Below are 72,089 nucleotides of genomic sequence, written 5' to 3'. Positions count from 1 at the left end.
AACTTCCTGTAAATACTAATAAACCTCAAATGTCGTTTTATTATTAATAGGGTTGTGTCTATGAATTAATTCGAACAAAAAAAAAACTTGTTAACTAAGCATCTAATAAGGATCGATTTAGAAAAACATTGTAAAATGAATATAACGGATAAGAAGGTTACATGATGTTTCGACGACTTCATGTCATCATTGTCTAGTGCAAAAGAAATTACATAAGTAACATTTAATCTTTTTTTTTTCTTTCACATTTCTCTATATATATTATATAGAGATAACCTGTCTTCAATTTCCTTGAGTTTTCACTCGTAACTGGAAAACAACCAGCTGAACATAAGCTCTAAACATAATTTAATTAGTTCTATTCAAGAGTTAATTATCCTTACCGGCATCACTCAAACATTATCATTACAATTTTGGGATTATATAGAAATTTAAATCAAGTATCGTAAGAAGTGGAGTTCCTACGTTATCTACAACTAGGCGAGTGTTAAATTGCTGCAGTACTCAAATTACCTGACATGTGCCGCACAAAAGCTCTGCGCACCAACCTCTTTTACTTTTAATTTTTTGAACTGAATTACGACTTGAAATAGTATACTAAAACGTTTGTGACAAAATACCATGCTTGTAAGTTAGCATGTAAATAATTAGGATCTTATACCGGCTTAATTCTGGTATGTAACCTGCACGGATAACGTCCCTTTCTTGGTCCAAAACTGGACTCGATCACCAGGGGTAACCACATAATGAGTTAATTTATCTGAACCTCTATTTTTTTCTATTATTTAGTGATCAGTTTTTTTCAATGAAGCAAATTTGGCGGTAATGCAAACAGTAGACGTGGATGTGACGCGATGCTTCTATCAAACCGCATCTCCCTAAAGATCCTAAAAAGTTAATTTTAGCCAGCTGACAGAACTTTCTCTTTATCCAAATAAAAACCACTGGTTTATAATAAACTTGCTCCTCTTGACAACAACACGGTGCTAATACACAATCAGCACAGTCAACTGAACTAACTGAATCGTTTAGGTTGAAGTTATCATTTTTTTTTAGAAGACGAAATTCTGAATACTTAGGACATCCGAAGACATCCGAGGATCCTCCAAAGTTTCACAAATATGTTCTAAGAAAACCCAAAAAGATTCAGTAACTTCGCAATAAATTTGCGTTCTCTGTAAAAAAGGCAAAAATTTCTGAACTTCTGCTTTACTGCACACTTTTTTCCGCTCTTTAATTGGCCGGATATTTTGTTGAAGCTTACTGGACCATAGTAGCTCTCTGCTCTAAAAGTAATATGCTTAATTGTTCTATTCTGTATTTTGGACCTGAAAGCATAAGTTGAGGGAACTTGCGAGTTGAATCTACTGCTGGTGCTTGCATCATGATAATGCAACACAAGACAGGCCTGAAAATTTCAATTTGAGAAATGAGAAAACACTTCAAGAATTAAATGTCTCAAGTGCTTCTTTTGGCCGAATTTTTACTAGTAATCGATAGGAAAATTCTTAGCTAAATAGTTCTTGCCGATTTCGAGCGGGTACGTTGAGACGAAAAAACGGCTTTTGTGTTTCAGTGCATGTTTTACGAAATGGCCGTAAAAGGTAATGTCCTAAAATCGATCGTAAATAGTGCGCGAGCACAGAAGAAATGTCAAGGTTAGAATAATGTGTTATGCTGTTACTGACTACAGATATTTGCCCTCAGTTCAAGGCGATGCACAACACTGCGAAATATGCACCTGACCTTCGACGGAGCCACGAAGATAAATCAATTCGCCAAGTTTTATTGATGTATTTCCCTTTGAGAGTGATAATTGTCGATCATGACCAACTGAATTTAGTTTTCACAAGGCCTTTCTCGTCGTAGAAATACAAAACCAAAGGAAACTAATTAAATGGGCATTTTTTTGCGGGGGTTCTCCCTAACTTGGGGGATTAAAAGATTTGACCTAATATGCCATAGTCCTTCAATCATCAATACCCAACGTTTGTGCCAAGTTTGAGTGAATTCGATGATTTGAGCTGCGTAACCCTCGGCATGGTTCTTTCATGGACATACTCTTAAGAATGGCACACTTTTTGTACGATTTACCACTACAGTGTAATTTAACATTTCCTCGTGAAAGCAATTTGCATCTCGGTATTTTTTTTAAGAGACAAGTAATAGTTAACGATAATATTACCAGGCCGCTTCTTTCTAAAGACGGTTTGCAGTTTAACGGTTTAACCGCCGACCGGTTAGCTCAGTGGTAGAGCACTGGACTAGCGTGCGGGAGGTCGCGGGTTCAAACCCCGGCCGGACCAACACTCGGGGTCTTTAAATAATTGAGGAGAAAGTGCTGCCTTTGTAATGAAATCTGCAAATGGTTAGACTTTCTAGTCTTCTCGGATAAGGACGATAAACCGTAGGCCCCATCTCACAACTCCTCATAATTAATTCTGTGGGACGGAAAAGAACCTACACACTGATCTAAAAGAGTAAGGGACGTAGTTCCCGCTATGATGGTCTATCTCTTATCTGATGGCTAAATGCTCGGAGATATTAGCTGCGTAAACCCCGGCATGGTTCTTTCATGGACACACTCTTAAGAATGGCACACTGCATAAGCTACTCTGAAATCCGAGGGTAAATAAAGTAATGTACGTATGTATGCATGTATGCAGATTGTTGAGTTACCTTTTTTTATTGTTGCTTTCTTCTGTGGAATAGAAACGCCTACCACAATGATCCCCACAACAGCTAAATGTTTGGTAAAGACAACGAGTGGCCGATGCTGCAGCATACCTTTCATTTACAGAGGAGTGAAATAGCATTCCTGTATTAGAGCCAATTACCACAGCCTGTGGTGTTCACTGGACGCTATCTACATTAGAAACTGGGTAAAATTATGGTAAGCATGCATTAGACTGGTGTTGTGATTAAATATACACTTTAGTGTCTGTAGGAGAATCTTAATAAGGTTGATCAATCATCAAATGACCTAAAATTTAATCGTCAACCGTCAAAACGGATTATTTTCAAAGGGACCCACCCATTGAGACCCTCCAGTAAGAATCAAACAAAATTGGCCATGCGGTAGAAATTTGAAAGATTAGTTATCCATAGGGGGTTGTAGATCACTCCGTGGTTCATTTGCCAACTAAGTTTATTTTTCGCACAAAAAGAAAGAAAATTATCTTCAAGGCCTGATACAGTAAATTCCAATTGAAAATTAGCCATTTTAAAGCACTGCAAAGACATTCACATGTTATCAGCTTCTTCCAAGATTTTGCGAGAATTTATTTTATTATTCCTTAGAAAACTAAAAAAAAAAATACAAAAATTTGACATTGAGAGAGACTCAACTGAATCGGTACTGTTCTTGTATTTTAAACTAAATTGAAAAACAAAAAAAAGTCTACACTGCTAGCTCTTCTGTGGTTCAATTTGCACAGCTGTGAATTTTATACGATAAGGTAAAGGAGCTAGATTCAAATTATCAGATTAACTGAATGATTCGATTTCCTTACTTCTATTTTATTTGCGATAAAATTCCGCCTAAAGAGCTCTTCAGGAAGAAAAAAAAATGCGTTGTAAACAAAAAGTGATTATATTTACGATATTTTTAAGTCTATATTTTGGTGGCACACCCTCTCTCCTGACGAGTTTATGTGACGTAGTTGGAGCCAAATTGAAAAGTTCCCGGAAATCATATTTTAGATTGCATTTTATTATCTTTTTTATTCAGCATGATGGCTTAACAAGTGGCTACGTGACAAGGATAAGAAATAAGAATTATAAATTACACGAAAAAAAAAAATCAATTTAACAGCCAAAGTCTAAAGCATCACCCTGGAAATTATAGTCTTAGAGGAAATAAAGTTTGCGAGTTATGCATTTCAATTTTGTGGTTTCCTCGTTTTCCAAGCCAATGTACGCTGTACCAGTCACAACTCATTTGTTTTTCGTCTGGGTGATTCAACTACCGAGACCCCACACGCTACTCCTTCTTAATATGCAGATACTCCTTTCACAGAATGCCATATTCTGAACCATATATTGCTGTTCTGAAAAGTAGAAGAAAACAAAAAAAGCGCTCCATTTTAAGCCAATTTTGATGTATACAATTGGTTGTATATGGTTTAGCGATAGCCCGGCCTTTACCATTACCCGGGAAATCATTACTCTGTTTTACCCTATAAACTCCATACCCACGTTTTTGGGTGTTTTCTTGAACGTTTATACAGTACACTTGCATTTCACCTTTCCTTGCGGGTCTTCTCGCATGTTTAGTAATGAATTCAAGATGCATAATATTTTGCAATGGAGGTACTTTTCTTATGGCTTCTGTAATGCCTTCCTATTTAAATTTCGAGAAATGTAAGATTTGATTTTCCCTGAAATATCGAAATTGTACTTGCTTACAACTATAGAAACTCTGGAGAAATAAAATAGTTACACATGCAACTTGCAACAACAACAACAACAACAGCAACAACAAAAAACCGCCCTGCATTGGTCGATAGCGAGACCGTTCACGGTAGCAGACGTTTTAGAACTTCTAAGAAAATTTAAGAGTGACTGTCTATAAGAATCGACCAAAATCGACTTCCGGTGGCACAAGTCGAAAAAATCCATTTCACTGGTATTTCGTCCATAGATAGGATAAGAATACAAATGGGCCATAGTTAGTTTTTGCTAATGCAGCTTCCTTTGGTAGAATTTTTGCAAAAAAATGATCTCGCCCCGATTAGGCTCAAAATCTCCTTTGCTTATGCTGAATTTTCTGAATGTTTGATCGCATCGCACACAATACAACAGCTACTTGAGAATCTTTCAACGATATTTATAATCCGCTCAGGTCTTCATGGTAACACCGAACGAAGAACAAAAAAAACTCGAAGTCAGTTTTGAGCCCGAAACGACCCGGGATCGAAATGACACTGAAAATTTGACAATGTGTTGCAAGCGAATTATAGCACTAAAATATAGCCATATTTTTTCCATGGGCTATAACTTTAAATGCCATGAAAACACTTTCTACTTGTTAACTATACAGACAACCTGTTTAAAATTAAAAAATAAATAAAAAATAAAAAAATAAAATGAATAAAAATAAACTAAAAAAATAACAAATAAAACGGTTCACGTTACATTTTGCGGTAGCTGGAAGTAAATTTTGCAAAACATGCCTGGAACAATTCTGACATCCATTCCATACCTGGAACGATCAGAAGTTGGTCAAAATGTTTGCATACAGGTAAAAAGTATTGACACGAGTGGGACGCTTTCTGATCCGACATCTGAAAGTGGTGAGTTCCAAACAAAACACTTGTCAGCGTCAGGTTCTTTCTTTTTAAACCGATCATCTCATTTTTGGTACTTAGCTCTGGAAACAAGCGGTCTCGATATTATCCAAGGTTAAGGTTTCCTCCGTCTCTTCTTTAACAACATGCACTTCTTGTTGGAGCTAACTATTATGATTGTGCTGTTAGCCTGTAATCAGACCCTCCCTTCGTTTTCCCCACAAGCACCCATTGTCTGTTTACCCCGTTTTTAAAATGATATGGGCGTCAGTAATAAGATTTAATTCCTAACCAAATCACTTGCTCGCAAGCTTTGGTTCTCGTTTCGTCAACGAGCAATGAAATCTGGTTCAATTTGTCAGCCCGCCAGTGAAAAGTACATTGCAAAAACACCCTCCCATTTTCCTAATGTGTTGAACTTCGTGTGGCAAATGATTAAAGTCACGGTGTAACGGTCACACCGTGTTGAGGTTCTGCTAAAGAGACTCTCAGATTTGGAGTTTTTTTTAAAATGAAAAGTGAAATTGCAAACCAGAATTCCTTTCTTAAATGTGTCAAATGATGTAAGTGTAATTGTCAGATCATGTTGATGGTCCTGCATGTTAAGCAAACCCTCTGTTTTGGAATTTCTCGCATGAAACGTGAAATTCCAAACCAGAATTCCTGGTCACTGGCTATAGCTCTCCTTCCACCAATAAACGGTGAATCTGGCTCAATCTGTCATCTACCGTCTGTAGAAAGCACACAGCAAAGACACTCTCTCTTCTTCCCACTAAGCGTCGATTGACATGTGTCTAATGGTCACATTGGATGGTCGTCCTAGCGAGCGGATAATTTGGCTTGGAACTTCTGGCATTAAATGGGGAATTCAAAGCCAAATCACTTGTTCGCAGGCTTTGCTTCAGCCTTCGTCAAGAAAAGGTGAAATCCGGTTGAATTTTTCAACTACCCGATAAGTAGCAAGGTCAGTACAGAAACACCCCTTTTAAGTGCGAAGTCCGTAGGACGAAGGACTATTGAGGTTGGAATATTGAGTAAGATACTACGAGTAAGCGACATGCTGGTTCCTGATCGAAAGCGTGGCTCAACGTTTTCGTCAGCTGGAAACAATATGACGACATTCTAAAAGACCGTAACAGAAATCTGTTAATGCTAGAAATGGGTTAAGGCGGGACCTACAGCGTTTATAAGGCCACTAGGTCAGTAGTCTCTAACAGAACAAATGGCAGAGAAATTTCTTTATAACAAATTTACCATACATCTTTAAGTAAAACAAAGCTCTCTTGTAATCTATCACGTGATTGCCATACTGCCCCCACTGAGTTACTGCGTAATAAATATAAAATTCCACAATATTTCAAAAAGGAAAGGAAAACAAAAGGATATTTAGCTCTTTTTCTGGGATTCCTCTATCACGAGGTAAATAAAGTATACAACACAACGCAGTTTTCAAATTTTAATGCACAAGGTGTCTTCAAAACGTAAAAGGAGGAGATTTAATATTACATTTTAGTTTTGGGGCTAGTTTCGAGAGTTAAAATTAGAGCAAGGGTAACGCTAGGGTTATTATTACCTAACACTAAGCTATGCATTAGGGTTAGATCTAAGCCTAATCCTAAGGTTTAGGGTTAGTGTTAGGGTTAGGTCTAGTATATCAGCCGAGGGAAAGAACTATAAGTTCGTTTTAGAGGAAAAGGTAGCGCTGAGCGTTGATTTCACTAAGTAGCAAACAAAAATGTTTGTTTTAGGTACGAAAAAGGCGCTAGAAGTTATTTACGTCACTTAAGGCAGCCAAACATTTGTTCCTTCACTTGGAGAAGAAAACATTTTTTAACGTTAAATCCGTGAGCTCCGCTTACATTTCATTAGACATTTTCTCGCGCAGGATTTTAGTCATAGCCTGCACGTATTTCTTGTGGGTGTCTTGTTGTTCACACCCTACAGCGGGAGCGTACTTTGTACTACCAATATTTAGTATAAAATAAGTTCCATCTTTGTATCTTGTAGTTTAATCCTGACGAAGTCTCACTAGCAGACGAAACCGGTCGATTAATAAACTCAGTTGTCCAAGATCATTAGTTGTTCCTGCGTGCCGCCCACAAGTATTTTTATTTTAAAATACTACCTTTGTAAAGACTGAAATCGACGGTGGCCCGTAGGGGCCATCTGGATATGAGTATATTTTTTTATAGCCAAAAAATTACTGTTGATTTAATTTGGGATCTCGACTTATAACACGAGATCTCGACTTAGTAACATGAGATCTCGACTTACAATGTGAGATCTCCTGTTAATAACGCGAGATCTGGACTTAGTAACATGAGATTTCGAGTTATATTGCGACATTTCGCTTTACTAACTCGAGATCTCGAGCTGTTATATCACGAAATCTTGACTTATAACACGAGAACATGAGAACCCGGCAATTAATATAATTTTATAATTACTTCAATAATAGATAATCGATTCTGAAACAATAATTATTTTGTCACAAAAATAAATAAAAAATGTTACAATACCTAGAACACTCAAGCTAAAAACCAACGAACGACAGAAAACAAACTAAATCTTGATATAAAAGACATTAAAAGCATTCCAATATTAAAAGATCCCGAAAGCTGCTGCTTCAAATCCAAACCTTATGCTGACCCAGTCTTTGGATACGGCGAAGCTGCTTTCCTATGTCCCAGTCTGGCAGCGTTATTGATTAAAACTGACTCGTCGAACTACTGTTTCCACCACCACAAAATGACGGTTTCATCGTTAACGAGGCAACTGATAACCGCCAGCAACATCTGTAAGCTAGCCTGAGGACATCGAAAATCAAATTGCTCCGAATGTCTTGTCTCAACTAGCGGAATATGATACGTAAACACATGACGAAAAAGAAAAATCACGTTTGAAGGACTGCTGTCAGAATCAGAAACGCATATTTGACGATACACACGCATCCCCCTCGACTTGATGTTGTTATGTCTTGGTAATGAGTATTTAGATGCAACACCATAACATGCATCATAAGCTCACGCGAATACGAGTTCATGCTTGATTTTGAACTTGTAAGTCCAAATTCAACTTTAGGCTGCGTAGCAGGCGTTTCCAAAAAAGCACGCGAAGGGAACGAAACTGCGAGTGAGCGCGAAAAATAAGCATCCCCTCTCCACTTCTCCCCAGTTTCTTGCTCACCCCAGGCCTGCGTTTTCGCTCGCCCGCTTGCTTGCTCGCTTGTACGATCACTCCACCTGGAAAAGGAAAGGAAACGGCTGCTACGCAGGCTAATTTAACTTGTATGTGGAAACACCTCTCCAGTTGTTTCCTGTTTAGCCTTGAAGCCTGTTAAGGAAAGTTATAAATAAGTTTCAGCTGCAAAAATATTTGTCGCAGATGCTCCTACAACTTCAACCGACACGTGTAGCGTTAAAGCGTGTTAAGTTTGCATTGTTATGTATGGTATTTGTTAATCTTTGATGACAGTCAAAGATATCACCTTAGCGTGCGAACTCAGCCTTAGACCTTGTCCAGAGGAATTCTTTGATCAATCTTACAGCAATCGGCGTGGTTTTTCTCGCTAAATCTGCATGAAATCTGAATTCGAATTTTCCATGGGGTCAAAATCTTTGCGTTGTTTAATTTTCTGCCTCCGGAGTTCAAGCCTGGGAAGTGGGCAATACCCCTCTTCTACCAACGGCGATGGCAACCACTCTAAGGCATAAGAAAAGTTGTCCTGTCGCAACATCTTGATACTTAGCAACCTGGAAGACCTTCATCACTACTACAGAGTAGTACTAGAGCCGGAGCAGTATAATAGCTACCTCCCCCTTCAAAACTAGTGCCGGGGTAACACGAGATTGTTTCAAGCGATTCCTTTAGATGACAGATTCGACGGGATTCATCATTTGTTGGAAGCTTGTTGGAGGAAGGAGGGCAATAGCATGTGAGCAGTTTATTTGATTTGCCTTTTACCGTTTCATGCGAGCAATTCTAAACCAGAGAGAACGATCGAGCTTGGAAAACCACCAATGTGACCGTTAGATATGTTTCATTCCACGCAGTAACACACTCGTGAAAAAAGAGAGGAATTGTGTTTGAATTGAACTTTCTAATAGCAGTAGATACCAAATTTAACCAGATTCACCGTTTGTTTGAGGAAGGAAGGCCATAGCTTTCAAGCAGGAATTCTGGTTTGGAATTTCACATTTCTTGCGAGAAACGAAAAACCAGAGTCTTCTTTGCAGGACCTCAATATAATTCAAACATTAAACTTGTATCATAAGACACAAGAAGTCAACACGCACATAAAAAAAGACTACTGGTGTGTTTTTTCTTTGTAACAGATTTATCGTCGTCTGGTGGACATAGAACCTGGTAGCATGTGATTTGGCTTCGATTTTCCACGTATAATGCGAGAAATTCCATACCGGAGAGTCAATACGCTAGGATAACCGTAGCCTGCAGACTGCAGTACAGGCGTTATTTTGGAGCGGAACGTTAGATAGTAATAATAAAATCAGGTTTCCAATTAATGCCGCCATCTTGGATTGTAATTGGATGCTTGACCGGTGGAGTGTTGGTGCAGAGGCCGGGGGTGGGTAGGGTAGGGGTGGTGCACTCGATATAGTTTTTACTTTCCCCTCCCTCCTTGCCCATATTTCCAGTTCACGCCTACTCCCTCGGCAAATATTTCTTCGCCCCAATCCTCCACAGTTACTAAATTCAAGATGGCGGCCTAATACGAAAATGTGCACCCGCGCACCAAAAACTAAGCCTGCACTGCAGGCTAGGATAACCGTCAATCCTATTTTGGAAGGCGTCATGCAAGGAAAGCTTCATGCAAGGAAATCCAAATCAGAGATTCCACTCGCTATTAGATCGTTGGACTTTCATTATCTGAGACACTGACACCGGTACCTTAACACTGGAATTCTGATTTGGAATTTCGTGCTTCATGCAAGAGATTCCAAACCAGAGAGTCTGCCCGCTAGGAGGACCATCAGCTGGGCAATAGACTTTTATTTGACACACTGACACTTCATCAGAAAACGACGGAGTCTAATTGAATGTAGCGTAGTTTGCAAGCTGTAGATGACAGATGCAACTGAGTTCATGGTTCCTCGTTTGAGGCAAGACCAGAAGCCTGCGAGAAGGATTTCTGGTTTGTAATCTCGTGCTTCATGCAAGAAATTCCAAAGCAGAAAGTCTGCTCGTGAGGAAAGCCATCAGTTGGAGAACTGGACTTTCATCATTTTAGAGACACTGACACACTAAGACTGACCTTACTATGGTAGATGACAGATTGCCTCTTGGAGGAAGGAACCATAGCTCGTGAACGGGAATTCTGATTTGGAATTTCTTGTACCATACGAGAAATTCCAAACCAGAGACTGGGCTCGCTAGGAGGACCATCAATTCGAGCGGTAAACTTTCATTGTTTTCACATTCGGAAAACGAGGGAGTCCCTTCGTGATATAGTTTCCTAGCTATGGATGACGGTTAAGGGAAGACACACTAAGACTGACCTAATTGTGGTAGATAACATATTGATTCTTAACATGTTGAGAAAGGAAAACCAAAGACTGCGAGCGGGGATTCTGATTTGGAATTCCATGCTTCATGCGAGAAATTCCAAATCAGAGTCTGCTCGCTAGGGGACCACCAATTGTAGCAATAGACTTTCATCTGACACACTGACACTTCATCAGAAAACGAAGGAGTCTATTTGTAGTGTAGTGTTAGGAGCTACAGATGACTTAATTACATAATTGCATCCACTACCGGTAGTTGACAAATTTAACCAGATTCATGGTTTGTTGGAAGAAAGAGGGCTATAGTCTGCGAGCAGGAATTATGATTTGGAATTTTGAGCTTCAGGTGAGAAACCGCAAACAAGAGAGTTTCAGTTGCTGACTGGAGGATCATCAATGTGACCGTTAGACTTATATCGCTCAGCACAGCAACACTCAGGTAAAATACCTTTGAAACTTGAGGTCGAGGAAAATCGTTTCGACCTGTGCGTTGTTAACCAATTAGATTATGTAATTTGCAATAGTGTACTAGGAGAACTATACGAGTAACAATAGTAAGCTCAGTGATGGGGTTGAACTGTGGCAATTTGCACATCCAGGTTTGTTGCGGTACAATAATAATAATAATAATAATAATAATAATGATAATAATAATAATAATAATAATAATAACATCTACTAGACTTAGATGACAGATTGAATTACAAGCAGGTGATCTGGTTTGCAATTCCACTTTAAATTCGAGGAATTCCAAATCAGAGCGTCTGCTCGCTAGGAGAACCGTCAATGTGACCGTTATTAGAATTACGTCACTTAACACGCGAACATAGTCAGTGGAAAAAACAGATGTTTTTGACATTTGCTTTCTAAAAGCAGTAGATAACACATTTAACTAAACGCATTCATCGTTTCTGATAAAGAGACTAAAGAATGTAAGCGGGTGATGTGGTTCTATGGTAGACTTTATTCATTAGAACTAACTTAACTGTGGTAGAATACAGATTAACTCTTACAGGAGGGAGAACCATAGGAGCCGGAATTCTGGTTTGGAATCCTCCGTAGAAATAAAGATGGCGACTGGTGCATTTACCCATAGTTCCTAGCGCACGAAAACCTTAATAACGTTCACTAAAACGTACGGAAACGTTATAAAATCTTCAAACCTAGGCTACTTAATGTCCTTGGAACAGGGACGAATACTGTAAAAGAAATTGGCTTTCTTTGTGCCTTATAGGCTGTGGTAGGCTCTCAGGGCATTGTGGTAAAATGTGCAGCCGCCATCGTTTTTCCTACGATGGATTTCTCGCTTCATGCCAGAAACTACAAGTGATATTATTTCGCACACGTAGTCAACACGCGCATGGAGAAAACCGAGTGATTTTGCAGAAAATTTATCATTTATTATTGGAAGGAGAAACAAAGCTTGTGAGGAGGTGATCTAGTTTGGAATTCCACGTTTAATGCGAGGAATTCCAAACCAGAGCGTCTGCTCGCTAGGAGAACTGTCAATGTGACCATTATTAGAATTACATCACTTGAAACACGAACAGACTTATTGGGAAAAAGAGATGTCTTTGCAATTTGCTTTCTAAAAGCAGTAGATGACACATTCAAAGGCATTCATCGTTTCTGATAAAGAGACCAAAGCCTCTAAACGGGTGATGTGGTTCTACCTTCTATGGTGGACTTTATCCATTAAGACTAACCTAACTGTTGGTAGATAACATATTAACTCTTACAGGAAGAAGAACCCGATAGCCTACCAGCGGGAATTCTGCTGATTTGGGATTTCGTACTTGAGAGACTCAGAGGCTCGCTGGGAGGACCATCAATTGGGACTCCGCATGGTACATTTAACACTGACCTATAACTGTGGTAAATGACACATTGATTCTTAGAGAAAAGAGAATCATAACCTGCGAGCGGTAATTTTGATTTGGAATTTCGTGCTTCATAAGAGAAATTCTAAACTAGAGACTCACAAGTGGTAACTCCAAGTTAGAGTCTGCTTGCTAGAAAGACCATCATTGTGACCGTTACACTCATGATATCGTTCAGCACATCGAGACATAGAAACAAATAAAATTCAATCCAAAAACAAATTAATTAGTGAATAATGCAGAGATGATGTCTGCTAAATTTCAGATCTATAGCTAGCTCTATTACTCAAGCTAGAAAAATATATTGTTAAATTACAGAGCATGTATGGGAACACCATTACAGAGAATGTGTGAGCACATTGCACATAATTGCGAATTTCTCGGCTGTTAATGATTCAATCCAAAAACAAAATGATTATTTTAATGCCAGTCATATAGGAATAAAAGGTCTAATATTTGAGGACAAGAACCAACAACAAACTCAACCCACAGATGATTCCGTGAGCGGGATTAGTTGAAAACTGGGCCACATTGGTGGAACTGATATAAATGCTTTCACCACTGCTCTGCACCTTCCCCACTCCCTGATATTTCAGCTTCAATAACAGATTTAATTATCTAAATTTTAGTGAAATTTCAACGAACACTATTTGATGGCTGAAAAAAAAAAGTGTTGAGACCCGTTGCGTGAATTCATCACCGTTCTTTGTTGGATTATTTGGCGTTCGCCCGTTATTGGGAGCTTAAGCAAACCACGAAGACGTACGGCAAGGGGAGCTTCACTAAACAAAAGATTTATTGAGCAAAACAATAGAGGCATGATATCTTAACTTCAACAACGGATTTTCTTATTTAGATTATGATGAAATTTCAACTAATACTTGTGAAGCGGCGTCCCTATCAGGTGTCTGGAACAAAATATGTTGCGAGCCGATGCGTGGATTCATCATCCTTCTTTATTAGATCATTTGGTGTTCGCTCTGCTAAGTAATTATAGGAAAAAATGATCACTATTCACTCTGACAAAAATTTATCAAACCTTGCTGAAAGTTCCTTTTTCAACTTAAGTAGTTGCCAAGAAATAATTTGATAACTACTTTCTTGTCCAGGGAGTTCCACACTTGAAAGAATGGATCACACTTGGAAAAAATGTTCACATTTGGAAAAATGGGTCACATTGGGGAAAATAGGTAATACTTTGAAAAATGGGTCACTTTTAGAAAAGTGGCTCAACTTTGAAAAATGGGTCACACCTGGAAAAAAGGGTTTCACACTTGTAAAAATGGGTCAAACTTGGAAAAATGGGTCACACTTGGAGAAAAGGATCACACTTAGACAAGTAAGCAACACTTGGAAAAATGAGTCACACTTGGAAAAATGGGTCACATTTTAAAAAATGGTGACTTTTAGAAAAGTGGGTCACAGTTGGAAAAATGGGTCACACCTGGAACAATGGGTACCAAGTAGAAAAACGGCTCACACTTCGACAAATAGATAACACTTGGGAAAATGGGTCACTCTTGGAGAAATGGGTCACACTTGAAAAAACGAATCGCACTTGGAAAAATAGGTCACACTTGGAAAAATGCGTCACACTTGGAAAAAGGGGGTAACACTTGGATAAAACGGTCACACTTGTAAAAATGGGTCAAACTTGTAAAAATAGGAAACATTTGGAAAAAGGTAACACTTCAAAAAATGGGTCACACTTGGAAAAATCGGCCACACTTGGAAAATCAGGTAGCACTTGGAAAAATGGGTCACACCTAGAAAAGTGGGTCACACTTACAAGAATGGGTTACACTTGGAAAAATGGGTTACATTTGGAAAAATGGTTCACAGTTGGAAAAATGGTTCAAACTTGTAAAAATGGGTCACACTTGGAAAAATGGGTCACGGTTATAAAAATGGGTCACACTTGGAAAAATGGGTCACACTTTGAAAAATAGGCCAAACTTGGTAAAAGGGGGACACACTTGGAAATAAGGGTCAAACTTGAAAAAAAAAAGGTTCATACTTGGGAAAATGGGTCAGACATATTTTGAATCAAATAAGTGAATAAATAGTTTGAACACTAGACATACAACGGTCCTGGACAGAATCGGTCCTAATCCTGACAGATTACACAGCGAAAAGTGAAAACATTGAGTGATAACAGTTATGGCTTCGCGAAAATTGAGTGCGCCTTAGTTTAGTCACATGATCTTTCTCTCCCCTTGATTTTTTTCGCATCTCAATGTTGCTCTGTAATCTTTGACAGCATGGAGAACACTGAAAAATAAAACTATAAGCAATCCCGCAAGAAGGCACTCTCGAAATTTTAACAATGTCAGGTCTCTCGGTACTCGATTGGACCAACAGTGAATTAGATTGCTTTTCACGTTGTTCTTTTAGATCGCATTTGAAAAAAGAAAAGAAATCACTTATTCTTCTGTAAACAGAGTAAATTAATATTTTTCTTATTGACTTTGCAACATAATTCCTTTCTACAGTTATAACATCCGTGGCAATTTCCCTACTCCAACGTCAATAACGTTATTTCGGTGGAAATTAAATAAAGCGGCAAAAAACTATATAAATGCAAAACAGTCTATTTCATCACATCGTCTGCTGCCCCTGATTAGCAGCTGTCGCTCGGCTACGTCCAATGTGTTGAACCTGTTTTCTTACAAGTTTTAGTGGAATTTTTAGCCAAGATCTTGGGCAAATAACGCACCAACCCTACCACAATGTTGCTAAGCATGAACACAACGTCGAACTGTCTCAGTCCCGATAGTCTGAAAGCAGTAAATATCGGAAGTACCGTTGCTTACAGCATTATTCTTGTTGCTTCGCTTGCTGGAAATTCTTTCGTCGCAATAATTGTCTACAAGACCAAAACCATGAGAAAAACTATTAACTTTTTCATCGTTAACATGGCTATGTCTGATCTGCTCTTTTCGGTTTTCGCCTTTACATGGGAACTAACAGGGCTTAACAGCGACTCATGGCTGATACATGGTACTCTTGGCCACACCTTATGTAAAATAGTTTCCTTCGCAACAGTTGTCTCCGTTGCAGTGTCTATCCAGAACCTGGTTCTGATAGCAGTGGATCGATTTGGAGCTGTGGTATTTCCCCTCCGTTCAGCACTAATCGGTCCAAAGTTATGTCCTTTCTTGATTCTTGTCACATGGATCTTCGCGATAACTACCCAGTTTCCACATTACTTGGTCTATAAATTTGTTGAGTATCCAGAAAAGCTGGCTTGTGAGGTCCGTTGGAATGAAGTTTTTGATGATTCTTCATATCATTTTTTTCAAAATTACATTATAGTGCTGTCTATAATAGAAGTATTTATCCCTTTTGCATTGATGACCATTCTTTACTCAATCATTCTTTTTAAGCTCAAGACACAGAAGTTCCCAGGCGAGCAATCGATCAACACTGAAAACCTACGGGCAAAAAAGCAAAGAAACGTGTTAAAGATGGCCATTACCATTGTTTCAGTGTTTGTAATATGCTGGTTGCCTGTCAGTGTTTTAACTTTTCTTTCGACCTTCGGGTGGGACCACACTAGTTCGCCTTCATGTGGCACCGTGCGCTATTGGTTTGTTGTCCAGATTATTGCCAGCGCAAGTTGTGCCATGAACCCTTGTATCTGTTTTATCTTCAGTGGAAACTATCGCCAAGGTCTTAGAAGTCTCCTTGACAAGTTGTTTTGTCGAATATTTAAGGTTAAGGCAAACTTCGCCATTCCTTCCTAGAGGGCCGTGAACAAAACAAAACAACATTCAAAGTCAGGGGAATAACCAAATTTAGTCATACGCACCATGTGATTTCTCGAACGAAACCTTGAATACGGAGAAGCCAGGTGATTTTCTGGACTTATCCATGATAAAAAAACGTTTCAGTTTTGCAAAATCCAACAACTGAATGCAATAAAGTCGGTTTAAGACTTTCCGGGTGGAATATATTACAAATACCAATGTCTCGACTTAAAATTGTTTTAACCAACACAGAATTTTCGGGTTCCTTGAAAGTGACTATGGACTCTGATGACACTAGAGGTAGTCCTTAGTAAATATCTGAAGCAATCTTGACAACAAAGTCTTCCTCTTCTTTTAGATTTTACCTCCATGAGCATCTTTATCATTCTCATATTATTAAACATTTACTGTAATGACGAAATTTAATTTTCATTATATTTTTTTCCTATTTTATAGACATATACATAATATGAGCAGATTTATGAGCAGGTTGTTAAAGAAAAGTTCCATCTTTTACACCAAATGAGCTATAGACACTTGGACTTCTCGACTTCTTAAGGCTTAAAAATCACTCCAAACGATCAGGAAAAAAATGTATGAAGAGTAAGACAAGAAAGAAGATGGCAGAGGGAGAAGGAAAACTTCGGAGAAAAAAACTCTTACACTAGGGTGGAATTTCTTTAACACCCTTTTCAATACTCCAGACATTACGCTCCCCATTTAGATCCCCTAATTTGCATAAGAATCTATCATACATTTATATGTATGTAATGTTAGTTGTATTGTCACCGAAAAGTCACGCCAGCACCAGAGGAGTGTCGTTAAGTTTATTTTGATTGTATTAAAAGAAAAGAAAATTTCAAAGCAGTCATAATAAGCAGTTGTCGCTTATATCTGTGTATTGTTTACTCAAGTTTTTGAGCACTTTGTGAAGACAGAGAGATGGATAGTACATTGTATGCATGCGATGAGGAATGGTAGGGTTGAGCGTTTGTTCTCAGCGTGAATACTCATGGAAATTAAGTGTTTCTCCGTCGCTCACAAATCCCTTTTCCCCAGCCTTACTATAAAAACCACCTACGGTGAAGAGATCTTAGGGTTCTATAAGGTTCCTTAAAGGTTTGAGGACCGTGAATCGCATGCGTTTTGAAGCTCTTTTCTTTTCACATGTACACAGTCTCTTCAACCGCAGGAAATGTAACTCTAATGAAATGATCCAACGAATGAGTTTTTGTTCAACTTCTTTGATCGCGGTCAAACTACGTGCGCAAAAAGCCAGCTTGAAAGAGAGATAGCCCCAGTTACTGCGTGTGAAGTGTTTTTCACTCATTTCCTTGTCTTCCGCAGAAACATTAATTCGGGTGAAAAGCTTACACAACAGCTACAGATAAAACGGCACCATATATGGCCTAATGAATCAACTCTTCGAAGCAAATGAGCAGGAAGTCAATTAACGAGATTTCAAACAAAATCGTCTCTTTTGACAACCTACTATAATGTAAATGATTTTTAATGATTCCTTTCAGCCACGAATTTAAGTAAAGTTATAATAATATTGATTTTGCAACGAATACACCCTTGACAAGTGAATGAGAAACTTTCATAATATAAGACTATTTCTTGCTTTAATATACCGATTCTTAACGAGTTCTTTGCCGTTTGGAATCAAAGCGTTTCTTATTGAATACGGAAGCGTGATTCTCCAGAACTATTAAAGCGATTTTTAATTGCCGAAGGAAACATCGCTTAAAAGGTGGCAGCAAAAGAAAACTACTTTCAAAATTTGGGAACAAAACCTTTCAAAGCGTTTCGTATTGAATACGGAAGCGCGATTCTCCAGAACTATTAAAGCGATTTTTAATTGCCGAAAAAAACATCGCTTAAAAGGTGGCAGCAAAAGAAAACTACTATCAAAATTTGGGAACAAAACTTGACTTTTTAGTGCTCTATTTCACCGGATATGTTTTTTGTTTTCGAGGTTTTATGTGTTAAAGTAAGCAGCTACTGATTGTTCTGTGATAACAATAGGGACAGCTATTTTGCAAAGAAGAATCACTTTTTCCGTAGTAGTACTTAGCTATTCGAAGTCGACCTACGAGTTAATACAGTGTATACTGTCTGGCTCTCCGTCGATAATTGTCAACTGATGTCAAAGCACTGAAATAGAGGAGAATTGTGTCTTTTAGGGTGGCTCAAAACAGTTTTCTGCTTTTTTGAGACTTGTTAAACTAGGTGCGATTTTTCAGGCTTGGAACTGTACTGTTTTGAATGGCTGTGCTATTTTTAACGTCACTCTCCACTGTACTTTTCATTATGTTTAAGTCATAAATCAAGGTTGCACTGTCCTGTTGCACAGCAACAAACTTGACCCACTTTTTACTATCAATTGCACCTATTTTAAAAACTAAGCCGGTGACCCCATATTTTTCCATAAAAATCTTTTTATTACACACAGAAGAAGAAACAGGCAAAATTATAAAAATTCTATTGAGTTGGTTTTTGTTAAAAAAAGAAATATGAAAAATTTCCAAGTTGGAGAAATTCCACTCCACATTTTTTTTTTACAATTTCGCATATGCATTTCGCTTTTGCTGTTGAATATTTTTTTTTGCATTAAAAAGTAGGGTCACCGCATCAGTTTTTGAGATATTAGCTTGATGGATAAGGTATTTTTCGCCCACGTTCTACACGCAAATTAAAATCTCGACTTTGCAAGCTCGCCCCTTGCACACACGTGAAGGCGGTCCGCTGATCGGCAAGGCCCGCAATTCCACGCGAATAAACGCGAATAGTGTTTTATTTTTGGCTGTTGTCGTTAGCAGCATAAGCGGTGAAAGAAGAGTACCATAAATTCCCGAAGGTTAAACTAGCCAAGTAGGAAAGAACGCTGTCTTTTTGATTTATAGCCGCCGCGATCGATCGCAACATCAACATCACAATTTTCGTTTACGTTCCAGCACAGCAGTTTAAAAAGATATTTTCCTTTAAAATTGCCCGAAGGATGGCTGTTTTCCAGGGTAAAAATAACTGATAACGCCAACAGCTTACTAAACTTGGCGGAAAGTACGCTTCGCGCTGCCATTTTTGTTTTGATTTTTGCAAACTTAAGAATTTTCCGGTCAATAGGTTTTTTTTAAATTTTCTACTGCAGTCAGATAATGAGTTACTTGTATCAGAAATGCAGAAAAAAAAATTGGAGGTCATCGACTTCGTTTCAAAGATAAAGCGTGTGGAAAACTACCCTGATTTGAAAAAGTTGGTGCACTTAATTCAGCATGGTCTACAGGGGTTTATAGCTAAAAATATCGAAGGCGAGTCAACGGAGCCAAACGATCTTAGTCATATTTTGTAGAAATGGATCTGTTGCGTAAATAATTCCAAATGTTACCATCGTTTTCACAAAACTTAACCCTTCAAGAGGCATTTGAAACCGTCGCACAGATAAACGATGAGCTAAAAAGAACTGAATTCGATGGTGCATTTTGCAAAAAACTCAAACTTCTAGTCAATAGAGTTTCTTCATTGTTTCGCTAAACGTAGAAAACGGTAGAGAAAATGATCCATCAAAAGAAAAATAGGGGTCAACGTCCAAGATCGTTACATCCAGGCAAAGCTATAGCAGTGGCCATCTGCCCTCTCATTGTTCACTTAATTACTTAGCGCGCGCTCTCATGCATGAAGTGGCGTGTGAATTTGCGTGCGCAGTAAGGATGCGCAGAAACAATTAGCGCGAACGTCCTTAAAATCTCGCGACCCCTCGGCTGATCGCGTGTAGATTTGCCACAAGTCGGCCTTTTCTTAATCCTTGACTTCTTTACCTCCCGCGAGCGAAGCGAGAGGGTAATCTTCTAGCGACGAAGTCGCGAGGGCAAGCGCGAGCGACAGGCCAGGGAAGAATGATTGGAAAAGACTTCTAGAAGGTCTAATCGCGTGATGCCTCGTGCTGAATTGCACGCTAGAGCCCAGGCGTCTCGCGGAAATGTTACTGTTTTGAGCCACCTTAAAAGGGGAAAGCCTAGAAACGAAAACTAAAGTTCTCGTACCTAGTCCTCGCGCCTATGAGACACTGTCGAGGGGGAATGGAACTCGGCTGCGAGCAAAAACCACGTCATGACTGGATATTAGTCTTCATTTCTGAATAACTGGAATCTGAGGCAACTGGAATCCGAGGCAACTGGACTGGACTCCTGGTAAACTAAGAACTTAAGAATATTAAAGATCCGTAATCAGTATTCATAACAAAACTATAAAAAGCGTTCTCTGCTCTCGGCAGATGTCTTCAACGTATTACAATGAGTCAAAACGTGAGATGACAACTCTTTATTGATACCACAAACTTTACTCTCTTCTATACACGTAAATTAAATTACCACTTCAATACCACCGCAGTTGTATGATTATATACAGCAGCCCAAAATAAACAATAAAATAGATAAATAAAATTAAGCAAAGCGGTTCTTTAAGTTAAGCTGTTACTACATGTAAGTAACACTAACGGTAAAACATTTCTTACTTCTTTTGTGACAAGTTTAATTTCCTTCAGTATTGATTAATTAATTGCTTATTATGTCATCCTGAGGTATAGGAATACTTGCTTCTCAGGCCGGTAACAAGATCCTCTTAAGCTAAAAAATTTCTGCTTGTGTTAAATACCTATTTTTTTCGTCACGTATAACTAAGGTATTACCTTTCAACGTCGACTCTAATCGACTACAGCAACAAAGACAAAAAATCAAGTTCAATTTATCAGTTCCTTATCACTGCACCAAAATGTATCCCATTGCTTCGATGCGTTTGTCTCCATTATCTGGTCCGTTGATAGCTGTGTTTCCACAGGTAACATCGTCATGTGGATATCCTCTTGTACCGAACCCGATTCTAGATTTACTTCTGTAGCAGTTGGGATTATCGTTACCAAGCAAACCGATTCTTGCTTTTGACATCCAATCAGTGTCAGAAACAACATTGAACCCTTCCCTGTTACAGTTCAAATGTAAGGAGGCCTGTGAACCAATCAGCTTCTTCCACGTATTACGGCCTAGTGAGGTGTTGCGGTATTGGCCGTCAGCGATCAGTGAGTACAGAGAGTTGGCCTGCTTGTTGATGACAATGAAGTTGATCTGATGGCCGATCTTCATACCAAGGCAGATCTTGGAGAAGGGTGTGTTCCAGTAGGTCGGTAGCTTAGTCTCTTGTAAGTCAAGCCCAGTCTCTCCCTCAGAAACGTTGAATGATTCTTGGTTCACCCAAAGACTGGAACTGTAATGGAAAGTTCTCTTTGTGGAAAAAAAAAATTAAACAGTTTTGAAATTAGCCAATGCTGCTGCGAAATGACTGTACTCCATTCGATTCGTGCCAGCAGAAAAATAGTGTTAATGAATTTTCTCTATAATCCAGCACCAGGACTGAGACTAAGCCCGTGCTAAGACGATCTAAGTCAAAATTCACTCAGTTCTCTGGAAGAATTACTGGTTAAGTGCAATAAAGTGTAGCAAAAAAAGAAAAACAAAAAAAAACAACAAAAAAACAAAAAAACAGAAAAACTAGAAATAAAGGAATGACCCCTAAAAATAAGCAGTCCCACTCAATAAGGACTGCAGAAAATGTGCAGAGAGAAAAGTCTTCTTGTTTAAGCTTTCCTTCAAGGAACCTGACGATTTTATCTACTCACAGGAATAAGGGACAGTATCTCATTAGATTGATTAATTTACTTTGTGTCGTGACCAGTGTTCTAAATGGAAAAGTACTTTTCCGTGAGGACAGTTGATACTTGAACAAACGATCTTGATTTGATCTGGGGAAATGATTTATTATTACTCGGGGTGACGCTAAATCCAAACTAATTATTTACTTTGTTGGAAATCGCGCGGAAAGCAATACATTAAAATAACAACATGTAATGCTTATTCAACTGTGGAATGTTGTTTACTACCTTGTTACCATCGATCTTCATGACCAGCGTCCATCCACCACCTCCGCATGAGCCAAGGTCATCATCAGTCATGTGACAATAGACAGGAACTGTTGCAGATCCCAGCTTCAGGGAATAAGCTTTGTTCCTTTTACACCTGATGAACATTAAAATATTTATGAAAACGCGAATCGCCTCCTCCTAAAATATCGAAAAGACATATTATTTCATTTATAAGATTTTTTTATCGCGTGTAATTGCCACTTTTAATAAATACGAGGACGTGGCGATTTCTCCTGGGAAAATGGGTAAATGACACAAAGAATATTTCTGAGTTTGTTCATCAGCTGTATGCCAACTTATCCACTTATCCACCCTCGAGTTCCCTGCGATCTATTTTACTTAAACTGTATCTTCGAACTCCTTCGCAATAAAAACAGAGACTGTGTTTTAACATTATTTTTCATCGACGATTTCAGCGAGTTTCGTGTTTAGCAAATTTGTGTCCACTCTTGTATCTCCATCACTAAATTTGCCAAACGCATACAGCTTCTGTGCGTTTGACTGATATTCTGTTCAATCTACTACTTACCATTTACAGTTGCCATACAGCTCCCTGCAGGTCTGAAATAACGCTGACGAAAGAAAATAACAATGCATTAATAGCCACATTTTCCTCAGTTTATTGTCTTTAGAAGAATGTTGTTGTAACAGTGCTGACTTAAAGAACTAATGTTAACAAAACGATGCGTTTTGGTCTTGTCCGAAGAAATTTAGTTTAAACTGATTTTACTGGTGTTTAGAGTGCATTTTTCCCTTTAAGATCTACGATTCTAGTACTATTAAGAAACGGTGCAAAAGTAGTTTATGAAGGCAGTAAAGTACTCCCTCTTTTTACCTATTTCGCAGTTTTCTCCAGTAAGGTAAGCTGGACACACGCAATGGTATTTCTTGTCAGTAAATCCATTCAGACAGGTCCTTTCATTAACACAAGGATTGCTAGAGCACGCGTTCTGATGAAAGCAAAATACAAGACTCAAGTCAGTTTTGTATCAAGAGCTAACTTTTAATTCTTTTTACGTTTTTTTTTGTATTTATTAATTTTTATTGATTTGAGGTTACTTACAATTTTTTATAAACACACATAATTCATAAACAAACAGACACGGTACATCATACATTTACACACGCACACACACCTCAGTTAACTCTCTTCTACTTTTAGATATACTACTAGTACAGCGCAGCAACAACACAAGATTCTATATCAATCTAATTGTTTTTTACTCGCCCTATTTCATATTGTGAGCTTTTAATTTATTATTTGATTTTGCGATAATTGTCTCAAGCTGGGGAATCATTTTAATTTTGGAATTTTAATAATATTTTAATTGAAGGGAGAGATTTGTTCCGTCTGCAAGAATATAAATACTGTTTAGCAATTATCAAAGTATGATTAACAAAGCTAACTTTAAATACTATTTCAAATACTGTTTCAGGTTTCAACGGGTTTGAACGCACGAACTCTGTGGCGACGATGCCAAAGAAAGTGAAAGCTGTCCAAGACATATATTTTTAAAGATCTTATTATTATTACGCCGCAGTTACATGTAGAATATTTATTTTCCATAACCAGCCTGATTAGTGTGCATCCTGTCGAGAGAACTTCTAAGTGAGGGAACTTGTGATTGATCCGCGGTATTTTGTCCGGAAGAGCCTAATGCATCATCATTGATCCCTACGAAATATATCAAACACGGGAGACCGTGTTTTACCAAAAGTCGAAACACCAAGAAGAGAGTTGAAAATAGGACCCGCTACGGAGTATTTTTGACCAATGTCGAGGTGTTTGGAAATGTGGTGAAACGTTCCCGAGCGATTGATATATGTTTCCAATAAAACTAAAACTGTATGGAAAAAGAAGGGGCGCGTGTGGAATCCTGGGACTAGTGGAGTTGTCACGTGACTCGAGATCGTATACGATCAAACTACGTCGCGTTCTAGCCATGTGTGGCGTTGTGACTCGGAGTTTATACCGTGTTTATGTATTAAAGACACTACATTGTTGGCGACGTGGAACACGATCGAACGACCATGATCTGGTAGACAAGAGGGAATCGAAGTTTGCACCGAAAATGCCTACGTTTAGGAAATTAGATGAGTATAGCGAAACGGAAGATTAGTGCCATTACATAGAGCGTGTAAACCACTTCTTCGAAGCCATCGAGATTACGGATCCTGTCAATAAAAGATCCATCTTTCTGGTTAGCGTGGGAGCCAAAACCTAGAAGCTCATACGAAGTCTTGTCGCTCCGGAAGATCCGAAGGATAAAAGCTTTGAGGCCTTAGCGCAACTCGCCCAGGATCATTTTATGCCCAAACCTTCGACCATTGTACAACAGCTCAAGGTTAACACTCGCTCCCAACAACCAGGTGAGACAATTGCGATGTTTTTAGCTTAGTTAAGACGCCTAACCGAACACTGTGAATTTGGGGCAAAATTAGATGAAATGCTACGTGATCGACTTGAATGTTTTGTCCACAACATCAGAATACAGCGTCGGTTACTGGCTGAACCGAAATTAACCCTTAAGCAAGCGCTCGATCTGGTTCTCTCAGACAAAAGGTGTCTCGAAACTCTCAAGAAGAAGATGATCCTCTCAACAAGGTAAATCCTAAAGTTGAGAAGGCTGGGGAAATAATTTGTGATCGTTGTGACGGTCATCTCTACCCAGAGAGCTGTCATTTCAAGCATGCGAAATACTATGGCTGTGGCACGTTAGGCCACTTATTTCGAGTGTGCCAGGCCAGAAAGAAAAATAAACAAGCCCCACCTAGTACAAATAAGAAGTCAGATACTCCTCAGACTACCCACCAGAGGGAGAAGAGAACACCCCGGGGAGAGAAAAGGGATCTGGGCACATATTCTTAGTTTTCCTTTGGCAGCAAACGCCCCGCACCATACAAAGTACAACTAAGTGTTGGTGGGCAACCTCTGGAAAAGGAAGTTGACACAGGGGCTTCTTTGTCAGCGATCACTGAGAGAACATACGACAAATTTGTTTCAGAGAAGAGTGCCCTTTCATTGGAGAAATCAAGAATTGTCCTCCGTAAATACATTGGTGAAGAGTTCAAACCCAAAGGGTCGTGAACAGCTGATGTAAGCTACGAAGGGCAAGAATACTCCCTCCCACTTCTCCTAGAAGGCTCAGCTCTGTTAGGTAGGAACTGGCTGGAAGAGATTAAGCTCAATTGGAAAGGATTTAGAAGCTTACTTTGCACGGTAATCGGCTTAAAGACATTCCGCAGAAACATGCTCCACCGTTTGGAAAGTGTCTGGGGACCCTACAGGGTACAAAGACCCAAATACACGTGGATCCCTCAGCCATTCCATTTGCCATAAAGCCATACCAGTGCCATACTCTCTGAGGGAGAAAATTGAACAAGACCTGGGAAGACTTAGAAGGCAGGGACCATTCAGGAGAAGGTAGGGACCATTCATCGCGTCCAATATTCCGAAAGGGCCACACCCATTGTTCCAGTTATGAGGTATCGAAACTGGATGGCTACCCTATTTCTTAGCTTGATGACCTGTACGTTTACCGAGCTAGACTTGAGCCATGCGTATAAACAGACGCTCGTAGATGAGGATTCAGAGGATTTTCTGACAATTAACACACATATAAAAGGCCTTTTCAGATACAACCGTCTTCCGTATGGAGTTAGGAAGGAATCCCTTCAACAGGAGTCCTGCTAGATAGCATTCTTATCACGGGGCCCTGATCTGAAGAGCAACTAGAAAACATTGAGAGAGTCTTGGAGCTTATTTCTGATGTTGGCTTGCGACTTAAAGCTGAGTAGTGCCAATTTATGAAGCCCGCTTTGGAGTACCTGGGGCACGTCATTGACGCGGAAGGGTTCTACCCAGTTGACGCAAAGGTGAAGTCCATCAAGGAGGCTCCAATTCGAACTAAACGCTCTGAGTTGAAGTCTTTCCAGGGGATGTTAAACTTATATGGCAAGTTTATGACCACGTTATCATCAACCTTAGAGCCACTGCAGGAGCTACTGAGGAAAAATACCAGTTGGAAATGGAGAACAAAGCAGCAAGAGGCGTTTGAAAAGGCCAAGAATCGGCTCCGATCATCAGGTTTCCAAATGCATTATGACCCCAAGAAATAGTTGGTGGTATCTTGCGATGCTTCCCCTTATGGTATTGGGGCAGTGCTGGCCCATGTTATGGAAGATCGCTCAGAGAAACTAGTTATATATTCCTCACGAAAACTCTCCACAACAGAGAGAAACTATGGCCACTTGGATAAAGGGGTTACAAGCTGTAGCTTTTGCAATGAAGGAGTTCCTTCAATTTCTTTTTGGGCTTCATTTCAAAATCTACACAGATCACAAACCACTTCTGGGGCTACTTAGCCCTGAACGAGCCACACCTTTAATGCATGCCCTTGAGCAGGATGCAGGCCTGAGCATTGTCTTTGCTTGCATTCGAATACGAGCTGCTCTATCGCCCGGGTGAACAAAATGGCAACGCAGACGCTCTTGGCTGTTTACCCCTCCGGATGCTCCACAGACCACACCCATCCCAGGGGACGTTATACGTCTTCTAGAGACCATCAATACCTGCCCAGTAGACACCGCTAAGGTGAAGTTGTGGACAGCTCGTGATCCAGTGCTTTCCCAAGTCCTTTAAGAAGAAGAAGCTTTGAAGCATTATTTTGCGAGGAGAGAGAGGAATTAAGTGTACATGCTGGCTGTCTCTTGGGGGGACCCCGGGTCATAATACCCCGCCAGGGAAGAGAGGACATGTTAGAATATCGACAAATGTTTGGAAGAAAAGGTTAGAAGCTGTGTCACCTGCCAAAGCCACCAAAAAGGATCCACATTGTTCACCCTTACACCCTTGGGAATGGCCAGGCCGTCCCTGACCTCAAATACACGTAGGTCATGTGGGTCCTTTTACGGGGAAGATGTTTCTCATGATCGTTGATGCACATTCTAAATGGATGGACATCCATTGCATGTGTGAAATCCGCCAAATCGAGCACCACTATTGAAAAGCTAAGGACCACCTTTGCTTCACAGGGTCTACCAGAGATTTTAGTGTCCGACAGTGGGTCCAATTTTGTGAGCAGCGAATTCAAGTCATTCCTAAAGAGGAACGGCAACAAGCACATTACTTCTGCTCCTTATCATCCCGCCTTAAATGGCCTCGTATTATTATTATTATTATTATTATTATTATTACGTTGCGTTGTAGCCATGTGTGTGTTGTAACTCGGAGTTTTGTACGGTGTTCATGTATTAAAGACACTACAGCGCGAGAAAAAAAATCTTAGGAATACACGCTAGTTAAGGTCAAATGTCCAAACGCCGTCGTTGTCATCATTTCTTTTCTTTAGTCTTGATGAAGCATAGATGAGTTTTAAACAGATCTTTACAAAGGCGCGACATTGTTCTTTCGATTGTTAGGGGGGTGGGGGGGGGGCGAATGGTGGAGTAGGGGAGTTCAAAAATTTAAAAATGGGTTGTGAGCGCAAAATGATCTGTCACTGGATGCTACTTTGCTAAGCGCCCTCAAGGATCATGGTCTATAATTGTATCTATCTAGCTGCGGTTTCATAACACAGTCCCCTTGATAAGTGTTTGTGCCAGTATCGCAGAAGTCTTCTGTTTGAATCCTGTTTCCGGCTGACTTCATGCATAGGAAATATTTGACCTGTCAATTCTTGGAAGTCCTAAACTGCTTTCAGGTTTTTTAATTGTTTTATTAAATTTATGATGGGGAGTTCCTGAAGCTGAATTTTAATCTCTCACCTCAGTGCTGGTGTATGTAAAGCCTGGTCGTGGTTTCAGATCTTCGGGGTGTAAAGAGTAATCCGAATGACTCAGCTCGCATATCACTTTGTTGTTTATTGGTGGACCAGTGTTGATTGACACGCAATGACTCTCCATAACACATTGACTTCTGCAGGGATTACGTGTATCCAAATGTAGAGTAAGGTTTTTAATCACGTGACCCTGAAGAGAATAGCCATCCTTTACAGTAGTGAATTTGACATGTCGCTTGCACGTGCCTACGAATAGATTAACTAATTCTTACAAAAGAGCATCAAAAATGTACGGAGATCCTTTATCAATGAAAGAGTTCCTTGGTTTTATCTTTATAACCAGCCTCATTCTTACAGTCTTCCATTATTTTTGATTCTTAGCATTATTAATTAGGATTAGAATTTTAATTTGTTATATCTACAGATTTGATTCAACTCCGGTATAATATTATGGTATGTGTCTTAAGGTGGCTCAAAAAAGTTTCCAGCACTTTCCAAGTCTTAGATTTTGATAGGTTATTAAACCATTCTTTTTCAATCGATCCTACAATCATGCTATCCAAAACAACGCCCAATCGTTGGTAAACACCTTGTTATCATTTTCATGACACAATAGGTTACCACAGCAACAGTATGGCCTGTTAAAAACACCCTCAATTATAGCTTTTAGGGCCCATAATTCAAAAACGACACATTGAAACTTTGTTTATATTATCAAATTTTGATCAGCAGGTTAAGAGAGAGGTTTTGGCAAAGTTTAAAAAATTCTGTACATAAGACTCACAGCCAACTTAAATTTTCAAGGCTTTAATGTGGCTCTGAACCCTATGGCGTCTTAACTTACTAATCAAAATTTATTAATATAAATATTTCACCATGCCGTTTTTGAATTATAAGACTTAAAGGGATCATGCTGTTGTTATGGTAACCTATTTTGTCACGAAAATGATAACAACGTGTTTACCAATGATTAAGTAGAGTTTTGATACCATGATTGTAGCATCAATTGATAAAGAGTGGCTTCAAGTCTTTAAAAGTGGTAAGACGAAAATCGCATATTTCCAATCAAATCCATTTTGAAACATAGACAAGTAGTTTGCACGAGACAAAAAAACGCTGTTTACTATTTTCAAATATCCCTTTTCGTTCCAGAGATAGTCAAGTTTTAAAAATATGCAAATTAGCTAAGTGATGACGTCATAAACTCAACCGGATGTTGATCAAATATGATGAACAAAGATTTCTCAGCTAACTGAATCAGAAATAATTGATTCTTGGCAGTGCGATTCTGCTAGAGGTGTTCCACAATATGACCCTAACATTTTTGTTGCCATGGCACCATACTGGGTTCCAGACCTCCCTGATATTAAAGGCTTTTCTGGCCACATTTAGAATTCTTAAATTTGATCATAGAGTACCACTTCAAAGAGCTGGAAACTGTTTTCAGCCACCGTAAATTAAGCCGGCATAACTTTACGTTAAGTTATCTATTTTGTACGTCCGAAGGTCAACGTCGTGGGCAGTATCGCATTGACAGTTCATTAGCTGTAATTTTCCTCGTAAATTTAGGCTTGCAGGTGACAAGAACACTGTTAACCCTTTCCATGAAAGAAACGCAATATTTTGAAATAATTCATAATGTTTCATCTTGAAAATATTTGCTTGATTACGATTACTTGTATAGTGTAAAAACACTAGAAATGTAACTCGTAAACTTGTGAATATATATAAAAAACTTTTTAAACTATGCTTGTAGCTATACAGTATAATGGTGTAGGCTGACTTTAGCAAAGATCTCATGTATGGCGAGGTAAGGAATTTTTTTCTTTTTTAAGTTTCTTAGAGTAAAATTGTAGTTTTTGGAAATAGTTTTATAAAGCGCCTCGGAAAAATAATGGATTAATTCGCTATATAAACGAGCTATTATTATTATTATTATTATTATTATTATTATTATTATTAAGGCCTCGTAGCAGCACGAAGTAAGATATAGTTTTGATGAGCGACAAGATGTTTTTGAAGTTCATTTTTCAAAGTGCCTATGAAATAAAAAGTAATTCCTGCTTATTTGAACGGCTTTTCAAAGTAAAGAAGAATGGCGTTTTCCTTTTTGGAATATCTTTTTTCGTTTTAGAGATATTCACGTTTTTGTATTGTGCAAATGAGGAAAGTGATGACGTCATACGTGGTTCCTCTAAAACACTCAATCGAGAATGACTCTAGAAATATTAAAGCAGTGTTCTTGAAACTTGGCACCAGCAATGTACATCACAAAAGAAACAGAATGACACCTACTATGCTGTTGCCATGGCAACACTCTTGGCTCCAGTCTCTTTCCGTGAAAAACCAAATATTCCCATTTGTAACCTTTTAAAGTAGGACAGAGGGTCTTGCTCGGAACACACATGGTTCCCATATTGTCTTAACTCTCCCCATTAGATTGTTGGGAGTGGATGATCCTTGATTAAGATAAAATCTGGGAATTTTAGTCTTAATTAAAACAGAACCAGCGGCGTAGGCACGACGGGTGTCATTATGTTTCTTTTGTGATGTACATTTCTGGTGCCAAGTTTAAAGAACACTGCTTTAATATTTCTAGAGTTATTCTCGATTGAGCGTTGTGCTGTTTTAGTGGAACCACCTATGACGTCATCACTTTCCTTACAAAAACGTAAATATCTCTCAGACGAAAAATGAGATTCCAAAAAGGAAAACGCCATTCCTCTTTACTTTGAAAAGCCTTTCAAATAAGCAGCAATTATTTTTTACTTAATAGGCACTTTAATGAAGGCAATACATTTTTCGGATGAGGCATCATCCATCGTCAGTTGTGCAGTGAGAAACAAAATGAAAATATCCAATAAATAGTATAACAAAGTGAGATATTAACAAGAATAATTAGGGACAGAAGAATGTTTTAAAATTCTCGACTCTGCTTCCCCAAGCTTCCAATTGAAAATCAAGAAAGCCATGTACATCCTTTGGGAGCAGTCGTCTTTAAATTCCCAGGTCAAACATCTTAATTTATGCCTTTCATACTAATTAGTCTCCTGTCTTAGCTTAAATGGTTTTACCCTTTTTTTGGTTCGTGCCTTCATCCTTAATTATTCTTGTCAAGGTATCATGGCTGGTGGATTGACAGTGTGTAGAAATCGCGCTGTTATACTGGCGCTTTGAAAGAAAACCCCATTAACCTATACATTTTCTGAAAGCTTAATAGTTATAGAATACAATCATATCTTTGAAATTTTCTTTAAAGTTATTGTCGCAGTGATATAAAAAGAAATACCCAGAAACACTGCTTCTCTTAAACCGGTTCGCTTCCACGCGTAAATTATCTGAGCGGCACGATTAACATAGGAAGTGTTTTCTCACACATCACCCTCAAAAAGGGTGTCGGCGATTTTCCAGATGTGGTTTGGTTTTTTTCTACACCCTCCTAAAGTTTGATATTTTCAATGCGGACGTTTCCTTCTACTAAAGAGGCCGTAACTTTGAAACGGAGGCGAAATTAAACAAAGCCCGACACCCGTTTTCGACGCAGGTATCCTGGAACATACCTGCCGATTTTCAGCCAATTCCGTTGGAAGACGCGCGTAAACTAACTAAAAATGTTTATCCTTATGCAGTGAAACCTCTATTGAGCGGACACTTAGCCGGGTCCCGAAATTAACGTGTTATATTTCCCTTTATAACAAACCCCTATTCAGCGGACACCTCTATTAAACGGACGCGGACACTAAAATAAATTGTTCTTGGCTAATTTCTATTGTTAAAAACCTCTATTAAGCGGACACCTGTAGTCGATTAAAAAAGACAACTCAATACATTTAGCTGTCAATAAACTGTCGATGAGACCGATATTCGGCCTGATGATTGTCGCCCGCGATCAAAGTTCACCTAAAAGTCTTGCACAAAGTACAGCTCAGCTATTCACAATCAAATCCTTCTTTGGCTAATTTTGTCTTTGGCCACTCACATGAAAACTTATCACCATAAAAGAGGTATTCGCAGGAAAGATCTAAGCCATATCCGGCACCTCGATTTACTCTTTTTCTCGTAACTGTTACCTTGCCAGAATTAAGCTTCTCGAATATGCAAGATATAAAAGGGAATGAGAAGCTTTCGCTGGTCCTGTCTAAATCAACAGATCTGCTTCAGGAAATAGTTATTCGAAACCAGAAACAATCTTCAATTTATAATTACCTTAAGAAATAACTAATTTGCACACAAACAATGAAAGAGTCCGTGTACAGCGCGTATTATCGTTGCTGTTTTGCTGTTATGTTTTTGCATTTAAAAAACAAATTAAAATTGATAATGAAAGGTGTGGAACTTGAACACTGGATAGCTTCCTTAACAAAATGGAACTTTGGCCCGGGTCGCAATTTTGTTTGTATAAGTAATAAATCTTTCAACAAGAAGCGTAAAATAAGAGCAACCCCCAGTATCAAAAACTTGCCAAATTTTTGCGGATTGTCAAAATTTTGCCAATCTTCAAAGAAGCAGAAGTGTTGCCTCGGAGGCTTCGAAATTTTGGCAAAGCAAACAATTTTGTTTGTTTGTTTGTTTGTTTGTTTTAACCATTTAACTGTGATATCTTTTAAAACAATGATGTCTGGATAAAATTATGGCAAGAAAATAACTTTGACGGCTAGTCCTGTTTGGCGCGTGCGATGGCGGGACAAAATCATTTTTTACCCGGTACATCTGACGCTTTTTACAGTCATTTCGATGCGAAGGAGGAATATGAGCGGCGTTTTATTAAAATTCCTATGGCTCGTACCCTGGATCCGGTTACTGGGAGCAATTTGAAGAGACGGCTTCAGCGAGACAATCTTCTTCGACGCAAGTGGCACAAGCAACAACACAAACGCATGCCCAGCAAAACTGCTCGTCCAATTAATGGGCCGAAAATCACGAGTTGCTGTAGAGCGGAGAGTCAAGAACATGCAGCGTGGAGAAAAATCTGCGAAGAGTTAATTGAGAAATATAGATCTTCTGACGTATATTTCAATCAGTAACGTTTTGTTTCCGACATGTTGGTCTAATGCGACCACTGCCAAAATTTGGAGCTTGCGAAATTTTTGCCAATTTTTTTCCTCGCCAAAAAATTGGAAATATTTGAATTCGCTCTAGTGCGACCCGGCCCTTTATCATAGTACAGAGTAGCCGTTAAATGTTAATCGTTAACAAACATTGCGCAATTTTTTACAAACCTCTATTACGGACACCCTCTATTAAACCTTAATAGAGGTTTCACTGTATGCAGTTTTATTTTATCGAGAAAAAGACGAAAAACCTTTTATGAGATTGGTCTGGTTAGGTGTTAAAAATCCCCTCCGCACTGACAAATGTCGGCGTGGGTCAGTTTACCACAACAGTGGCTTATGACAACTTGAAATAAGCAGACGTCTACAATTCTGGTCCGAGGGAAACCAGTCAAATCGTCCGAGATGCGACAAACTGCCAAGAGCTTTATACAGGTTTGTATTTAAACTGCCGTGATTTATTTTACTGAGAAGATTTCGTCGGCGGCATTGGTATTATGTTGCTCAAGTTAAGGCTTCTTCGTTTTCAGACAGTTTTTGAAACCATGCCTCGTGAAGCCAAAAAGAGGAAACCTTTTCATCGTCTACATCTACATCTGCGCTTGACTCTCTCGTTATGGAAGTTTCAGAATCGCGTCCGTTCTCCAGCAATTTCGTGCGACTAGCACTTGTTGTAGTTTGTCTTTCAGCTTAATTGGTGGGACGTTTTGGTTACAGTGCGACCCGGGGTCGCTCAGAGCCAAAGATCTTGTTCGACGCTGAATCTTCATCAAAGCGATATTATTATTATTATTATTATTATTATTATTATCATTATAACTCAGGCTTATTATTTTATTATTATTTAAGGCTTCGTAGCAGTACGAAGTAAGAAATGATGCTTTGGTGAAACACACGATGTTTCTGAAGACAATACATGTTTCGGATGGGACATCATCCATCGTCAGTTGTACAGTGAGAAATGAAATGAAAATATCCAATAAATAGTATAACAAAGTGAGATATTAACAAGAATAATTAAGGATGAAGGCGCGAACCAAAAAAAGTGTGAAACTATTTAAGCTAAGAAAGGAGACTAATTAGTATGAAAGGGATAAATTAAGATGTTTGACCAGGGAATTTGATGTCGTAAGTCTTTTCACCAACATTCCTCTCATCGAATCTGTCGACTTAGCGGTAGACTACATTATGAAGGGCAACCCAGATATCAAATTAGGACGGGACAGTCTTACTGAGTAATTTTTTATTGCCATTGCCCAGACCCATTTTTCCTTCTTGGGTAATTTCTACGATCAAATTGATGGGGTGGCCATGGGCTCTCCGCTCCGGCGCTCCTGTATTAGCTAATCTTTTCATGGATCGCCACGAGAAACGCTGGTTAGAGAATTACAATTCGGGTGTTGAGTTTTACCGCAGATATGTCGACGATACTATTGCTTAGATACAGGAACACTCCAGCTCCCTTCACTCCCTTCCCTGCTAAATTTTATGTAATGAAAATGCGTTTCGCTCTTTTCTCTACACTTCTGACTGTGTCTTCCTCAAGGAAAAAAGGGATATCTTTTACCCTTTGCCAGAAAACAAGAATCACAGTACAGAGTATTTTAATATGATCGGCAGCATAAAAAGTGTGGGTTTGAGCTCCTCTCCAGTCCCTCCCGCCTGAGTATGCAAATGACTGACGCAGACGAAGAACAACTGCACAAAATAATTGCGAGGGAAATTTATCAAATGATCTCCGCTTTTTCCACCCTTAAAAAATTAATTCATCAAACGCATTCCACAGAGCTAGATTTAAGCAGCGCATGCGTTTACAGGGAAATTATCAAGGCGATTTTGGTCTAAACAGCGCCAATGAACATTAAAACTAAAGAGGAACCTTCGCTAGTACAAGACATTCTCTTGACGCATCAAGATGGAATCATTAAGTGAATTGTTGAGGGAGACCAAATTGTAAAAATGTGTTTACTTTTTGTCAGGACTCAACAACAGTTTTGGAAACGCCTACCAAGGCTTTATCAATTTCACGTCACAGTTCTCTGCAGGAATAACTCATTTTATTATCCAACTGCAGCGAATACCGTCCAAATAACAGTAAAAATATTCAGCGATATTGTACAGTTATTTGTACAGTAGAAAACTTGTTTGCCGGACCGGCCGCAAAACTCTGACACTCTCCATCTTTCACTGATGAATTTATTGACTACAGCAGTTGGATAATAAATCTCTTATTAGATGTCTTGGTGTGTAGTATCGCTTTATATTTTCACTCGTTGTTTGTATTTTGACTCGCCCTACTATACGGGCTCGTCAAAATACGGCAAAACTCGTAAATATATTTAGCTCTTATTAACCGACAGGAGGTCTGTATGGGAGAATCTTGACCGAGGTCGTGAGTACAGACCGAACGCAGTGAGGTCTGTACACACGACCGAGGTCAAGATTCTCCCATACAGACCGACTAAGCTCGGTTGATAAGATTAATTAGTTTGCAACTCTTTCACCGCAAAATGTAACCGGTCTAGATGTTGGTCTAGATGGGAAAATCTAGACCGTGGTCATTATCGATTTCAGCCAATCAAATTCGTGAATTCTGCAGTTCCCAGTCCTTGTGAGACACAGCCATATAATAAACAGCGATACTACACAGCAAAACATCTAATAAGATATATATAATGTGGGAGGAAAAACACAAATAAACTACAAGTTCATCCCTACAAGTCTGTTTCGTGGTTGCCCACTCATCAGGGGATTTGATGAGTGGCCCCCTGATGAGTGGGCAACCACGAAACAGGCTTGTAGGGATGAACTTGTAGTTTATTTGTGTTTTTCCTCCCACATTATATATATCTTATTAGCACTGTATTGAGCACTGTTTTACGAAAATCAAATTTTACACTTAATAAGATATATATATATATATATATATATATATATATATATATATAACACTCCTTTTATAGCTTCATTTCACCTATCTATTCATATTTAATTAAGGTGCCGTTAGAGAATTTTCTTTCATCATAGCCCTTGACCTTGAGAAATGATAAATATGTTGTAAGTCCTAGCCTCGACAAACCACTCCGTTTTCCATAGTGCCAGCCTTGCATTCAGCTTTGGTTATACACTTCTGGTGACGTCTGGAACGAACATCGAGATCCGACAACTGCAGTATGTTTTGTTTCTTTCGTCCTCTGAACCTCTACATATAAAAGATTTCTTACATCGTACTTTGAAGCATTTTTGTTTTTGGATTTCAACTTTTTGGAGCCATACTCATGATAGTGTGTGCGTTTTATTTACGTCTAGCCTTTGGTTCGGCCCCTTCGCAAACAGGAATAATTAACGATCAACTTGAATATCCCTTTCTCCAATCGCATCGAGCGAGCAACAGCTTTTGTGAGGTTAGAATTTGTGGTTACCTCGCAAAATTGGCTAGTTAGGATTACTAGGAAAATATTCGCGATGTGCGATGGATTATGCAGTGGGAGAACCTTAAGTTAAAGACTATTTTGCGAAATAAACATAAAACACAACCATTCCACGTACCTTGCTCTGCAAATGCTAGGTCTTCGTGAAAGGTAAACACGCCCAGTGACAGTAATGCTATTAGCAAATAGCATTTCATTTTTCTAAGCCTCTAAAAAGCCGGATATGGGTCACTTATTCCACAACATCGACGGGAACTTTGAAAAGACAAGTTGCTGTACTCTTCGATAATGCGAAAAAAGCAATATTCGGGCGATGAACAAATTGACATTACAACGTCTGAAAACGATCAATTATTCATGTCGTTTAATAAATAAAATAATGAAAGAGAAGACTAAGATGACTAATATGTCTTAGGACGGATGCCATTTACGTCTAGCCTTTGGTTCGGCCCCTTCGCAAACAGGAATAATTAACGATCAACTTGAATATCCCTTTCTCCAATCGCATCGAGCGAGCAACAGCTTTTGTGAGGTTAGAATTTGTGGTTACCTCGCAAAATTGGCTAGTTAGGATTACTAGGAAAATATTCGCGATGTGCAATGGATTATGCAGTGGGAGAACCTTAAGTTAAAGACTATTTTGCGAAATAAACATAAAACACAACCATTCCACGTACCTTGCTCTGCAAATGCTAGGTCTTCGTGAAAGGTAAACACGCCCAGTGACAGTAATGCTATTAGCAAATAGCATTTCATTTTTCTAAGCCTCTAAAAAGCCGGATATGGGTCACTTATTCCACAACATCGACGGGAACTTTGAAAAGACAAGTTGCTGTACTCTTCGATAATGCGAAAAAAGCAATATTCGGGCGATGAACAAATCGACATTACAACGTCTGAAAACGATCAATTATTCATGTCGTTTAATAAATAAAATAATGAAAGAGAAGACTAAGATGACTAATATGTCTTAGGACGGATGCCATTTACGTCTAGCCTTTGGTTCGGCCCCTTCGCAAACAGGAATAATTAACGATCAACTTGAATATCCCTTTCTCCAATCGCATCGAGCGAGCAACAGCTTTTGTGAGGTTAGAATTTGTGGTTACCTCGCAAAATTGGCTAGTTAGGATTACTAGGAAAATATTCGCGATGTGCGATGGATTATGCAGTGGGAGAACCTTAAGTTAAAGACTATTTTGCGAAATAAACATAAAACACAACCATTCCACGTACCTTGCTCTGCAAATGCTAGGTCTTCGTGAAAGGTAAACACGCCCAGTGACAGTAATGCTATTAGCAAATAGCATTTCATTTTTCTAAGCCTCTAAAAAGCCGGATATGGGTCACTTATTCCACAACATCGACGGGAACTTTGAAAAGACAAGTTGCTGTACTCTTCGATAATGCGAAAAAAGCAATATTCGGGCGATGAACAAATCGACATTACAACGTCTGAAAACGATCAATTATTCATGTCGTTTAATAAATAAAATAATGAAAGAGAAGACTAAGATGACTAATATGTCTTAGGACGGATGCCATTTAAGCCTTGACAATAGGATAGTTGTACTGAGAAAAATCAAATATACTGGAGGGTGGATAAATTATTGTCTTGCAGACGCTTGACGCCATCTTAATATATAAGCGATTTATTCTCTAAGCAAAGAAAAATTGAAACAGACCCTGCACCGATCAATTCTCTTTACGTACTGTTAATTAAATTATAATGAATTCCCCGCGGCTGCAAAGGACTGCAGTTGACTTAGGGTGTCTGTCAAATGACATAGATTCAGTGATGATGGCTTTTATGCAGCTTATAGCTATAGATAGCTTACCATGTAGAAATTAACAAAATGAATGAACCTGGACTCATGGATAATACATAGGAATGTAGAAGTTTGACTACCTTCAAAATTCGTTCGTTTACATAGCCCATTGGGGGTTGAGGTGGGGGTTACTCAGCACGCAGGGTCTATCACCTTTCGCTCAGGATCAACGGTTAGATTCTCTTTAGCTCCTGTCGAACTAGGCTGTTACCTGAACGTTAATAAAAACAGTACTGTGCTTCTTACCACAACACTGTAGTGATGGAAAGAGTATTTGGTTCTGAACTTTTCTGGTGCGCTGTATCTGTCTGCAGATAGAAACTCGCTACTAGGTTCCACTAGGTTTCCATCTGGTCGTGGATAAGAAATTGCAAACTAAGAAAACTAAATAAGAAAAAACTAAATACATAAAAAAAAGAAATTACAAACTAAATAAGAAATTGCAAACTAAGAAAATCAAACGAAAAAAGTTACTTTAAAGGCGATGAATCACTATCGTCAGTTACTAGAATATTCTTATTTAGATTGCAAACAAACGTTTCGAAAAGTTACATTGTTTAAACCTGGTGTTCTCTGTTAAAAGCCGGACAGATTCAAGACGTCTACTGTGTTTTCTTACAGGTACTGATTTAATTAATTGATTTAGTTAATAAAGATATGATAATAAAGATGGTGAATTTTTTCTTTATTAACTTATCACTACTCACGATGAATTCGATAGCGTTGATCCTAGCAGTATGCAGGACACCTATCATATACGAACTCAGTTAAATGACCTTGCTGACCATGAGTTCTCGTAGCTCAGTGGATAGAGCGCCCGCCCGGTGTTCGGGAAGTCATGGGTTCGATTCCTGTCGGGGACTCAGAATTTTTCTTTGTCCCACGCTCGCGTCATGTTGATTAATTCACCTTCACATATAAAAAAGTGTCTCCATTTGACGTGGAAATATACTCGGATATTTGTACGGGGACGTTATCTGTTCCGAGAAGCAAACAGTTTTCTGAGAGCGAAGCTCGAGAAAAACCGTGGGCTTTGAGGAGCAAATAATGTTCAAGGGATAAAAATATCCGAGATATAGGCGGGTGGCGAATTGTCCCTCAAAAACCATGGGCCTCGCAAAATTTTTGTCGAACTTCACGAGTCTCGCAGTGTCGTTTTTTTTAAGCATTTGTGCGTCTCGCCGTCTCGATTTTTTTCGTAAAGCTGTCTCGGAGTCTCTAATTTTTGCATAGCTAAATTGCTTTTTTTGTGTCTTATAGTCTGAACGTCTCGAGCTGGAAGTTAAAAAAGCCAAAACGCTTCTGGCTCGCAAAGAAAAACGCTAGTCTCGCCTTCACCCATTTTCTTGTATTTAGCATTCACCACCCCTGAATAGGTAGGAGACTTCCCTGGGGTTGTCGACTGATTGCATTTGACCTTCAAGCCATGCAGGAAAAGAGAGGGAAAGAGAACTTTCGTTTTCAGAGTTTAGAACTGCGGTATAAACAGACTAGTTGGTTTACATGCTCTGAATATTGTTTAGATAGTGAGCGTGATTCTAATGGCCGTCATATCAAGTTATTCAATACAAATAGAAAGCGTTAACTAAACATCAGAGAAAATGTTTGATAAAATATCAGTGGTGACACCCGCTCAATCATCTTATGCGGAGTTTTAATTAAGAATCTTATTGATTACAACACTCTACTCCTAGCTTTTAATTATGCGGAAACTTTTCTTTCGCTCAGATTACAAGCAGCCCCTCTTTTTTTGCTGTCGTGTTCTATTGATTGGTTTCTTTTGGGAAAAAGGAATTTTCGATCCCATCAAACCAGGTTACAAATTAAAGGCTGAAAAAGTATGGGTAGCGGTCGCTGTCGCTGTCGCTGTCGCTTTACAGCTGCTCTCGACGCTAGCTGTAAACAAAAATAAAATTGGTGCGTTACTCGTCCTCGCATCATAGACTTCGGTTATGGAATAAATATAGGCATCCTTGTGAATGCGTGTTCCTCAGAAGGCGGAGCACCCGGTTCAGGTTTTTTTTAAGAAAAATAATTGTTGACTTATGCCTGGGAAACAAAACAACCACGTAAATGGTTTAATGAATTAACCACAGGGGGTCTCTATGAAAGCTAACGTTTGGCATTTTGAGACGTCAGATAACTAAGGGATGGTAGTGAAATATAATCAGAAACGTACTCAATTCACCGCAATTTTTGCCAGTCCAGAATCGTCTACAAATGCAAATCTGTTTCGTACAACGGCCGACAGGCTCCGCCATTCTGACAAGGAAAACTCTCACAGCGAGTCTGGGCATTAAAATATGGATAGTCAAAATAAATTTAACTGAAAAAAAATGTCCGCTTGTAGGAGAAATCTGGGAAATAGATATCGTTTTTAATTAGTATCGTATACCACTCCCCAACGTAACCATTTTTAATTGGTCTACTTGTCGCTATTCATCGCCGTCTTGCCTTTGCAGAGTAAATTAGGAAAGTTTTCGTTAAGAATCTACTGAGAAGCAAACTCTACGAAAATGAAATACCCTTGGTAAACTCTCTCTTTATCTCTTGCCAATAAATCAAGACTACAGAGTTTGATTTCCACACAATTTAATTGGAGGTAATATCTTAATATATAAGCGATTTATTCTTTAAGCAAAGATAAATTGAAACAGGCCCTGCACCGTTCAATTTTCTTTACTGTTAATTAAATTATAACGAACTCCCCCGGCTGCAAAGGACTGCAGTTGATTTAGGGTGTCTGTCAAGTGACAAACATTCAACGATGATGGCTTTTATGCAGCTTATAGCTGTAGATAGCTTACCATGTAGAAATTAACAAAATGAGAGAACTTGGAATCATGGATAATACACAGGAATGTAGAAGTTTAACTACCTTCAAAATTCGTTCTCGCAACCGGATGATCTGTACATAGCCCACTGGGGGTTGAGGTGGGGGTTATTCAGCACGCAGGGTCACCTTTCGCTCATGATCAACGGTTAGATTCTCTTTGGCTCGTGTCGAACTAGACTGTTACCTGAACGTTAATAAAAACAGTACTGTGCTTCTTACCACAACACTGTAGTGATGGATTTTTTAGTGATATTTCTGGTAAAAACACGTCAAAAGTGCGTCAAAAGTTTAAATGATGACGAAAGTAGGCGCACCTTCAACATCGTTCCCAGTCTCTCTCTTCTCTGCCTCTCTTGATCGTTGGAATAAACAGCCTGGTTGCGGCTAGTCACGTGACCACCCAGAATCTGGGTGGTAAAAAAATCTGTTGGGTGGGAGGGGTGGCAGAGTGTTTTGTTTGTTGCAGTGAGAAACTTTGTGGGTTTCAAAACCTCGAGCAGTCGCTAATCTAATCTAGATCTGGTAAACCAAGTATTTCAAGCAAACTGAGCTTTGCTAATCTGGCATAAGACATTTCTTCACATCTCATTTCTACGTGATCAATAATTCTAATACGATAACCCAGACGTGGGAACCTTCTATCACTGAGAAAGATCGATACTATCTATTATGTCTACACTGGTGCAGATTACTGGCAGTTCTAGCTTTCTGTGCACCAAAATGTAGCCCATGGCTTTAATTATTTTGTCTCCATTATTTGTTAAGTGTTTTGCCTCGTTTCCACACGTGTTGGAGTCATCAGGATATCCTCCTGTACCAAACCCGATTCTGAAATCACAGCTGCTGCAGTCATTTCCGTTGTTACTAATGATACCGATTCTCGCTTTCGAATGAAAACTAGAAGTGCCCACAGCTTTGAACCCTTAGTTGTTACACTTGTACTGCAAGGAAGCCTGTAAGCTAATCAGCGTGTTCCACGTGTTACCGTCCAGTGAGGTGGTGCGGTATTGACCGTCAGCGATCAGTGAGTACAGAGAATTGGCGTGCTTGCTGATAACGATGAACTTGATCTGGTGGCCGATCTTCATGCCAAGACAGATTTTGGAGAAAGGTGTGCTCCAGTAGGTCGGTAGCTTGGTCTCTTGGAAATCAAACCCCGTTTTTCCGCCTGCAAAGTTATAGGCATTCCTGTCAATCTAGAAATGAGAATTGTGATTAAAAGCCCTCTGAAATCAAAAAAAATAAAAAAACGTGGTTCTCTTTACTGTAAAATGCTTTTACAGTAGTTCAAATTTATCATCAGAGAGATCGTTAATTTACCTTCGTGCCGGTCAATTTTCATAGCCAGCGTCCATCCTCCATCTCCGCATCCGAAACTTCCCATGTGACAGTAAACAGCGAAGAAAACCTCAGTTGAAACACTTGACTCTCTTTCGACCTGTAAGATCGAGAAAGAAGGGCAATAAATTGAATGAAAATTTCCGTACGCGAACCATAAATGGATTAACTGCGTGGGAGGCTTTCTGTTATCATATTTTATCCGCTTTCCTTGATTTGTTAACTTACTTATGTTTGTCATGAAGTTCCTTACAAGAAGACACGGACACGGCTGTATAAGTAAAGAAAAAAAGAAAAAAAACTTTGTTTAGTGATCTGAACGCACACGTTAAAAGCATAACTTTGAAAAGATGTCCAAAAAGTATTGTCTGAGTTTACCTGTTGACTTTCGTTGCGAAGTGTAAATCTTGCTGACTAGCACTACAAGAACGTCCAGTTTCGCTTCCAATTTGGTAGGTTGCTTCGTTAGGGCGGGAATCCTGAGCCAAGTTACAAACCATCATCTTGTCGTAAGTTTTGGGGGGATACGGTGTTTGACTGTCGCTAGCGGAATTGGCGCTTGTCACCGCGATCACTACGTGCACGATTGCTCTGGTAAAGCAAGATGAAAATAATATACTCATTTTGAGAAATCGAAGTAACATTTTTCAACATCAAGAGTTTGATCAGTTTGCGTTAATGATGGAATCTGGAGTTCAACTGCATATAATCTGCGATACGAAGATCACTTTGAACTTAGTCCCTTAAGTTATGCTATTTAACAAATTGATGCGTCTGTCCTCTTATTGATGATAAATTTCGTCATAACATTGTCAAAGTGGCTGTGGAACCACGAGCCGCGGGCGAGTGGTTCCGCAGTAAACTTTGACAATGTTATGACGAAATTTATCATCAATAAGAGGACAGACGCATAAAAAACTGATGTCAATTTGTTTTTTACAATGACAAGACCCCAAAATGGTCAAATGCCGGGAATAAATGCGGGGAAAAGACGCCGTAAAGTTGCCGTAAACAAAGATAACTGAATTTTATTCAAAATGACGCGAATATTGTCAATAGCTTTTCTCGCTTTTTGATTGGCTACTTAAAAAAGTCCATAAAATCTCATTGGTTAAAAAGTTGACAGTTTGAAAGCTGAAAGTTGAACTTGAAAGCTTGTATAAATTAAAATTTTATCCGTCTGTACTCTTATTGATGATAAAAATGAGCCAATCAGCACCCGAGAAATTTGACAGTTATTGTAAAATTTACAATCGCTGTAATTTTCATCGGCTTAGTGCATCGATACGCAGCATTAATTTCTCTTTTGTTTTGCTGCAAGCAAGACATGTAAATAGGTCTGTGTGTCAGTGACTTGTACTCTTAACATTTTTTATGATTTTTGTGATACTCTCATTAATGAAATGAGTCATTCCTTCGTTTAGACCTTTCTGCTTCTTGAACCCATTAAGGTTGACTAAACTTATCAGTAGTCATTCTTATCGCAAATTTTGACAATTGCAGTAGCCACGTCTGAGTTACACGTTGGGTTTTCCGGCCACCGCACACTAACTTCAAGAGGCCTTATCTAGCAGCGGACAATAACAGCTTGTAAAGTTTACTTGAAACAACTGTAAGTAATTGTTTCTGATTGTACGAAATGATGTGTGATGTAAAATGTAATGTTTTTGTATTGCAATGGCTGAAAAGAGTTTAACAGTAGCAAACTCCAGGTGGCAAAATCTAAACGGCTCACTGGTTTTAAAGTGAGCATCATGCAGATGGAATGAAAAGTGCAAATCCAAACCAGTTTATTTCAATTCTTCCATGATTGATACGATAGTTTACCCACCTGTGCTGCAACATACTTGTAACCAAACATATAATCCGCGATACGAAGATTGTGTGGTACAGAGAAACAACGATATTCAACCCATGTGGTAAATGTTCCGTTTTTCAGTTGACTGCCATTCGAGAGCCACTAGTTTCAGGAGCCTATGTTCTGCTTGTTTTCATTTACAATTTTCCTGCTTCATACAGTTCGTCTCAGAAGATTGTATACAGAAACTGATCTGATAGTCTTAAAGTTAAAGCCAATATTAAGAGCCAGTCGACTACAAAACAAAGTATTTATTCCGAAATAACTGCGATAGTACTTTTTATCTCTTATCTGACTATACAAGAAATTCAGCAGAAAAACAATTCTTACACTTCCAGTAATTTTAACTGCCATTTTGGATGATGTAAATGCAAATTCAATCGAGTGACAATTGCGGTTTTACACTTGACAAACCTGCTATTGGCCTGAAGCTTTGTTTCAAGTCAAGGCTTGGTTTTTATCCCACCGTTAAGTAAATAGTCTAACCTTCTGTTTAATTACGCTTAAGTGCAAAGCGGAGTATGATGTAAAATTCTATGTTTTTGTTTTGGCAATGGCTGAAAAGAAATTAACAGTAGAAAAATCTAGGGGGCAAAGAATTCTAAACGGCTCAGTGGTTTTGAAGTGAACATCATGCAGGTTGAATAAAAAAAATATATATATACAAACCAGTTTATTTCCTATATGATATATAGATACGATAGATTACTCTTAACATTTTTTTTAATGATTTCTGTGGAACTCTCATAAATGAAAAAACAAATTGATTCTCACCTCAGCTTCTTTCAAATAGTAGCTACATGACGTGTTTTAACATTTATCACAAGGTTTATTTGGTTTTAGTGGAACGATTTTGAACCATATTTCAAGGTCCATAACTTGGTCTCTGTTCACCCTGACAGCATCAAACTTGGTCAAATGACAAGTCTTAACGTGTTCTTTTCCGTGAAGGTCTCAGCTCATCGACTGGTTAAAATTTGAAACTCGCCCCAGTATCCCCCGCAATCTCGGTATCGCCTGTTGGCCATCTGTATGTTCAAAATTTGAGTTGCAGCGTCACTATTGAACAAAGTCAGGAAGTTGTCTTAGCAGTAAGCCCACTGATATAATTCTAACTAGCCGTGATGATAACTTAATAATTTTGTGTGATATCGATAGAATTATAGCTTGACAACTAAAAAAAACGCTCTTTTTTTTTATCTAGAGAACTGGATATCTTTGTATTTGTGTGGTACAGAGAAACAGCGATATTCAATCCATTTGATATCAACAGTGTTTCAGTTGAGTGCCTGCCATTCGAGAGTTATTTGGGTTCTTCTACAATTTTTCTGTCTTATTCAGTTCGCCTCAGAAGTATGGTATTTAGAGGAACTGAACTTGAAGTCTTAAATATAAACACAAGTTCAAAAGCCAGTCGGCTACAAAAGAAAGTGTTAATCCCAAAACAATTGCAATAGTTTCTGTTATCTGACTACAAGACATTTTATAGCAGAAACAAAATTTCAAGGTTTTCAGTAATTTTATCCGCCTTTTTGAATGACGTAAATGCAAGTGCAACGGCGTGGCAATTACCGCTTTCTGTGGTACACTCGCAAATGAAAAAAAAACAAAACAAAACAAAAAACATTGCTGTCTCCTCAGCCTCATTCAAATAGTAGTTACATGACGTGTTTTACCAGTTATCACAAAGTTTATCTAGCTGGTTTTAGGGGAACGATTTTGAACCATGTTTCAAGGTTCATAACTTGGTCTCTGTTCATCCTGAAAGCATCAAACTTGGTCACATGACACATTTTAACGTGATCTTTTATGTGAAGGGGTCAATTTATCGATTGGTTAATAAAACTCGCCTCAGTTTCCCTCGCAATCTCGGAATGGCCTATTTGCCAACTGTATGATCAACTTTTACAGGAACAACTTTAAAACGTTATCTTAGACGAATAGCAGTAAACACTCTGATATAATTGTAACTAGCCGTAATGATCACAAAGTGATTTTGTGAGATATCGACAGAGTGATAGAATGATAGCTTGATAACTAAAGAAACGTGCTTTATCTAGAGAACTGAATATCTTTGTATTTACAAGTATGGTACAGAGAAACAGCGATATTCAACTCATTTGATATGCACGGTGTTTCAGTTGACTGTCTCGCATTCGAGAGTGACTGGCTTTCATTTATAATTTTCCTGTTTTATACAGTTCGTCTCAGAAGTTTTCTTAGAGAAACAGATCTGATAATCTCAAATATAAACCCAATTTTTAAAAAGCCAATCGCTCCAAAAAAACTTTTTATCTCGAAAAACTTGTAACAGTTTCCTCATCTGACTGCAAGACATTTAGCAGAGAAAAGAATTTCAAGATTTTCATTAATTTTAACCGTCTCTTTGGATGACGTATATGCAAATACAATCGCGTGACAATTTCCGCTTTACTCTTGACAAACTGAACTTGCTATTTGTCTGCAGGTTTGTTTCAATTCAAAGCCCGGTTTTCATGCCACTGTAAGTAATTACCTCTCACTTTCTGCTCATTTTAAAGTTTGTATTGTCAGTGTGAGTTACAGTCGGAATAGATTTTACTATATAATTGTTCATGAAGACGCTTGTAGATTCCCGAGATGTTCTGTCTTCATCTCCTCAATGGAATATAATCAGTCGTTCCTTCGTTTAGACCTTTCTGCTTCTTGAACCCATTAAGGTTGACTAAGCTTATCAGGAGTCATTTCCATCGCAATTTTTGACAATTGTAGGAGCCACGTTTGAGTTACACTTTGGGTTTTTCGGCCACGTCACCACGCATAGACTTCAAGAGTCCTTGTCTAGCAGGGACACTAACGGCTCGTAAAGCTTACTAATTCAACTGTAAGTAATTATTACTGATTGTGAGCTGTAAAAGATGTCTGCTGTAAAATGAAATGTTTTGTTTTTGCAATGGCTGAAAAGAAATTAACAGTAGCAAAATCTAGGCGGCAAAGAATTTTGTGCGATGCCGATAGAATGCTAGTCGGAATAACTAAAAACGTAGCTTATCTATAGAACTGGGTTTTCTTTGTATTGTGTGGTACAGAGAAACAGCGATATTCAACTCATTTCATAAATGTTCCGTTTTTCAGTTGACTGCCATTCGAGAGCCACTAGTTTCAGGAGCCCACGTTCTACTTGTTTTCATTTACAATTTTCCTGTTTCATACAGTTCGTCTCAGAAGAGTGTTTAGAGAAACTGATCTGATAGTCTTGAAGTTAAAGTCGATATTAAGAGCCAGTCGACTACAAAACAAAGTATTTATTCCAATATAATTGCGATAGTACTGTTTATCTCTTATCTGACCACAAGAAATTTAGCAGAAAAAATTCCAAGATATTCAGTAATTTTAACTACCATTTTGGATGACGTAAATGCAAATCCAATCGCGTGACAATTACCGCTTTAAACTTGACAAACTTGCATTTCGCCTGAAGGTTTGCTTCAATTCAAATCCTGGCTTTTATCCCACTGTAAGTGAAAAGCTCTAACCTTGTGTTGACTTTAAAGTTTGTATTTTCAGTCTGAGTTACAGTCGTAGTAGATTACCAACCAATAGTTTATAAAGACGCTTGAAGATTATTTGTTTGTCTTCATCTCCTGAGTGAAATTTTGATTTTATCTTCTTCGTTTACTATAAGTCCTTCTGACGTTTAGTCCTTGCTGCTTTTTGAACCCATTAAGACTGATGAAGCCTTACAGTGTTTATTCCCATTGGAAATTTTGACAATTGTAGGAGCCACGTTTGAGCTACACTTTGCTTTTTCCGGCCACCACGCACTGACTGCAAGAGGCCTTACCTAGCAGGGACAATAATAGCTTGTAAAGCTTACTGGATTCAACTGTAAGTAATTGTTACTGATTGTAAGAAATGATGTCTGATGTAAAATACTATGTATTTGTTTTGCAATGGCTGAAAATAAATTAACAGTAGCAAAATCTAGGCGGCGAAGAATTTTAAATGGCTCACTGGTTTTAAAGTGGACATCATGCAGATGGCATGGAAAGAAAAAATCCAAACCAGTTTAACAATTCCTATATGATAGATACGATAGATTACCCATCTGGATTGCTTTCTACTGGTAGCCTAACATATAATTCGCGATACGAGGATCACTTTGAACTTTATGCCTAACGTTACAAGCGTTGTAATTTTCATCGGTTTGGTGCATTGATAGGCAGCATTAATTTTTCTTTTGTTGTGCTGTACGCAAAACAGGTAAATAGGTCTGTGTGTTACTGACTTGTACTCTTAACATTATTTTTTTATGATTTCTGGGTACTCTCATAAACTTTTAAAAAACAGATCAATTTTCACCTCAGCTTATTTCAAATAGTAGTTATATAACGTGCTTTAAAAGTTAATATATAGATTTAGCCAAGCCTAAAAGCGGAGCTCCTGATTGGAATAACTGACGATAAAGGAAAAAGAGAGTTAAAAAAAAAAAAAATCTTAAAAGTTGTTGTCACTGACTTAAAAATCTTAAAATAGACGTTTCGGCTAAAATACTATAACCTTCTTAAGCATTAAAGCATTAAATCAGCCCCAAAATAATCAGCTTCAAAGCCACAGAGGCTTTGTTACTTTGCCATATTTTCAAGGAATCTCTGAAAAAAAAAATTGCAAGAACTTTGGGACAATTCGACGTAAATGTTGCTCATAAACCCTTCAAGACGGTTGGTTCGATCCTGAAGAAACCGAAGGATAAATTCGATCAAGACCTGTCAACTGGTGTCGTGTATAAAATCAATTGTAAAAACTGTGAAAAACTTTACATCGGTCAAACATCCAGAGCACTGAGATCCAGGACAAAAGAACATAAAAGAGCCGTCCTCACATGTGACAAGAACTCTCTTTTGGCGCAATACTGTATGAAAAACAACCACGAATTTGATTTTAATAATGTCAAGGTCATAGACCGCTGTCCCTTGTGGTCGCGTAGATTGTTCTTGGAAGCGTGGCATTCCATTCGCGAACCGAACTCAATTAATGACCACGCGCATATTCCAGACATTTACAAAATGCTAAATTAATCCCTAGCGAGTTCCTCACATTCTTGTAAACATCTCATTTACATTTAGACGCCATTAACATTCATTTCATCACTGAAGAAGGTTATAGTATTTTAGCCGAAACGTCTATTTTAAGATTTTTAAGTCAGTGACAACAACTTTTAAGATTTTATTACTATGCCTGACTACAACTACAGTATTTTCGAAAAAGAGAGTTATTTTTTCTTGGATCAGAAACTCAAAAAATGATCAGTTGATCAATTTTAACAAACTATACCCAACAATCCTAACCAAGATTGTAGAAATTACGTACGCAATATATCAGGGACTTTCCAAGAGACGATTGTACAAGGAATATGTCAAAAGAAAAGTCAACAACGCGCCAGGGGCTAATTTCCGCCGAAGTTTTGCCTTTGCGAGTACTCTTTCCTTCTCCCCCAGAGAAATAACGTGACTTGAGCCCGCGATTCAATCGGTAAACCAGTAACTGGTCAGCGGTCAACTTTAAAAAATGCAACCTCGATGAGTTCTAAACCTGAGCTCGCAATGTAGTCACGTGATACTGGTCAGCGGATAGCTTGTTGTGAAGCTGTCAATTGACAGTAGCGTGGACGCCCAAAATGTAGCACGCCCAAGATGTAGCTATGGTAATGGTGCTTCTCTCTTAGATTTCAAGGTATTGGCGTACGGACGGACGTACCTACGGACGGACAGTCACGTGACAACCAAAATTTTTCAGATCGATGGGTTACCAAATTTTCTAAGGTATGGGGCTCCGCTCGCGCGCCTTCGGCGCGCAGACGCTCCGCTATCACAAAGCTTATTGGGTTTTAGTGAAACGATTTTGAACCATGTTTCCAGGTCCATAATTTGGTCTCTGTTCACTCTTAAAGAATCAAAATTGGTCACATGACAAATCTCAAGGTCATCTTCCATGTACAGGTTTCAGTTTATCGATTGATTAAAGTCTGAAACTTAGTAACCCAGTTCCTCGCGCAATTTCAGAATGGCCTATTTGACATCGCTATGATCAACATTTGAGTTACAGCGTCACTATTGAGCAACGTGAAAACGTTATCTTGGACGAATAGCAGTAAGCAAACTGATATAATTGTAGCTATCCGAGATGATAACTGACCGGTAATTTTGTTAGAAATCGATAAAATGGCAGCTTGATAACTAAGAAAACGTAGCTTACTTATATCTTTGCATTTGTATGGTACAGAGAAACAGCGATATTCAACTCATTTGATATGCACAGTGTTTCAGTTGACTTGCCCCTCGAGAGTGACTTGTTTCCATTTACAATTTTCTTGTTTTGTACAATTCATCTCACAAGTGCAGTTAGAAAAACTGATCTGATAGTATTAAATATCAACTCAATTTTAAAAGCCATTCGACTACAAAACAAAGTGTTTATCCCAAAACAATTGCAATAGCTTCCCTTACCTGATTACGAGACATCTAGCGAAAAAAGAATTGCTGGATTTTCAGCCTTTGAAACCGCCCGTTTGCACGACGTAAATGCAAATGCAATCGCGTACCAGCTCGTAAAGTTTACTAGATACAACTGTCAGTAATTGTTACTGATTGTAAAACATGATGTCTGATGTAAAATGCTGTGCAAAATCTAGGCGGCATAGAATTTTGAACAGCCCGTTTGGATGACTTTTATGCAAAGATAACGGCGGGACAACTTGACAAACGTTCTATTTGTCTGAAGGTTTGTTTCAAGTCAACGCCTGGTTTTCATCCCACCATAAGTAAATAGCTCTCACCTTAAGTTTGTATTTTCAGTCAGAGTTATAGTCGGAATAGATTACCATAAAATAGTTTATAAAGACGCTTGAAGATTGCCAGCATCTCCTAATTGGAGTATTGATTTTATCCCCTTGGTTTACAATAAGCCCTTCAGTGACGTTCAACCCTTAACAGTATTTGTCCCCATCACAAATTTTGGCAATTGCAGGAGCCACGTTTGACTCACAGATCGTTACGGCTTAGTTTTTCCGGCCACCACACACTGACGCTATTTCTAGTAATGGGACTGTCCTTATGACATGGGACAATTTTTCTATTTCTAGCACAAATTGCGCCATCATGCGCGGCACACGCGCGTACATGACGCGAGGATTTTTGCGGATGTAGCGGAAAAAGTCCGAAATGTTTGATGCTTTTGGCCCGCAACTCAATACGTTCATGTTTATTGGAATTTTGCTTCAGTGTTTTCGTCGTAAACTGCTCCAGTTTGAGTGAAGTAAGACAGTGTCGAATTTAGTTATATCCTGCTTTGTATCACTGACCAAGTTGTGTTCCGCTGCTTCTTTAACAAGGGATCCACATTACTCCACTCTAAGTTTCACGTATGTTGAAGATTAACAGCTTTTCTATAACACAGCAAAACAACTAGTTGGATATATTTGGATTTAGCAGCGTTTCAGGACTTCAAAGTTTCCCTCCTCTTGCCACACGCTTGCGAGGATTTCGCCAGAGTCTATCGCAACCGAACAGTAAAAAAAAAAAAAAAAAAGAAAAAAAAAGTTTTACCTGAATTGTAAGCAACGCTTGATGTTTCATCAAGGCCCTATAAGTTTTATGTCTGTAGATACTGCTCAGTTTTGTTTGTGTAAAAGTCCAAGAAATTGTCTGTTGTCGATGACTAAGAGCGCCCGCCGATGCGTGTTTTCTAAGTCATTAAAACATGACAAATTGGACTTCCGCACTTTCGTTTGAAAACGTACATCGAACCCATATAATATCTGTAGTTTTTAAATATGTTTAAGGTTGATAAATGTTTGACAACATATTAAAAGCTTCGCTGAAAATATGTGAACACAGCAAAAATAATCAGCAAAGTTACGATGACGCTTTTTTGTCAACTCGAATAACGATTTCGATTTTGTTGGTTGAGTTATCAAAACTCCTTGTCTATTGCATTTTCGCAGTGTAAAATTTCACTATGTTAAAGAAACACACATGATGTTAGTAGCCTTTGGGCGTTTGTGAAAATTGTTGCAGCATCTCAGTACAAAAGATAACGAAAGAAAACTTTGTCAAGATTTGTTGACAATTGAAAACACCGACTCGGACTTGAAAGTGCACGCGCTGCACTATGCAAATGAGCGACTTGTACCCGTCAGACTTTCCTTTCAAAATCTTTTGCAAACTCGCCAAACAAGCAGAAACAATAAGAAACTATCAAAAACAGGTTTTGGTTATGATTAAGCATTGCTTGGGAAACTCACAAATTGAGTCGATACCAGAGTAGAGAGTTTTCTTACATAACTGTTCTTTACAGAACAAACGCAAAAAGCTTACGCGTATAACTACCGCGAGCAGATATTATTCATTCACAGCGCGAAATTGAAGTCTTGTTTTCGCCCCTGAGAAACTCACCTTTTCCATTAGCTCAGAGCATAAAACTACTTATAAGAACCCTGGTTCTTATTCCCTGCCTTATTCCCTGCATCGCTGTGAAAAATCTCCAAGAGAATCTCGCAACTCTCACCATTTGATCAGGCAACGTGACAACATCCACGCGAGAACCCCCAACACGTGCGTGGATCCGCGCGGATACATGTTCTAAAAATAGAAAAATTGTCCCATATCATAGGTGCGCGTGACGGTGCGCGCGGATCCCAAGACTTACGGTCTCCGTCCCCGATTATGGCTCCTGGATTGAATAACCTGAAACTACACAAAACGTAAGCTGTGAAAAACATTTTTAATACAAGAGAATTTTATACTTTAATCCTGCGTTAGCGTTCTGATTGCAACAAGTTAGTCTCGGTTGAGCCCGACCCAATCAAAACTCAGTACTTGGTCAGCGGCTAACTTCAAAAAACACTTGACCCCAATACGCTCTAAACTTGAGCCCGGGATATGGTCACGTGATACTGGTCAGCCGATACCTTGTTTTGACAGGTGTCAATTGACCATAACAGGGATGTCCAATATCAAAGATGCACTCTGTAAACCAAGACGGTATTAGCTGGGAGTATGGCCGCCATGATGTGCGACGTTGTTTTTCATCGTTGGGCGCACGCGCCCGCGATACACACCGCTAGCCATGTTGACCATAAAAAAAGAGTTCCATAGTTTTCTATTTCTATGCTTGTACGTGGTTCTCTTCTAATAGTTATGGTGCTCCGCTCGGCGGCCGTTCGGGCAACCGGAGCTCCGCTATAAATGTTGATTTATTTTAGAAGTCTTCTTTCAAATTAAAAGTTCAGAACCTGGATTTTTTTTCTGATTGGTGATAAAGCAAAAGATACTGATGTAAAGTTTATATGAAATATTTCATATATGAACTGCGGTTATAGGTGAAAGTGAAGAATGATCGTCGCAGTTAATTTTCCAATTTAAGCAACTGGAAAGAAGAAGCCTGAAAAAAATCAGGGCTTCAACGGGATTCGAACCCGTGACCTCCGCGATACCGGTGCGATGCTCTACCAACTGAGCTCGCAATGTGTGGCTTCGTAGCTCAGTTGGTAGAGCATCGCACCGGTATCGCGGAGGTCACGGGTTCGAATCCCGTTGAAGCCCTGATTTTTTCTTTTTCAGGCTTCTTCTTTCCAGTTGCTTAAATTGGAAAATTAACTGCGACGATCATTCTTCACTTTCAAAGCAAAAGATACTGAAAGCCAAATGGCTCAGGGCTGTCCTGGAGTGGGAGAATGCCCAGCCCCTGCACAGTAATAACATTTCGAATTAATTTTGCTATTTTATGCCAGTTAACTCTTCAACACAGTAGTTAAATATTACCCCAACAAGACCTTAACCCTCAACGCCCTCAGTACTAGAGGTTTTTGATGTTGCAACAAAACCCTGAGATGAAAAAGCGAGCAAATGCCCGGCTGAGTACTGACAAAATTCAAAATACAAATCCCGACACGTACAAATTAAAAGACTTGAGCGGGGAAGAAATTAAACATTCGTTTTATGAACCTTTGTCACAGGGAACTGCACAATAAAAGATACCAAGAAAAGAAATTGCCTTGATTAAATGGAGAGGTTATTCCTGGCTTCTTTCCACTGACTGTTAAAATACAGGAGCACGCAACGGATCCTTTGAATGAAACATCTGATCTCCAGCCGATTCCTTAAACAGCGGGGGAACAGATTGCCGTGTTTTCACGAGAGAGGTTTACTACGGGTACTGCTTACCGAGGTTTCGTAACCAAACCGCAGTTAGTAGAAAAGCTGTTTACACGGAACTAATTAACTAAAGTAGGCCGCATGCAACGGACGGTTTGAGGTTTTCTCGGAAAGCAAGTGCTGCAATGTTGCAAAGAAACTATTGGAAAATTATAAAATTTCTGACTTTACTCCAATGCCGAACGCAGGTCGTTGTCAAGTTGTTGGCGGTGATGTCGAGCCAAACTCTCCTTAAATGTAAAGCTTTGTAGATGAATACTGGAAAGAAAATTTTGATATCCCGCTGAGCCCGGCTCTTCCCGCAAAAAAACCTGAAACGGCATCTGCCGCGGAGCCCGGGCTACGTAAATGTTTACCGGTACTTCTTATTTGGGGCCGCTTAAAATTCTAACATTTTCTTTTCTTCTCCATAGACCTCAATTATGATTTTTTTTTTTCTCTATCTGTGGTAGGTCTTCATCTTATTGCGCCTGCCTGTACACTGTTACTAAGCTACTGAGCTTCTAACAGAAAGGAAACCCTTACGGCACATGACAATGAACGGGCCGAGAAATAGCAGTCCGGGATTTCTTTGCCTAAACATGAGTTTATTTAGCTTTTTTGGCCCGTTGACTTGAAACCTACTTATATTAGGAGGAATCTTTGTCTATTTTTCTCTTCTTTACGCGCTGAACGCGTGATTGCTTGCTGCCAATATGTCGCGACAAAGTCTGCTTTTCCTCGGTTACCGTCGGTTACCGTCGATTACTGAGCTAAACCATGCCTGATGAGGCGTTCAACTGTCGACAAACTTATGTTGGCACACTTCTGATTTTACCGCCATTTACCGAGGTTTGCTACTGTGTTTACACGATTGAAAATTTCACTTCAGTAAAATTAAAACAAAACTAAGGTAAACATCTTTCGTGAAAACACGGGGACAGACACATCTAATCACAGTCTTTGATCTTATTTACCTACCACATTTTCTTACAATTTTTTTCGTGTTTCCTAGGTGTACCTTAAAGAAGGCAAGCAACTTGACCAGATTAATACCTGTATAAAATAATGATAAAAAGAAATTTAGAAAACTACGTGCGAGATCTTAACATTGCAAAACAATCAGGCGATAAGGCCAGAGAAGGACGTGCTTATTGCACTCTTGGTATCGCTTATGCGAATATTGGTGATTTCAAACGGGCCATAGATTACCACAAGCAACAACTGAATATTGCAAAGGAACTGGGACGGAGAGATGTTGAAGGAAGTGCTTATTGCAATCTTGGTATCGCTTACAGGAATCTTGGCGATTTCAAACAGGCCATAGATTACCACAAGCAACATCTGAGTATTACAGAGAAACTGGGACAGAGAGATGAAAAAGGACGTGCTTATTGCAATCTTGGCAACGCCTATCAGGTTCTGGGTGATTTCAGACATGCCATAGATTATCACAAGCAAGCTCTGAGTATTGCAAAGGAACTGGAACAGAAAGATGGAGAAGGACGTGCTTATGGCAATCTTGGCAACGCCTACCAGGGTCTGGGTGATTTCAAACAGGCCATAGATTATTACAAGCAAGCTCTGAGTATTGCAAAGGAACTGGGACGCAGAGATGCAGAAGGAGGCGCTTATGCAAATCTTGGCACCACCTACCAGGGTCTGGGTGATTTTAAACAGGCCATAGATTACCACAAGCAAGCTCTGAGTATTGCAAAGGAACTGGGACGGAGAGATGGAGAAGGAGGCGCCTATGCAAATCTTGGAAACGACTACCAAGGTCTGGGTGATTTTAAACACGCCATAGATTATCACAAGCAAGCTCTGAGTATTGCAGAGGAACTGGGACAGAGAGATAAAGAAGGAGTTGCTTATGGAAATCTTGGCAACGCCTACCACGGTCTGGGTGATTTTAAACAGGCCATAGATTACCACAAGCAAGATCTGAGTATTGCAGAGGAACTGGGAGGGAGAGATGGAGAAGGACGCGCTTATTGCAATCTTGGCAACGCCTACAATAGTCTGGGTGATATCAAACAGGCCATATATTGCCACAAGCAAGCTCTGAGTATTGCAGAGGAACTGGGACAGAGGCACAGAGAAGGAGGTGCTTATTGCAATCTTGGCGACGCCTACAGGAGTCTGGGTGAGTTCAAACAGGCCATAGATTACCACAAGCAAGCTCTGAGTATAGCAGCGGAACTTGGACAGAGAGATGGAGAAGGCGTTGCTTATGCAAATCTTGGAAACGCCTACCAGGGTCTGGGTGATTTCAAACATGCCATAGATTATCACAAGCAAGCTCTGAGTATTACTAAGGAACTGGGACAGAGAGATAAAGAAGGTGTTGCTTATGGAAATCTTGGCAACGACTACCAGGGTCTGGGTGATTTTAAACAGGCCATAGATTACCACAAGCAAGCTCTCAGTATTGCAATGGAACTGGGACAGAGAGATGGAGAAGGAAGTACTTATGCAAATCTTGGCAACGCCCACTATAGGCTGGGTGATTTCAAACAGGCCATAGATTATCACAAGCAATCCCTAAGTATTGCAAAGGAACTGGGACAGAGAGATGGAGAAGGACGTGATTATTCAAATCTTGGCATTGCCTACGGTAGTCTGGGTGATTTCGAAAAGGCCATTGAAAACCACAAGGAAGCTCTGAAAATTGGAGAGGAACTGGGACAGAGAGATTTAGAAAGACTTGCTTATGGAAATCTTGGAATCGCTCACAGGTGTCTGGGTAATTTCCAACAGGCTATGGAGTGCCAAAAGCAGTCACTTGACATTGCAAAAGAATTGGGGCAGAGAGATGGAGAAGGAACATCTTATGGCGATCTCGGCATTGTTTATCGTCTCCTTGGTGATTTTCAACAAGCCATAGATCATTTCCAGAAATACCTTAGCATTAGTAAAGAACTTGAGAACAGAGCTGGAGAAGGACATGCGTATGGCAGTCTTGGCAATGCTTACCAAGGCCTGGGTGATTTCAAACAGGCCTTAGATTACCACAACCAACAACTGAGCATTGCAAGGGAACTGGGACAGAAAAACGAAGAAGGGCATGCATTTTATTCTCTAGGTCGTGCTTTCGAATTATCGGGTGATTTACATGAAGCCCTCAATTATTATCGATCCAGTGTAAATGTCTACAATGAGGTAAGAAGTCTTCTTCAGTCTGAGGATACGTGGAAAATAAGCTTTCGTAACAGGTGTCAGCATTCCTACACTGCCCTGTGGAGTCTTCTCCTACGACTTGAAATGCCCAAGGAAGCTTTATGTGTTGCCGAACAAGGACGAGCACAGGCCTTGATGGATCTGATGAAATTGCAATATGGCTCTGAATCACCAGCGTCTGAGTCACTGAAATCTAAGGCAACAACGACTGACGTATTCAATGAGATTTCCACGCAAACAATTTTCATCGCACTGGAAGGTAACACAGTCAATTTATGGGTACTCATTGGTACAGATGTTCATTATGAGAAAACGAGCATTGAAGATGTCTCCTCGCTAATGGAAAATGCCTTCAAAGAAATTGGTGTTGGTGTCCATGTTAAATGCGAAAATCGTTCAATGGATGAGTCAGAACGTGACGCACTGCTCAATGAAGAATCTTGTCAGCGCATGGCAGATTGTAAACCCAATTCTCTCCGCCTCTTGTTCGAAACTGTAATTGGCCCAATTGCACACTTGCTCAAAGGCGACGAATTAACTATTGTCCCGGATGGCCCATTGTGCTTGGCACCTTATGCTGCGTGTGTGGATGAAGCTTCCAAATATCTCAGCGAATCTACCAGGATCCGCATTCTTCCCTCGCTTACAAGTTTAAAATTGATCACAGGTTGTCCAGAGGGCTACCACAGTAAGAATGGAGTGCTTCTTGTGGGAGATCCATGTTTGAAGAGAGCCAGGCCAAAGCATCGCGAATTAAACCCTTTGCCATGGGCCAGGAAGGAGGTAAAGATGATAGGCGAGATTCTTAACACCAAGCCTCTTACGGGAGAAGAAGCAACCAAGGATGAGGTGCTTAAACAGCTAGGTTCAGTTGCCTTGGTACACATTGCGGCTCATGGTGACATGAAAGCTGGCGAAATTTTGTTGGCCCCAAATCAGACATCCAAGACCCCCAAGGAGAAAGACTACATGTTAAGAATGTCAGATGTACAAGCTGTTCAGCTGCGAGCGAGACTTGTTGTACTCAGTTGTTGTCACAGTGGTCGAGGGAGGATTACACCTGAGGGTGTGGTCGGTATTGGCAGGGCTTTCCTGGGCGCTGGTGCTCGTTCGGTGCTGGTGTCACTCTGGGCAGTTAATGACAAAGCCACTATGGAGTTTATGAAAAGCTTTTACGAACATTTGGCTCGCGGGCACAGTGCTAGTGTGGCTCTAAACTGGGCTATGAAATGTCTCCGAGAGTCAGAGAAGTTTTGTGCCGTGAAGCTCTGGGCTCCGTTTGTCCTCATCGGTGATGACGTCACGATCGAATTCGGACAAAATCAATAAGAACATTGAGTGTACCTTTTACTTTCAGTTGACTTTAGTTCGATTATTTGATAATTTGGATAAAGGTTTGCATTGAAAGAGACGTAACTTTGCCAGAGAGATTTGCGTCCAATATCTTCTTAGCAAAGGCGGATATGTCACCTGAGCCTGTGCGTCAGAAAAGTTTACATTTGGCTACCACCGGCTTGTCCGGTAAACTGCTCTCACCAAATTACCCACCGTGGAACTTAATTCAGAGGGTAGATGTTGCAATCATTTGACCTCGCGGGGACAACATCAGGACCATCGCAAAGAGAAACTGTGTGAACCAAACTTGACAATACCGCCTTGTCAACTGATCATTTAGTGGTAAAGCAACAGATTGGAAAAAGAGAGCGGGGACTGAAGAGACAACGTGAAACATGACCAAGATGAAATGACTTCCCCCCCGCGAGTGACTGTTCAATTGATATTGACACATTCAAACAACATTAGCACATTAGTTGGCACATTAGTGTTTACTGTGTTCGTACATGGATTCTAAAGTCGGTTAACATCGATTAGGTTTAGTTCAACTCTTAAGTGGAGATGTTTTGTGGAACGTCCACCTGTGGAGTGCATTCGAATATGCATTTACTGTTTTAGCTTACATTTGAAACATACTTTGCCTTCGTGACATCGCGGAAAAGCAAGGAGAACTTATTTCATCGCGTATTAAACGTTACATTATAGTAACGGATTTATTTGTTTCGGTTTCCGCTTGTAGTTTAGAGCTTTTTGTTGTATTTGTATTTTAGGAGCTTAATTATGTGTTCCCGTTGTCGAATTTTCCATAATAGTTTAGCCATTGAAGAGGCCAGGCTCCCGATTGGTTTATAGGACGAGAAAAAGAAAATGGCTAACGGAGGGCAGTCTGGAGAGGAAAAAAAGTGCACCGGCCACGCTCGGCTGGCTTCGCTCGCCCACCCTCGACTAGCTTCGTACGCCCAATTCTTTTGGCGCCTGCCGAAATTTTTCGACCTTTACCCCATTCGGGAGCCTGTCCACAGGCTAGAAAAAAATTATGTTATATTACTAGAGAATAAGTGTGGGCAGGGTGATCCTCATGGGTAGTGCGCTCGAGTCCGGATCAAGCGGTCTGGGTTCGAGCCTTGGCTGGAGTGGGGACATTGTGTTGTGTTCTTGGGCAAGACACTTTACTCTCAGTGCCTCTTTCCACCCAGGTATACAAATGGGAACCGGCGAATTCAATCCTGGGGGTAACTCTGCGATGGACTAGCATCGCATCCTGGGAGGAGTAGAAATGCTTCTAGTCGCTTCATGCGACGGAAATCGGGATAAGCTCCGGCTTGATGGGTCACTTGGCTCGTATGCAGGCTTTTTACTAAAGAATAGGGAGATTTCAAATCTGTTAAGGCTAGTGTGAGCAGTCATTAAAATGATTTCAACATATTATTGTTCTTTTCGTAACAAGGAATTAACCCTTAAGCCCTGTCCAAACGGGAAATGTTTGGCGTTCAAACATTATCAAACATTGTTTGCTGACCAAACATATTGATCTAGTACTGAGTGGCCAAACGGTCAAACATGTTTGATCACCGTCCAATAAAACAAAATGTTTTACAATGATTGATCAAATGTTTGTCGTCTTTCAAATTTTATCAAAGAAGGCCAAACACGATCAAACAAGATGTCCAAACGAGAAAATGCTTTAGTTGCCAAACAATGATTGATCGCCAAACATTTAAGGCTTCTATCTAAAGTTTCTATCTATCTTCATTTTTATGGGAATAGAATTCTTTCGATAGAAAACTGTTAGAGTTTGCAAGTATGATATTATGTTAATCAGTCATAGTTATAGTTCAACGAAAAATGTGATTACAATCGTATATGTTCTAAAGAAGAGTCATATTAAAACTCCTGTATTTGTTTCAAACAGAGATCTGATTTCTTCTCTTCTCTGCAAGGCGAGCGTGGTCACGTGACTGTGATTAATAAAACTGAAACGAGCTCTCTGTAAGTGACGACTTTGACTTGACAATGTTTGGGTCGATAAACCTGTATCCAATGGGCGTTTTTAGTGTTGGTCAAATCTTTCAGTTCTTAATATAAAGAAAAAATAGAAAAAGAATAGAAAAAATATCTTTGGTATCTTTGACTATATAGTACTTGTTCTATACCAGTCGAATCCAGCGGTAACAAAATGCAAGGAAAACAGCGGCTAGAAAAGGTTGTAGCCATTTCAGTCGTTTGATCAGCGGTGTATCAAAAGCACTTGCCTTTGCTCAAGTTTTCAAGGATCCTTTCTGTTACTATGTTTTTGCATCTGTTTTTTTTTTGTAGGAGACAGGAGAAGACAGCTCGCAATCCAACTGCGTCAATACTTCATTCATATCTACCCTGGATCCCCGGGGGAGTACCCCATATATAATACGTGTATATGCCTCTGTGAAGGGTGAGGTTTTCAGGCAGTCTCGTCTGGGATAGGGTATAGAAATCAGAAAGTTTTGAACTGGAATAGGGTATAACTGACTGGGAAAGTGGCCAGTGTATAAATAGTTTAGTCTCGGCACAGAGTTCTTCACCCGGGGTTCTATATAGTAGAATTTGAAACTTGGAACTAACTTTGAAAGCCGAGATATTTGTTTAGTTAGCGTATGTTGGGCTACGATATAGTGATGAAGTTTCCGCATGTAGAATCATGGCTAGCCTGGAGTAGGGTAGGGACTTTAAATGCCAAGTCTAGAAGAGGGTTGCAAAATCAAGCTAATTATGGTCTAGTATAAGGTGAGGGTCAAAGATTTACAGAGTATCCCCCGGACCGATATCTCGGCTATCGATAAGGATTACCGACATTCAATTTCTTTGGCTGGTCTTTGTTGCAAAGGACAAAGTGACCAATCATTCTAACGCAGTTCCGAGGCTTGGTGAAGAAGTAGACTAATCCCCGAGTGGACACTCATAAAAAAACAACGGGGGTTTTCGTCGTACCTCTTAGGGGAAGCTATTGCGGTTCCTTTTAGGGTATTGAGCGGAAAAAATATAACAGAGCTATGTGGTTTTAGAAGACTGAGAATTGGTACCTCTTAAGGGTGAAAACATTTCAAGCCACACCATCAAAACAGGATCTTGGTACCTCTTAGGGCTTCTTTTCAAAATTTCCGACGAACACCCCGGTCCTTTTTATATAGGAGTTCCCTCCGGGCACTGATCCTTCCCTTTTATTACGTGTGCGTCTTAAGAGAACTCTTCAGTAGTAACCTCGATCCCAGGCTCTCTTTCCTTTAGCGCACTGAACGTAATTTTCTCTGAGCCTAAGAAATTCCACAGTTCTTGAAACAAGTATCACGAAAATCGTTTTGTTACCGTAGAATTCCGCAAATAAATCCCATGGTTATGTTTGGCTTTCGCGTTCGGACCCTCAAGGGAGGGGGTGACCATATTATTTCAATTACAGCTATTTGCAAGAATGGTACGGTTCAGTCTCTGAATTCTCCCTACCTCACTCTATACAGGGATTACAACCCTTCTCCACACGATGGGTTAATTCGTCCCTAAGTAGAGTGGGACAGCCGAGGAGAATCACTGAACTGAGCTAAGAATGGTTTAGCAACGGGCTCGAATTTCACCGCTCTTTGTTCCGCTCTTCGGGGTCCAGTCCAATCTCGAGTCGACGCAACCGCTGACCGAGCCGGAGAGACTCTGGGATCGAAACTAGATCGAAACTGGGTCTAGTCGCGTTGCTTCCCGAAACGAGACGGCTGGAGGCTGGAGGGGCGTGGGCTCCTTTCGTACCACATGCAAAAAGGCATTACACGTAATATGTTAAGTGACAAAGAAAAGAGTGAAATTAGAAAAGGCAATGAAGACACAGCAGTTGCTGATACGGCATTATCCATTTTATTTCCTTATGAATGAAAAGTACTGTACATATTTTAATATCTTGTAAGTTTTATATATATAAGCAATTTTAATACATATATGCAATAACAGTGGCTCTCTGATCTGCAAGGTACCTGCAATGCACATGTGTATAAAACTTGTAATTTATTATTTTTGTACAATTTATTGTTTTGTATTGTGTAATTCCAGAAAATATCCATACCTCCCCCATGGAAGGGATTTTTTCTAAGACCTCCCACCCCCACCCCCACCCCTCTGAAAATACCAATTAAGCTTCACACATTTCTTTAAATTTTTTGGTCTTAAAGAACCCCCCCCCCCCCCCCCCAGGAAATTCCAATCCCTTCTGTGGGGGAGTATGAATATTTTCTGATGGCTGGATATAAAGGCCAAAATGTCTCTCTTTTTTTATTGTATAATTTTTATATAGCCATATTTTTCATCTATTTTTCATTGTGGGTCTAATATCTATATTGTTTTGGTCTTTCCCACATTTTAAAACTATTTCAATATTGAGTTTGATTTGTATACAGTGTGGTTCTGAAAACCACTGAACGAATGTGATGAAAATTATTCCACTCTGTTTAAAAATATTGTAACTATTAAGATCCTATGCTTGGTCAACAACCTTTATTCAATAATTCATTGGACTAAGTCATAACTTTAGTATTTTGGTGAGTCATTAAAACTTTGACAAAGCTCAGTCTAAAAATATCTCCTCACAAAGAAATCTTTGACACTGTGCTTTTCAACGTAACACCTGTGAACAATACTAATGGCCTATTTTGCATTATTAATTTGTAAAGTAATTATTATTAAGGCCTTGTAAAAGTGATTTTAAACAAAACTAGGTCTGCATTGTGCAGTGCATGTGTGTTGGTAGATTAAAGTATTATTAAAATATGACACTGGTAACTTAAATACAAAGTAAAAAATATTCAGATTGTCAGCCAGTTTGATCTAAAACCCAGTTAAGGTACACACTGTAAGTTATAAAAGTTGTCAGAAATAATATTTCTTGACAGCAGTACAGTTCCAATCCATTTATGGTCAAGTCATCTTTCAGGATCTGTTGGTGGAGTGACTTCTTCTCTTTCTCTCTCTGGCATTCTGTGAAACGCAACCACATTTTCAAATATATTTTGTTGTAACACAGTGGAATGATTATTAAAATATTTCCATAAAATACAGCGCATGTCTGGGCTGCTGCATAAAAGATGATCAGGATGCCTACTAGAAATATTGAAAAGTACAATAGTACATATTTAGGGTGTGGTCTGAGTTTTACAGCCTTTTTTTTTATATCCGATAAGAGACACAAGGTAGCTAAGAGACAAAAATATACAGTTCAAACTCCTATTAAATGGCCACCCTCTGGGAACTGGATAGTAGCTGGCCCCTAAAAAAACAATAGAAAAGGGTAAAAACAGTAGAAAAGCCCTCTTGGGATTTTGATTACTGGCTGCCTAATAGGAGTGGCTGTTTAATAGGTGGCCGCTTAATAGGCCGGGTTTGACTGTATGCATAAATAATTAAAACTTATTTAATTGCAACTCACTCTTAAAAAAACTACCCAACAAGTGCCACAATTTGGAGCAACACCCTAAGGCAGTAAGAAGTGCAACTTTTAACCCCAATAGCAGAATTGCACATTGTTGTCATTTGACTACAACTACCAGACTTCCTTTCGTTTTTTTTTTATTATTTAAATTTTGAATTCCCAGTGGGGTTTAAATGACAATTGCCCTAATAAGCACATTGAAATGGAAAAAGTGAAGGATTCTGGTAGTTGTAGTCAAATGATGCCATCATGCAAATCGCCCATTCTCCAGGCTGTCAGTGTAATAGAAACTCTTCTGGGCTTGACTCCTAATCAAGCCATTCTATAAAACCACACAGTCGAACATACATATCATATGGAAACGAGAACCTACAAGATGTAATACACTCCACATGCTCACTTCTCATGACTTCACATCCCTTCTAGTGTTATTTTAAAGAAATTCCTGTATTTTTCCCACCTACACGAGAAATCTCCTCTGGTCCTACAGCCTTATCATTCACAATTCAGAAGCCAACATTATTCTTCCTAAAATTGAGTGCTAGAATTCCACCATACTATTAGTACACATGCATCCATAACTAAAAATTATGATTATCATATTTATAGAATATTGTATTTGAATGTACTCACCCTGTGTTGTAAATGAAAGCAGCTGGAATCATAATAATTAATGTAGTGATACTGAACCATGAGCTTGTCTGGAAGTAAGGATGCCAGCCAAAAGGTTTCTCTCGAAATAACATCCAAAAAATAAACCCAAGGGGTGTGCAGAGAGACTAGAGTTAAAACAAATGTGGGAAAGAGGAATTTAAAAGATAATACTTACTTTTTAGCCGTAATGTATTAGATCAGTTACAATTTATAAGCAGTTTTGTAGTGATGAATGTTTTACAGTATTACTCTAACAGTCATTCGTGCTCCTCCCAGGCCACACCCAGCTAGCTTCCCGACCTGAAATATTTTTCATGCTTGCCCATCTTTTTTCTCCCTACAGCTGTGTATCCCAATTGTGAGCCTGTTTACAGGTTTTTAAGTATTGTGAACAGCTTCTAAAAAAGCTGTAAGTGTACATGACTGAAACAAACAAGAGACAAAGGCAGTAATAACCCCTAATAGGGTTGTACACATAGGGTCAACAGAAAAGAAACAACAGATTGAGTGTATTCCATGAAAGATCTTCATCCCTAAGCCACACTCTGCTCTGCTCCCTGATATGATTTTGCCCTTACCCTTCTAGTTAGGGAGCCTGTTCATGGCCTTTATACTTGTGCATGCCCATCTTCACAAAGGTTTAATAGAAGCAGCACAAGTGACAAGCAAGCAATTATCTCTGACAGATCCACTGAAGTGTTCAAAAAGTTTGTGTATGAGGATTTCAAAGTGAAGATGGGCTTTGGTTTTGGTAAAAAGAGGAGGTTTTCTTGCTTGAACAAGGGCAGGGGGGGGGGGGGGGTGGACCTGAGCAAAAATTAGGCCTGTAAAATGCTCTCTGGCAATAAAACAGGAGTGGTCCCTGGGTCAGAAGTTATACCACTGATACATGTAACATGTAACTCACCATAACAATTGCAAGTAAAGTAGCCCCCTCGGAATATCGTAGAAGGAGTGCACAGCCACATACTGTCATGATGTAGCCAGCAATAAATAGAAATGCAAGCACACCTGGGGTCCAGGAACATCCTGCTCCACCAAATACACATAGGAATCCAAACGCCCAGCTAGAGAAATTTATTTAATAAATATAATTTTATATAATGATAAATAAAGTGACTACTGGTATATGAAAAAGGCTGTTTCTAAGGAAGACTTCTAATTAGTTTAATCACAGGTGGAGATCCTAATGTTTTCCAGATGGATCATCACATGTGTACTAAAGGCATCTGCAGTCGAGTGTCAACTGATACCCTTGATCAACAGTTGGCTTAAACAATACTTGATCAATGTCTCTACCAGCCAAGATCTACAATTGACTAACAGTCGGGCGATAGTCAGCAGTGTCAATCAACACTCATTGGCATGTCTGCAAAAATTGGTTGATTCTTAACCAACTTTTGACAGACATTGATCAGGTGTCAATTGAGTATCAACCGAGGTGTCAATCAAGGGTCGATCAAGGGTATCAATCAGGGGTATTGATTGGCACTCAACCAAAGATACCTTTTAAGGAATAATGTGTGCTTAAAAGTACAAATTATCAAGAACATAAAAGTGCTTAAAAGTACACAATTATCCTTCCTGACTAGCTATATAGATGGCTATTGTGCATTCCACTCTACAGTAAATATCTGACCACAAAGTATTTTTCTATTGGTTACCGCATTTGTATGTATAGTTGCAGTGTACTTTCAAACCCATTAGCAACAAGAAGATCTTTTAGATCTTATAACCGCGCTTTTAAAATCTAACTATTTTCTTAGTACTACAGTCGAAACGCAGTGCACATTCCAAAACAGTCCTTGATGATTCATTGATTACTGCAGACACCACATCACTTGATCAACACAAACTTCGTTGTTGCACCATCGCTCTTAACCTTTGTGAAATCTATGATGACCTAATGGTCTTAATCTGGAAGTTCGCTCGGGACATGCCCATGAATGATACGAAAAGGAAACAAGTGTCACGCTATTAATGACGCCTATTAATAAACAGCTTTCTTCCTTAAAAGTCAAAATTTAATTTGTTTGTGCTATGTGTAAAGGACAAGCAAAGTAGTCATGCGAGTCACACAATCCCAGGTTTACACTATCCACGGCTAATTTTAGAACGGTTGTGTTTTTTCTCCTAGCATTGACATAAACGCTGCAAGTTCTGGCAAGCTCCCGTTTGTTCCTGTTTATAACTGCACTTTTAAAATTGAACTATTTTCTTAGTACTACAGTCGCAATGCAGTGCACACTCCAAAGCAGTCCTTGATGATTCACTGATTACTGTGGACACCACATCACTTGATCAGTACAAACTGTGTTATTGCACCATCACTCTTAGCCTTTGTGAAATCTATGATAATGCAATGGTCTCAATCTGGAAGTTCGCTTGGGACATGCCCACAAATGATACAAAAAGGAATTTAGTGTCAAGCTCTTAATAACGCTATCAATGAACAGCTTTCTTCCTTAAAAGTCAAAATTTAATTTGTTTGTGCTATGTGTAAAGGACAAGCAAAGTAGTCGCGCAAGTCACACAGTCCGAGGTTTATGCTATCCACTAATTTTAGAACGGTTTTTTTGACATAAATGCTGCAAGTTCTGCCAAGCTCTTGTTTACCTCAGCAAATATTTAATTTTCCTTCAAATCTTTTAACTCACTTCGATGAAATAGCCAAAGAATTCACTTCATTTGCCTAAACCCACAAGAAATACCTGCAAAATTGCAAATAAATTAATGACCATTGCTTCTGGCAAAATAAACTTGCAAAGTAAAAAGTGAAAGCTGCAACGTCAGCACAGTCCATGGCTGATGTAATACCTTTTTGTAGTGTATTTATTATTCCCTTTGAATCCAACGCTTCGATAAAACCAAATAAAATATATTTTACACACAATAAAGAAAACAGTATCCGTAACATTTTTCTTGTATTAATGTTTCAACAGCTTTTGGCGAGTAAACATCACAGGTTGCGTGGTTCAAAGTAGCCAAGTAAAGGCTTGGGTTTGGTCGCCGACAAAACAAAACAAAATAAACCCTGTGCAGAGCAAGAACCGCACTCGGCCCATGGCCATGCAGTTAATTACCAGCAAGTGTAGGTAATAGAAGTACATTGTTAAATACCAGTGTAATTCAGGATTTACACCACATTAGTAGTAATTGAAAATTCTCTCAAAATTGCACAAGCTCCTGACAGCTTGAAAATTTTAACATACAGTATCAACTAGGTATGTGTATTCATGACATGTTTTGTGACAAAAAAGCAGCTGCAGTGTTTTCAAAACAAGCTGGCAACCGTCAGATTTCTGCTGCCTACTTGATTACATGTATATATTGACTGCCTACTTTGGTTATAGCAATCAGCTTGTTACAAATAAGCTCAGCATTGCGTCTTCTCAATAAATCTTTTAACGGTGGCAGAGTAACTCCACACTCAATTTTGCAGCAATATTCATTTATGCAATAGGAAGCTTGTTAAAACAAAAGCTCAAAACATCTACTGTATTTTGTGCCCTTCAGATTATAGGGCGAAGGGGCCTAATGCCACCCCTAACTTGTCATAGCCACCTACCCTTCCAGCTGCAGATGCCTACTTCAAACAATTTTGAAACCCCTGTTCAAGCAGTTGTGAGTTCTTTCATGTAGCTGAGCTCTCTGAAGCTCATGTGACTTGGAGCTCAGCTGAATGATCTTGAATGTGGCTGGACTTACACTGTACAAGAACTGTACTTAATTTTCAGGTTAGTAACAGTTCATTATAATTTTATAAAATGAATGCTTACTTCTGAATAAATTCATGAATATTGTTTGTATATCCAAATCCAGGAATGAAGTCAGCCCAAAACAGTGGCACGACAACAAGAAATTGTGCCAGTGATGTCCAAAAGAGAACTGATACCAGCCCCGCCTGGGTGTGGTCACTGCCTTGCATCTTGACTACTTTCTCTTCAACTATGTAAGCAAAGGCTGCAATTCCCTTTGAAGAAATAAAGGAAGAAATTTAACAGACAGTTTGACAATCTGTATAATCTCTTCCCTCGTTAAAATGCAACTGAATTGATCAGTATGCCTCCAATGGATGAGCTATAGTTACAGTTTCTACAATCCTATACAAACATTTACTAGCCAATATTATGTTCAAAAATTAAACATATTTTTGTTCCAGAAAATATTAATAATCCCCCCACCTTTTTTCCGTTCCTACTCTCCTTTGAAAATTTCATCAACGTATACTTGATGGTGTTATATGTATTATTTCAGTAGGCAGACAACTCCTTCAGTGTCTCTTCCTGCCCCGTCCATATGATAAAAATGTCGCTGGGCCCTGGATGTTAAAGGTGAACTTACTTGTACTTGATACAATTCACCCATAAAGCAACACATTTGTTAAATGAGTGGAGATCAATATGTTTCTGGCTACATGTGAATCAAAACTTAATGACAGCCCTGAAAAGTCCCAGTTCCTTGGGACTTTGTTATATCACAGGTATGGGTAGTTAGGCACAGTGAGCATTGCCTAACAGCATTACTATAAGAGTAAATTGTATGGTACTAATGTAACAATGTAACATTTCAAAATATAAAATTGACAAATTGAATAAAAATGACTTACTTCAACTCCTCTGTGTGTTATTCTTGTTTCCGTGCCGTTTTGGGGTTGTTTTAACACAATTCTAGCCAGTTTCAGTTTCATCATTTTCTTCTCTATAAATTTTATATAAAATTAATATAAATATATAGGAATGTATATATAGAGAGGAAAACGATGAACATGAAACTTGCTGGAATTGCTTTGAAATGGCCCCAAAACGGCATGGAAACAATAGTAACACACAGCAGAGTCAAAGTAAGTCATTTTTCCATATTTTGAACTGTTACATACGATGATTGTTACATTCCCATACAAACTCTTATATTTACGCTGTTATGCAATTCATATGTGTTACTGACCATAAGTGAGGTCAAGATGGCTGGATATTGGCCAAGTTCTTTTTTGTGTGTGTTTATGGACCAAGACAGAGTCGAGGTCCAGAAACTTGCAAAAAAAGAATGAGGCCAATATCAAGCCATCTTAACCGAGCAAGCTTGGTCAATAAAGGATTAATTATTATAATTATGGCTTTCAGGGAAATTTTTCTCATGGGACAAGGCGGGTAGTCCTGAGCGGAGAAGACAGCTCCAGCTTACCCGCTCAGGTAGCGAATCACAGTGCAGGATTTGATTCATCTTGCCCACCCACAGAGCTAGCCATATAATAACATATAATAATACTCACTGCTCCTAACTACCCAAGGAGCTTGGGATACCTGTGGATATAGCAGGATTTCAAATGAAAGTAGTGTACTCACAAATCCAAGCATAAAAGCTAAAGGCCACAGGACTCGTCCCACTCCTGTAGCTCCACCGAGATGACTTGTACCTTGAGGGTCAATTTGTGAGGAGAACGTAGGAATAAGACATATGAACAGACCAAGCACAACTGCAATGGCGGATAAGAATTTTCTCCTTGTAGGAATCTTCTTTAAAAACAGGAACCTGTCAAAAAAAATAAGCATAAAAACAATAATTACACCTAATAGTACCTTTTTGGTATGCGTCGGCAGCATTTCAGGCAAGTTTGGTCAAGCCATGGTTCATATTTTGGCACAAAATGCTGGTAGTTGAGCCAGAATACCCATGGTGAGACCATTTATCGCCTGATATACTGCTGAAGCATACCAAAAAGTTATGATTAGGTATTTATCGTATCCAAATTCGGCCAAGTGAGTATGATTGTAGTCATATCAGGTCAGTGATTTGATATTGCAGGATATCACAGAGAGTAGACATGGCTTTTGAGTGGTTAATTGTGAATTTGGATAGGGTAAAATGGCTAATTCAGTATTATTACTCAATCATGGACAGCTACAAGAGATTCCATCCCACAGGGTCTCTCTCCTGAGTTAGGTGAAATATGCCAAGAACATTGTGTCCAGTAGCCTGGGGTCAGTGCATAATATTATTGCAGTTGTAGGGCTTGTGGGTTATGTCCTTAATGCTCACCCAGTGGGCAAGTATATTTTTGGAGGGATGTGTTTGAAGAAATTCAAATTAGAGAAGTGCTGCCAAAGATGAAATAATCCTTTTTTAAATTGTTGGATCCTTTTTTGGAGCGCTAGTCCATCATAGTAACAGTTTGCCTGAAATTGTTTTTCTTTGCACCCCGCTGGAACTGGGAAATGTAATGCTGGGGACTGTTAACTCCCTGGGATGCACTACTCCTGGGAATCCTCCAAAAAAGGATTCAACAATTTAAAATGGGATTGATACAATCAAAAAACAATTTGATCTCTCAGGCAATACTTCTTTAATTTGCATTTCTTCCAGGGTCTTGAAGGTCTTCTTCTCTCTAGTCTGCCTGTGAATCGTTGTTCCTGTCGATCCGGTGTCATCTAGTTGGAGAAAAACATTAGCCTGGGATAACCACGTAAATTCCCATTCATTATCTAAGTTAGCCATGAAGTCAGCATGGTTGCTCTGATAGTGTAGTGATGATCACACGGGACCGGTAATCAGGGAGATGTGGGTTCAAATCCCTTTCAGGGCATAAAAAGTTTTTCTTCCAATGAAAATGCCTTTCAGAAGTTGTCTGCTCTTGGTTCCTTCATTAACAGAGATGTACTCTTGGCAAGTTAAGAGACTACTTAACTTGTATACATATAGCTATATGTATGTGCCGCTGTGAAGGGTATGGTTTTCAGTCAGTTTAGTCTGGGATAGGGTATAGATATCAGACAAT

The 72,089-nt window shown here is 39.2% G+C and overlaps 5 protein-coding genes across 5 annotated transcripts in view; 2 read left to right on the top strand and 3 right to left on the bottom strand.

Moving 5' to 3' along the window:
• Positions 1-15,210: 15,210 nt before the first annotated feature.
• Positions 15,211-17,734, top strand: LOC145485323 (QRFP-like peptide receptor). Its single transcript, XM_081464004.1, has one exon. The coding sequence runs from the start codon at positions 15,420-15,422 to the stop codon at positions 16,434-16,436; it is 1,017 nt and encodes a 338-aa protein (XP_081320130.1). The 5' UTR covers positions 15,211-15,419; the 3' UTR covers positions 16,437-17,734.
• Positions 17,735-21,196: 3,462 nt separating this feature from the next.
• Positions 21,197-36,897, bottom strand: LOC145485465 (uncharacterized). Its single transcript, XM_081464131.1, has 6 exons — positions 36,794-36,897; positions 28,180-28,439; positions 23,236-23,363; positions 22,961-22,985; positions 22,372-22,551; positions 21,197-21,715 (listed from the first exon to the last, which is right to left on the bottom strand). Exons 1-6 carry the CDS (start codon positions 36,870-36,872, stop codon positions 21,197-21,199), a joined length of 1,191 nt encoding a protein of 396 aa, XP_081320257.1. The 5' UTR covers positions 36,873-36,897.
• Positions 36,898-41,981: 5,084 nt separating this feature from the next.
• LOC145485464 (uncharacterized) lies at positions 41,982-44,539 on the bottom strand. Its single transcript, XM_081464130.1, has 4 exons — positions 44,510-44,539; positions 42,661-42,778; positions 42,326-42,508; positions 41,982-42,223 (listed from the first exon to the last, which is right to left on the bottom strand). The coding sequence occupies exons 1-4, from the start codon at positions 44,537-44,539 to the stop codon at positions 41,982-41,984; spliced, it is 573 nt and encodes a 190-aa protein (XP_081320256.1).
• Positions 44,540-48,383: 3,844 nt separating this feature from the next.
• On the top strand, positions 48,384-60,790 carry LOC145486071 (uncharacterized). The gene is made up of 3 exons (XM_081464780.1): positions 48,384-48,403; positions 55,724-57,295; positions 57,533-60,790. The coding sequence occupies exons 2-3, from the start codon at positions 55,777-55,779 to the stop codon at positions 59,215-59,217; spliced, it is 3,204 nt and encodes a 1,067-aa protein (XP_081320906.1). The 5' UTR covers positions 48,384-48,403; positions 55,724-55,776; the 3' UTR covers positions 59,218-60,790.
• Positions 60,791-63,418: 2,628 nt separating this feature from the next.
• Positions 63,419-72,089, bottom strand: part of LOC145486072 (uncharacterized) — a 10,877-nt gene continuing 2,206 nt past the window's right edge. Inside the window, exons 2-6 of the mRNA XM_081464781.1 lie at positions 70,660-70,846; positions 69,094-69,287; positions 66,222-66,381; positions 65,294-65,439; positions 63,419-64,209 (exon numbers count right to left, since the gene is read on the bottom strand). Coding sequence (XP_081320907.1) covers positions 64,155-64,209; positions 65,294-65,439; positions 66,222-66,381; positions 69,094-69,287; positions 70,660-70,846 — 742 coding nt within the window. The 3' untranslated portion in view covers positions 63,419-64,154. The remainder of the gene's footprint in view (positions 64,210-65,293; positions 65,440-66,221; positions 66,382-69,093; positions 69,288-70,659; positions 70,847-72,089) is intronic.

Source organism: Orbicella franksi, chromosome 4 (genome assembly GCF_964199315.1).
Source record: "Orbicella franksi chromosome 4, jaOrbFran1.1, whole genome shotgun sequence".
NCBI lineage: Eukaryota > Metazoa > Cnidaria > Anthozoa > Scleractinia > Merulinidae > Orbicella > Orbicella franksi.
The sequence above is the reverse complement of the archived record's forward strand: the minus strand, read 5'-3'. Positions and strand labels throughout refer to the sequence as shown.

Excerpts from the sequence above, each read along its gene's own strand:
- LOC145485323 (XM_081464004.1), top strand. The coding sequence starts at position 15,420 with ATGTTGCTAAGCATGAACACAACGTCGAACTGTCTCAGTCCCGATAGT.
- LOC145485465 (XM_081464131.1), bottom strand. The coding sequence starts at position 36,872 with ATGAAATGCTATTTGCTAATAGCATTACTGTCACTGGGCGTGTTTACC. Across the intron at positions 28,440-36,793 it reads CCTAGCATTTGCAGAGCAAG|GCACGTGCAAGCGACATGTC; the intron begins GTACGTGGAATG and ends ATCTATTCGTAG. Across the intron at positions 22,552-22,960 it reads TTTCAGACCTGCAGGGAGCT|GAGGAGGCGATTCGCGTTTT; the intron begins GTATGGCAACTG and ends TCGATATTTTAG.
- LOC145485464 (XM_081464130.1), bottom strand. The coding sequence starts at position 44,539 with ATGTTTGGTTACAAGTATGTTGCAGCACAG. Across the intron at positions 42,509-42,660 it reads GAAAATTGACCGGCACGAAG|GCGGAAAAACGGGGTTTGAT; the intron begins GTAAATTAACGA and ends ATAACTTTGCAG. Across the intron at positions 42,224-42,325 it reads CCGCACCACCTCACTGGACG|CGAGAATCGGTATCATTAGT; the intron begins GTAACACGTGGA and ends TTCATTCGAAAG.
- LOC145486071 (XM_081464780.1), top strand. The coding sequence starts at position 55,777 with ATGATAAAAAGAAATTTAGAAAACTACGTGCGAGATCTTAACATTGCA. Across the intron at positions 57,296-57,532 it reads ACAGAGAGATGGAGAAGGAC|GAACATCTTATGGCGATCTC; the intron begins GTGATTATTCAA and ends GAGATGGAGAAG.